Below are 72,089 nucleotides of genomic sequence, written 5' to 3' on the forward strand. Positions count from 1 at the left end.
TTTGAAGTCTGTTTGTGTGGAAGAATGGGCCAAAATCACAACTGAGTAACCCTTGTGACTAGTTTCTTCATAGAGGAAAATCTTGAAGCTGTCATCACCAACAAAGGCATTTTGTAAGATGTATTAAATACATTTCAGTAAGCTTTTTCAGTACTTTTCCCTGTGTTATTTCTCATTATTACACATAACTTAATTTATGGACATCTATGGGTTGATTTCTTGTAAAGTATGACTTGGATGGGTTGTCATCAACATCTGGTGAAAATTCCATGTCAATAGCACCTTTAGAAATATATTTACTTAGAAAAACTGGTGACGTGTTCAATACTTATTTTACCCGTTGTGTGTCCCACTGGGGAGAGGCCCATAGGCAAACCCAGGAGAGAGATTATATCTCTCACTTGCAGTTTGTCCCATGGATGGATGGATGGATGCAACCAGGAGGCATTTAAGTCAGAAACAACCCGTAGTTATCCAGTCCAAACCACCTCAACTGGCCCCTTTCAATGTGGAATAGTAGTGGCTCTACTCTGAGATGCTGGTGAATGACTGAACTTCTCACCCCATCTGTAAGTGAGATCCCAGCCACCCTTTGGAAGAAATTTCTGCTGCTTTCATCTGCAGTGGGATTCTTTTGGTCACTGCCTGGAGCTGAAGACCGAAGTTGAGAGTGAGGACATAAATCGACCAGTAAATGGACAGCTTCGCTTTCACGCTTAGCTCACTTTACCACAATGGACTGGTACATTACTGCAGAAGTAGCACCAATCTGTCTGTCAATCTCCCGCTCCCCTTTCCTCTCACTTGTGAACAATACATAGAGATATCTGAACTCCCCCACTTGGGGCAACAACCCATCCCTGAAACTGAGTAGGCACTACACCCTTTTACAGCTAATCTCATTTCCATTACTTCACATGTGGCTGCAAACATCCCAAGAGTGAGCTGGAGGTCTCCAACTGATAAAGCAAACAAAACCACATCATCTGCAAAAAGCAGAGAAGAGATCCTGCTGCCACCAAAGTTCTCATGATAAAAGTTATGAACAGAATCAGTGACAAAGGCAGGCTTGGTGTAGTCCTGGAATGGACCTGACCTGGCTCTGACTGCCAGCAATATGGACCAAGCTCTCAATGTGGCTGAACAGGGACTGACTGGCCCATAGCAACAGTAAAGTACCCCATACACCAGTAGCACATGTAACAGAATTTCCCATGGGATGTGGTTGATTACCTTCCCCAATTTCACCAAACATGTGTTGAGTGGTTGGGCAAACTCCCATGAAATCTCAAATATCCTTGAGAGGTAAAAAACAAAAGCTGGTTTAGTGTTCCACGATGAAGACAAAAACAGTTTCTCCTCATGAATTGGAGATTCGACCAGCAGGTGGACTCTCTTCTCCAGTACGCTGGCACAGACCTTAGGAGTCCCAAAAGCTAACCAAACCTGGTAGTACTCTTCCAACTTGGTGACTCTCCTCACCTCCAGTGTCCACCATTTGATTTGAGAATTACTGCCATGACAAGCACCAATTACCTTGCAATGACAGATCTGTACAGCTACTCTGGCAATGGAGGTATGGGACATGGGCCATTCAGACTCAGTGTCCCCAGCATCCCTCAGGATATGTATTGAAGTTCCTCCAAAGGTGGGAATTTAAGATTCTGCAGAACAGGGCCTCTGCTAGATATTCAAAGTGAATCCTCCCTATACATTTGGGTACTCCAGCCCTGTCTAATATCCATCCTCATCACCTGATCCAACTCACCACCATCGCCCCTTTTTATATTCATGTGTCCAAGACCTACAGCTGTTGGTCTTGGGGTATGAATTACTCTTTGTCTGGTCCCCTCTTTGAATTGCTGTCTTATCATGATGTAAAGGTTTGTGTGGCCCAGTGATCCCAGGAGCTATGTTGTTGGGGGCATTTGCTTCTCGTAGGGTCATCCAAGGCAAACTGGTCTTGGGTGAGGGACCAGGGTCCACAGGTTTAGAACTGCTCAGATTTAATATGGTTGTAAAGCTGTATAGATGGTGTACAGGAAGCTGCCAATTCTAATCAGAAGAAATAAAACTTTCAGGCAAGTGAAGAAAAAAAGAAAGCAACTTTCAAAGACAGGAAAGCAAACCATAACATCTTAATACTTTTTACTATTACTCAGTTAACCCTATCAAATCTTTGCTGTTTAAAGTGTCATTTTCTATTATACCTATACACATTTACCAGACTAAGAAAGGCTGTTCATGGTAACCCCAGCTTTGAAAGTGGCTAACCCAGTCTGCTCTGTAGGAATTGACCACATACACACTGACTCAGTCAAATGAATTAAATCATGTAATCAGGAAAATGTAACATGAACTTATTAAACTTTTTTTTACTATCACATAAGGCATCAGTCTAATTACACTTCGCCCACCCACTGGAGTTTGATGATCAAAGAAATCAGATTAGTTTTGGTTTCACAGAAAACTTTGTGTCATTATAAACTGATCATAATGTAATACTCTAAACTCAGTTTAATTTAATCCAAACATTTAAACATCAAAGCCTTTGAGAGTTCCACAAATCGTATTTGGTTTTTAAGGCAGGATGTCCGTTTATCCTCAGGAGACCATGAGTCCTCATATGGGGACATTACATTTGGGCTTTTCTGCTTTGTTCTGCTCATTAAAGTTTTTTAAACTTTGGTTAAATTAAAGGGACTTTATTGTGCTGTAAAATAAACTCACTGTTCCCATGAAGACATGCTTTCTGTTCAGAGATGATGTTCAGTTTTTTCTGTTTTTTGTTTTGTATCAGGCTCAGCCAACACCAAATAGCTAGGAGAATTTAAGAAAATGCATCTTAAACAAGTGCCTTGGCCTAAAAAGAGGTTAAAAACAGTAATTTAAAAATGTTGATAGTCCTATTTGACTTTTTCATTCACTTTCTGTAAACTTTTGGGTTCTTAGCCCATATGATTCTACCAGTCTCACTCCTTTTACTGGTGTTTTATAGGCCATACAAGAAGCCTTTACATGCAACCTTGCGGAACGGAAGGTTGCGGAACTTGTGAATGCTATGCTGGACTTTTTAAACACTGTCTGTTTGAATGTCTTGATAATGGATAAAGTGTTTGTATAGCATTAAGCATTTATAGTCATGTTTTCTAATTCCTACTGTAAAAAATTAAGTTTCTGCACTGGGAACTTGAATGTTATTTTCGTCTTTAAGCATGAAGCGCTAAAATAGATAACTGTTTATATTACATATGACCTTAAATCCACAAATCCTGTAACATGGCATCTCTCTGTAATCACTGTTGCCTGTTTGTATAGTTTCTGCATTCTGGTCCTACAAGTCAAACTGTTTATTTAAGGGTTGATGTTTTACTGAAACACGTTTAACAGCAAAATAGTGATTATAATCATTTTTATGTGACTGATCACGTAGGTACCCAAATAATGCTGCTGTCTACAGACTTTTAGACAAACAAGGACATGCCTTCTTTGAGCTGTCCTGATTTTCAGGAACTTGCTTGTGCGGTAAACTTCATTTTGAATGACAGTGGCCACAAACACGTCTGGCAGAGTCAAAGGAAAGGAAAAAAACATTCTGTTGCTGAAAACCAGAAAGAGAATGACCCCCAGTAAAGGGCAGTTATAGTCAGGTTTTCATATGAATAAGCACATTTTTCTTCTGTTGCAAGCAATAACTGTGAATGATTAAACTGCTTGTGTGCCATATGATACAGTTAACTGTCTGCCTCTGACCCTTCCTGTTAGCCATCACCTCCCCGCCTGCCTCCTTCTTCTAATAAATTCAAAGGGGGCTGTGAGTGGAGCTGACCCCCCTAGTGAAAGTGCCATAGAGCAACTCCAGATGTGAACATCTTCCCTCTCTTTCTCTCCTCCTCTCTGTCTCCCACACTCTCCCACTTCCACCACCAGTGCACCCGCCCTCCCCCATGCAGCTACGAGTTTTCCATTTCCTTTTTTGGTGAAAAAATCTGGAACAGAGGCAGGGAGGAGGACATTTCACCAATGCCGACAGGAGAGTGTATCTGGAGGTCTGTGTATTTGTGCTTCATCAAGGCAATGAAACAGTCGACTCAGCATAAACACTGGTGCATGTATATCCATTCAGGGACATACACACAAATTTGCGCCTGTGCTCCATTTTTCACACGCACATGCGAGCACACACACATTCACACACCTACACACACACACATACACACAAATATCTTAAAAATATCAGAAAATTAAAGGCATACACTTTTCACTTTTTTATTACTTACGCCTGGTTTGTCTCTACCATTTTCTCACACTCACACTTTCATGCTCGGCTACTCATTCCCCTGACTTTACACACACACATACACAGAGATATTTTTTTTCCTAGAAAGACATTTGCCAAAGTGGGGAGGTTTCTGGTTTACAGAGTAAACACAAGTTCACAGAAATCTTCATACATAATGACCACAATGATGCACAGAATATAAACATAGAAAATATAAAAACTGCTAAGAAACATCAAAGTCAGTGTGAATTTATTTAACAAGTCTTCAAAATAAAACTAAGCATTCAGCCATATCAATTTTCATCTGAGTTACAGGTATGTTCATAGTTTTAATCCTGATGGCCTATTCTCCATCTTAAAATGTATATTTGCCAACTCTGACTCACCAGCATCAAAGCTGAAATAATGAAATTATTAAGGTATTTTTTAATAGAATTTTCACAAGTGTATCATACAAACTTACAATGAAAAAAACAAACAATAACAGCTTCAACAGAAACAAAATAATTAGTGTGGCCAATCACGGCAGGCGGTGCGTATTCCTGCCACACACAACAGTAATGTTGATGTTTCAGCTTCTTTTAGGTTATTAATGCTGGCTCTTTGTAGAATGATTATATATCTATATATATATATATATATATATATATATATATATATATATATGTATAAAGAATTATTAAAACAACTAAAAAAGGAAATAAGATAAAATGTTATGTAAAAAGTGTCATTGCAAAGCTCAATATAAGCAGATACATGACAAAAAATGCTCTGTATTTCTTGTGCCTTGTCCTCATAACAGCAAGTAACAGCTACAGGGAGGCAAAGTGAATGTTTTTATGTGCACGTACATATCTTACCCAAAGTGCAAATAATTTGGAGTGAATAATAAGAACTGACTACAATAATAAACATATGTTCAGCTTTTCATGTTCTTCTCATTCGTATTTTTCCATTTACAAAGAAATGTCTAATTCTTTAAAATGTCCCACCTCTTTCTGGATCATTATATACAGTAAATTGTTAAGTTGAACAAAGAAAGACATACAATAGAGAAAGGCAACTGACACGTGAGGAAAGGAAACATTCAAAATGCATAAAACTGCAGTTATAAGAGCATTAAAACAATAACTCCATTACACTTTTAAAATATAGACTGCAAGTTTCATCTACTATACTGTATCAGTGTTTGGTGTCTTTTCTTCAGAGTATGATTTCTACCTGAAGTTACATTATTGATGGAAAAATTTTTTTTACACAGTTACAAGCAATTTGCATTTATAATAATAAGGCACTCCATGAACAAAATCTATTTTAAATTTTTTTTAAACTTTTTTTTGGGAATTTTTGTGAGGGTTCATGCAAACAATGCAGCATCAAAACAGGATTTTGGACACCAGCTTTTAGATTAAAATCTGACATAGACGGGACATCGAGTAACTGATGTCTTATATAAAGAAATTGACCTGAGGCAGTATGTGTTAGCCTGTGTTTCCTGTCTTGGTAATTACTCAGGGTTCTTGAAAAGCCATAATAAAGAGTAAGTTGAGGGAAAGGTGGGATTTTAGGAAATGAATGCTCTATAGGCTGGTGTGGCAGTCACGGCATAAGATTCTGTCGCCATCAGGGAAAAACCCAGCACCAACAAGCGAAACAGAGCACTGCGAGCAGGTGAAACACGGCTGATGCCACTGACGATCTTCAAATGAGATGTACTTTCCTCCTCCAAAGCCTGAAGAGCAAGGAAAAACAAATTGACTGCTGAAAGTTGATACTTGAAAATAAAATATCAGTTTTTTGACACTAAATTATCCTGACATTTTTTTTGTCTATAACAGGGGTGTCAAACATAAGGCCTGGTGGACAGCATCGGCCAGGCAAAGACTCCAATCTGGCCCAGGGTTAGGAAGCCTTTCAGAAATGTTAACAACGAGTGGATACATTTTGAATTTTTTACTGTGTTCTCAAAAGTTTCATCACTAGACCAATAGTCATTTATACTACATCAGGGTCGTTAGGTAATAGATAAAAAAAATTACATGACAGAAAAGTTCATGTTTTTCGCTATTATTTACTATATAAATTTATATAAATATATATTTTTTTAATATTTGAAATTGTATTTTTTCGTATATCTGAGGGAATAAATAGTGATTAGTTTCAGGTCTTCAATGCATTCAACACTTTTTTTTTTTGCCATACATTCTCTGTATCTACCCTCTGTGGCCTAAGCAGTCTTCCATACCATACTGAAATTCAATGTATGTAGTGTATAAAGGTAGCACTACAAGTATATTCACAAATCAAGATAGTGATGTATACACCGTGATGCATTCTTGCCTGTGATGGGTTTGCTGCAGGCCTCACACTTCTTGGCGTACAGGTTTCCAAAGCACTTGAGGCAGTAAGGGCTGTCATCCCGGGAGGTGAAGTGCTGACCTGCCAGCTGGGTCTTACAGCTGGTGCACACAAAACACTCCTTATGCCACGGCTCATCACGATAGGTCACTCCACCTTTGGTCAGAGTCTTAAAAAAAGATCAAGGGTCATGTGGAAATCTGTCACACTACTGCAGAGATTTAATCCAACTAATTTTTAACTCAGTTTTTGAAGTGTGGCAGTTTACCAGTTTCTCAAACTTTAAAAATAATAAGTCTTTATAACAATGTGGCAGCTTTGCTGACCTTTTTACAGCGTGTGCAACGTGGAGCAAACTTGTCCTCGTAGCAGGGCACACAGTAGTGCTCATCCTTGTCAGGAATGAAGGACTTTGAGCCAATTGGCTGTGAACAGCTGTGACAGATGAAACAGCCCTCATGCCAAGTAGAACCTGCATACTCGAGTTTTCTTGTGCCTACAGTAACAGAAGAATGGAAACAAGAGACTGAAAATTAATGATGGAAAGAATGAATATAAAAGTGCTAAGTTTGCATCATTTACACGTCTTTATAGGATCGTTACGATCATTTTGGTATTTTTTGTGGTTTTATTAAAATAGGAAATAAAACAGTTGAATTGCATGAAGACATATAAATCCATTTTGTTTCACTAAGATTTATTTTTCATCATAATACCACAGCCCCCATACTTCTCTCCTACAACTGGAAACTGGTGGCAGGCCTTAAAAGAAAAGGGATAATGCCATTTCCCCCTCTGTGTCCTCAACCAATCCATCTTGTATTCCACAGCTGTTGAGTTTTTTATTATACTGGTTGGTTTACTCTACAGTGACGCAGTGGTTTGTGTTGGGCTGACATCTTGCATTACTGCTAACGTTTCCCCGCCTTAGGGTATATGTGCTGTTGTGATCTCTAATCAAAAACACTGAAATCCCCAGCAAAATCTTTCCAGATTAGAAACTGAGATTAATAACTGTGGCTCAAGAAGGATAATATTAACTGTTAGACATGCCTATTAGACAAATACAATAAAAGTGAACATGCTAAAATAGAATTCTGTTTTTCCTTCTTTTTTCTTTAGAAGAGAAAGCATTTCAAAAGAATTGCAATAAGCTTTAAAAACGTTATAAACAGACCGTAAGTTTATAACAAAGCACGAAATCTCTACACAGAAAGCCTAATTTCTAAAGAATGCTTTCAATTCAATTCAATTCAATTCAATTTTATTTATATAGCGCCAAATCACAACAAATGTCGCCTCAAGGCGCTTCATAGATTCAGAGAAAAGCCCAACAATCATATGACCCCCTATGAGCAAGCACTTTGGCGACAGTGGGAAGGAAAAACTCCCTTTTAACAGGAAGAAACCTCCGGCAGAACCAGGCTCAGGGAGGGGCGGCCATCTGCTGCGACCGGTTGGGGTGAGAGAAGGAAGACAGGATAAAAGACATGCTGTGGAAGAGAGACAGAGATTAATAACAGATATGATTCAATACAGAGAGGTCTATTAACACATAGTGAGTGAGAAAGGTGACTGGAAAGGAAAAACTCAATGCATCATGGGAATCCCCTGGCAGCCTACATCTATTGCAGCATAACTAAGGGAGGATTCAGGGTCACCTGGTCCAGCCCTAACTATATGCTTTAGCAAAAAGGAAAGTTTTAAGCCTAATCTTAAAAGTAGAGATAGTGTCTGTCTCCCGAATCCAAACTGGAAGCTGGTTCCACAGAAGAGGGGCCTGAAAACTGAAGGCTCTCCCTCCCATTCTACTTTTAAATACTCTAGGAACAACAAGTAGGCCTGCAGAGTGGGAGCGAAGTGCTCTAATAGGGTGATATGGTACTACAAGGTCATTAAGATAAGATGGGGCCTGATTATTTAAGACCTTGTATGTGAGGAGCAGGATTTTGAATTCAATTCTGGATTTTCTGCATGTAGTCTAAAGTCAGTATTCTTTAAATGGTCTCTTGACTCTACAGGCCCTCTTGATCTTACACCACAAAACTACTGTGTACTCTGCTTATTACAGTACACTTCCATAAATGGATTTCCCATATATGGTAAATGGTAAATGGCCTGCATTTGTATAGCGCTTTACTCAGTCACTAAGGACCCCAAAGAGCTTTACACTAGGGGTGGGTTTTTATAATCGATTTATCGATTAAAATCGATTCTGGCTTGGATAACGTAAAATCGATTCATTAAAATCCTGAATCGATTTTTTAATATAAATTTATTTTGCCCGAAATGCCAGAATCTCAGGTGAAATCTCACAAAATTTCAACAACCACCAAACAGCTAAGACAGTAAATGAGAGCAGGAACACGGATTCTGCACAAAGAGTAAACACACAGCGCGACCCGCCGATCAGAATCAGTTAGATGTCGCCTTTGTGTTCACGCCCTTTATGCGCTGATTCTAAAGCTGTTAGTTTGATGTCTCTCCAAACAATATTGACCGAACCAGCAGCAAAAGAAGATCCAAACTATGCCTCACATAAACATCGTCATGTATTCAGTCTTACTTTTAATGTTTTGCTTCGACCACGATGCACAGCTCTCTCTTGCGTGCTCTCTCGCTCTCTCTCTCGGGCTCTCTCTCTCCCTCGCGCTCTCTCTCTCTGTACTGTTTTCTGCATTATTTGCTTGCTTGTTACGCACAAGTCTACCGTTGTTTACAGCGCTGTCGGCCGACGTTTTTTTTCCGTTTCATATACTTCTGAAAAGAAAACCTAATTTCTGCCGTTCAATACTGAACAAATTTAAACTTTTTAAAATTATGCAAAACGCTTAGCCCTGTCTCTAATAAAACCGCTGTAACTTCAGAGGTAATGTTCATGTGTTGATTAATGGTTTTCTTTCGTTTTTGATGTACTGCAGAATATTTTTATAAAATCCCAGGCCAGAAAAATTGCCTTCATGTTTTTCTGTGTTTTATCCTCAGCTACTTTGACACAAAGGCATCTGCTGTGATGCTCACACCTTTGATAAAGTCTTGCTTGTGTCAGCTTCCTTTTTATAGATACAAAAATATGTAAATGTACTGATCTGAATTATAATATTTCTGACTGTCAAAATTTCCCAGATTCAAATCGAAGTGAATCGAATCGTTTTGAATTAAATCGAATCGTGGATCGAATCGATTCGGGACCTTGTGAATCGGAATTGAATCGATTCTAGAAATCAGTGACGATACCCAGCCCTACTTTACACTACATTCAGTCATTCACCCATTCACACACACATTCACACACTGGCAATGGCAAGCTACATTGTAGCCACAGCTGCCCTGGGGCGCACTGACAGAGGCGATATATGTGAGATGCAATCAAAAACTTTCACTACAGCACAGGGATAAAAGGATTTCAATTTGGTTAACGTTTCATTCAAGGTCGTGTCCTTGAGCCATACACTGCTACGTTTTGATCACTCGCTTGAAGTTCTGTTTTGACTAGTCGCAGGCGTAGATTTGTGATACACACTGGATTTCCTCCAGCCTGTCAAAGCAGCAACCCTTCAAGTTGCAAGTAACTAAAAGTGGTGAGTAGGGTGAGAGGTGCCCTTGTAGGACAATTGTGTGTGCTGTAGTTCATTTGCACATAACGTCCTTGCTCAGACGTCTCAAAGGACCGGCATGGCTGTGCAGAGCCTTTGCACGATTTTGCAGACTGTCACCTATATGCTGTAACTGATTACTGTCACCAGGTGGCAGAGTCAAAAATGCGTGGAAGAACCAGTCTGTGGGCTGTTCTTGTGATGCTGTTGATCCTTCAGCCAGCCATGGAGAAGATTGATGTTATAACATGCAAAGAGTTAAAGTGAAACCAAGCATTCAAAACAAACAACTGCAGCCAGCGTCTGGGCTTTTTCACGCTACTGTTTTGATCTTTGGTATTATTTTGTTCTTTTTTCATGCTTCTGTCTCCCCTTTGCAGTGAATGCTCCCTTTCCTGCCCAGCTCCACTTTTCAACCAATCAGCATTCGATCTACACACAGCATCATCTTTGCTGAGCCATGCACTGTTGTCGTTTGGAGGACTGCACATCAGCGCATCTCTGTAGAGATAACCGAATACTCACGCAAATGAGCACAAATACAGTACCATGAATCCCATTTTAAGACAGTAGAACTGGGCACTCACAGTCTGATCCTATGGGAAAATTTCCCAGTGTGCCTGACCTGATGCACTGCTCTTCAGGCTTGAAAACTCCAAGCTCGTCTACTGGAAATACTATTTGGTGTCTGAGTTTATAGCCAGAGACCAAAAACTCAAAATGATATCAGTTAGCTTGGGTAAAAGTTAAATCACTTAAATGTTTTGGTGTTTTTTTAGGTGAAGCAGAACATATCTTGTATGTTTTGTCTGTTTGAAAAATAGAAAAGAACTTATGCAAGACTTCAGTCGCCACAACAACAGAAACGCTAAATGATTTTCAGAAGTGAAGAAGAGGACCATTGTCTGCGACTGCACAACAACATCTGGTTGATGATCTTTGGCAATGGAATAATTTCAGTACTTTTATCAGAACAATCTTGATAACCAAAACAGTTTCTGTGGAATCTTTATACTGATTCAGTGTAAACTGTGCTTTTCTCCTCAAGCCGCTAGCACTAAGGCTATCATTCAGCTATTACACAATGATAAGTATGCTTCTGTTTTTTACAGGTGTTTATGTTATTCGATGACAAATGATGGCAACTGGACGCACAAAAATGAAACAGGATGAAGTAAGTGTCCCTGTAAATTTGTCTTACATAATACTGAATAAAAAAGAGGAGTAATTGGGGGAAGCCAAAGTCTTCCTTGAATTATTTGTAGATTATGAGGGCTGATAAAGATAGTACTGGGGACTGGAATTTGCAGATTTCTCTACTGATATGATCAGTTTACTTCCAGCCTGTCAGCCATTGGGATCTAGTTTAAACATGTCAATTCAAGCAGACTATTCAAGCCTTGTCTTTGCCTCTTTCTCATTTCTCATCCTTTTTTCTAAATCCATCCTGTTTCGCCTTTTTCTATAATTTTGACCCTGCTTTCTGGAGTTTACCATCTTACAATTCTTTTAAAATGATGTGCCTATATTTTAACTTTTCAATTTGAAACAAGTGGAATACAGGAAAATAAAAGGAGGGACAAGGGGGAGGAGCTTAGTAAGGTATTATATTTTATGACAATGTTTTTCTATTTTATTGAATTTCCTCTTATGGCTCGGCTCGTGTTTCAAAATGCCCCACAACTTTACTTTTCTAAATGCCACTGGAAGCATACTTCATACAGACACAAAAAAGAAAAACTCTAAACTGTTACAAACAAAATTTAGACCAGAAAAAAGACTATCATGCACATTTCATCTTCAAAGTGCCTCTGCACAGAAACATTGCAGCATCCACACATACCTGGCATGACAATCTTGTCACAGGCTACACACTTGGAGGAGAATTCATTACAGTAGCAGTCATTGCAGAGCAGTGCATCATCCTGGCTAGTGAAGGGTTCATCTGCCAGAGAGCGATCGCAGCGGAAGCAACGGAAGCAGTGCTCATGGTAATGCCGGTCTTCATAAAAGAGTTCCTGGCAGCAGAGCAAAGAAAAGCCAAGGACACTGAAAGTCATTTCATACACTTACAAATGTGTCCAAGAAATGAAGTGACATTTCCAGGCATATAAACTAAAGGGATAACAAAAATACTAAAAATTAATTTGTGTTTATAGCATGAGCATTGAGGAGTTTAGTCCTGGGCTAGGTCAAATGTCTGTATATGCAGTGACAAGTAGGTTGCACATGTGCATGACTGTGATTTTATTGGTCAGGCATGTGGAGTGAATTCATTGTATACAGGGCTTTAAGCCAGGAAAATGCTGGCTTTATTTTTCATTTACCCCTCTTAAGGGTGTTGATAACTGAATGGAATGTTTTAGCTAAGTAAACTATCAAGCACTGTGTCATATCTCCACTTATTTGACTCCATTATGGACCATATTGGCTTTAGCTGATCCACTTCATATTAGTGTTTTCCACTGAGGGAGGATTACATTTTAACTTGATTGTGGGGAAGAAATAGACATTGCCTAATGCTGCATTTTTACTATCTCAAAATAAGTTAGTTGGCATTTATGGACTTCTGTGGAAATTACCTGCATAATTGCTTGTTAAATTAGCCTCTACAATGTCTTGCTATGCAAAATATATAGATCACGCCTCATTTACTATGAATTATGCATCATTAACATGACATAACTTCTGTTTTAGCCATTCAAAGCCATGTCCAAACACTGTAAAAATGGCATAAAGCTCATTGGAGTAGTTCTTTTGTGTGATTTATCTTTGTTTAATACAAAGTCCACACTGTGGAAAGAGGTAGATCATTATTAGTAATTTATTACATAAGGAAATCCTATATATACAATCATGTTTTTATCTTTTTATAACAACTATCGAATGCTTTTCAACTGCAAATCTAAAAAAATATTCCACTTGTTACTCTTGTTGTCGAGCACATAGCTGATTACATGTTGGGTCACGTTGAAATGGATGCCTTACCCTTGCGTCATGGCCAATCAGTTCTTTGCACTCGTCACATGTGTTCGAGAACAAGGTGTCATAGCAGGGAATGCAGTAGGGGCTGTCATCAGACTGGATGTACTTGCGGCCATACAGCGATTCTTTGCAATTGTCACAGTCAAATCGGTCAGTCATCGTAATTTCCTAAAATAGAGAAAAGATGCATTCAGGTCATCAATGATTCTAAAATAAAATGCTAAAAAGAAAAAGTGAGAACAAACAATAAAAGCACAAGAGAATAGAACAATGAACAGTGGACGAAAAGGAGGGAGTGTGCTCAAGAATGATTCAATCACCTTTTCCATCACAGCAGCTGAACATCAGTGTAGACTTTCACTGCCAATATTTATGCTGTAAATACTTCAGCTTGTACCAGCAATGGAGCTGAGCTCAAACAAAACACACAGCGCAAGTGGGAGCAAGTGGAAAGAGACGCGGGGAAAGGAGTGAGGGAGGGAGTTAGAGCGGTTCAAAATGCCTATTAACGTTTTATTACTGTGTGATGAAAGTGTGTGGTAGGTGCAAAGGGAAGGGGGCAAAAGAGGGAGCTGTCACTTGCTGTCTTTGAGTAAAACACATTCCTGTTTCCAGGAAGCGCAAGCTAACGAGTAAAATGCCAAACTGAACAACCTCAGCTGCCATTATGACAGAAAGACGTAGTATATCTGCGCACATCACATGAAATCCACGTGCGTGTAAATATTTCTGATGCAAGGATTTATTTTTGTACATAGCATGGACCACCAACAGATACAGAAATCTGGTGAAGCGTTTGAAAGTGTGTTTGTGTGTGTATGTCTGAACACGACTGCTCAGCAAGTGGCTTCCTTGCAGGACAAGATGCAGCTACAGTGTGTGCCTTATAGATAATAGGCAGTAACTGTCTATGAACATGGTTTCCGTTGTACAAAAGCACCCTTGATCATGACTGAGTGAACAACAAAGTGACAGAACAACATTGTGTGGGCATTATGGTAACAGTATCAGGTTGCCAAAACATTACAACATGGCTGGAGAAAAGCCCAGTGATAAGTTATACCGCCCTCTGGCAGGCTCTAGTGCTGGCTATTCATTCCCACCACCCAGTAACAACAATCATCGTTGATAAGACAATCAATCAAACTTTAAACTGGTCCATTGCTGCCTGTCTTACACCCACACCCTTAGAAAAACACCCACGGCTGCAGGCACACAAGCATATTACACACAAATCCCAAAGGAGGCATGTAAATACACATACTGACATTTTTTGTACCAAAGGGGGGAAAAAAGAACAAAGCCAAGTCACACAGGATCCACCATCAAAGAAAAAAATAGTCTCAGCCTCTCAAGTTTCAGCCGTCTCTGCCGCTTTGGACATGTGTATGAACGGGCGCACATCACTACACTGCCACGTCACTCTAATTTAATGACTGAATGTCTTAAATTCTGGGGCTTATGCGAAAAGATCAGAATAAGCAGCTGTGGTTCTGTTGTGTTTTAACACTACATTTATGTACATTTGATACACCATCCATCTAAGAAACTGCTGCCATTGGCCCACATAACTACAACGTCAGGATTAGATCAGCAAAGTATAAAGCTCAAAAGCAGCACTGCGACCTTAATATTATCTGCACGTCACGTTAACATACCTGGCACTGCCTTCCAGGCAAAGGTACGGGATGAGGCATGACTCACAAAGCCAGAGAGTCAGTGCTATGACGTCTGATATAAGATTAAATTTCCACAGCAAATCACACACGTGTTTATTGCCTGTTTCATATTCATACATAATCTGTCCATTATAATAATAAAGTATATAGAAGTTGTTAAAGTAGAGAAGTGAGATGTTTACACTTCGATTCCTTAAAGAGTACTAAACAGTCTGCCTTTTTTTTTTTTTTAGGTTTGTCTAGTTTCCTTGTCTAAAAACTAGGTTAGGGTTAAGTATCCAAAGAACTCAGTGGAGCACAGATGAACATTAGAAGTAATTGCAAAATTTTCCAGAACCAAGTACAAATATATTGCATGTAATACTTCAAGAATCAGAACAAAGGCTGTTTTTTTACTCCCAGGACTTGTAGTGTTACAGTGAAGTGATTTACTTCAAATACCAATCCAAAGCCTAAAATGAAGTTCTAACAGCACAGACTCGCACAGAGAGGGGCATGACGTCAGTGCACTGACCCTGCAGTGATGGCTTAGGACGTGACTGCATGCAGAAATTGTTGGCCACTAATCAAAAGAGAAGAGAAGAGAAGAGAAGAGAAGAGAAGAGAAGAGAAGAGAAGAGAAGAGAAGAGAAGAGAAGAGAAGAGAAGAGAAGAGAAGAGAAGAGAAGAGAAGATGGTGAGACAGCCGCAGGGAGAGGGCTGTGTATCTACTACTGTATATACTAGCTTTCTGGCAGAGTTCCATTGCCTTTGTGTACAGTACCAAGTGACTAAAAGCCCCACTCTGGGTTAATAATGTTCAAAAATACCAGAAGTGTGACTGAATTCATTCCCCTGGGAAAAGTGTGGGCTTTTCAGGAAAATCGCCACTGAATCGACATAGGCCCAAAATTATTGCCGAAAGTTCAAATATAGTGCTTCTTCAGAAAGACTTTACGCAGACATTGATGCATTCCATTCTCTAGATTTTCAAAGCAACATTCGTTTCAGCAGCGGGGTCGGTGAAGTTGATTCTGCAGGAATGTCACAGTCATATTTAGAATAAACTTGTAGGAGTTAAGTTTACAAATGGTATTGTTTGAGAGCTGACAGTCAACTGTCATCTTAAAACTGTCTCAAAAACATTTGAGACAAAGGGGTCTCTAATGTTTTGCCCTTAGTTTCTAGTACCATTATCAACCAAACTCTCAGTTTCACCCCCAAAAATAAAATCTAATATATTTCTGTAAAATGAATTGCAAATTCATACTATGCCAAGGATGAATTTGCAATAATTGCTCTTGCTCCAACCACATGTCAAAACGCAACTATAGAATTATCGTTGGGTTTAAACTTGCTACAAACAAACCTTCAGACTTGTTTTCGTATATCAGGCTATAAGATAGCAGAAGAATGCCAAGGCCACATTCTAATAGTCATTACAGCCATCAATGATTGGCATCAGGAGGTCAGGTTCAGGGTCAGTTGTGAGACACCACAAAGCAACAGACCAACCAGAGCATGCAGACTGTATCCTGTTGCTGAGCAACATAGTCATGGTTGGTCACTGAAGAGCTAGCAAACACCCCGTCCAGTCCCACAGGCAGGCCTGTTAATCCCCAGCCCAAACTTTGCATACGCTCTGGTTAATTCCAAATGAACAGTCACACAGCCTGCTGGGAACAAATGTGCGAAATCTGTCCCTTGTCCTCTGCAGCTTATCTGGAGAACATGTTTGTAAAATATCTCCTGACATCATGCTACACCAACTGGGGAAAGAGATCATCTTGACCACAGAAAGCAGAAGGCTGTGTATGAGCTGTAATAAACACTTATTTATATATGTAAAGATATATATACATATACTCCACATTAACAGAGAAACTACTGAATCAATTTTTAGCAACAAGAATGAGAAAAACACATTTTATGACTATTTTATTAAACAATTAATGGGGAAATGTCATAAATCAAAGATTAATAACAGTGCCAGTGCGGAAACAGTGCGACTGGTTGGACCAAGATTAGCCAGCATGACAACTGGAGGAAATAGCATCACGGCCGTGGCACAGCAGTGACACTTTAGGAGCATATTTTAAAATTGTTCTGTTTAATTTTAAGGTGGAAATTACACAAAAGTTGTGGTTGCATTGTAATATGAGGCATGCATGCAATAAAGTAGCTAAGAAGAAGCCATTTAAGCGTAAGAGCAACTGCTGTTTGTTATTGTAGGTCTGTGTTTATACGTCCTTTGTGACATGTGTGCTTTTAAATCCAAGTGGATACTTGAAACGTGTGGATTTTACTGTGGAGAGTAAAGCCTGATTTACTTTGAAAAAGTAGTAGCAACAAAAGCCACTCAATCACTTTAACTGACTGAATCTTTCGGCAGTAAAAAGACTCACAAACTAGATGAAGGAGTGTGTTTTGTGCGGGTCACCTTCAAGTAGTACACCACAGGTTCCGACAGTGATGAAGTAGAAATGAAATAAAGCCCAAACAGATAATGAGCAAAGAATGTCAGATAAAAAGCAAAATGCATGTCGTCTTACAAAAGTCTTACAATAAATTAGACAAAAAGTGTAACAGCTGCATTTGGATAAACACATATGATCACATTGTGTCCTGTCTGCTGCCTGGACATCTTCCAAACACAGTGAGCCTTTTCTGGCTTTGAGATAGGAGAAATTTCAGTATATCGTTTTAGAGCCTACTTGAGCATATGAAAAATAAAGCACATTAGCAAGAAAAACACTTGTGAAAACAATTGTGTCTCCATCCAGTGGCTATATGAAAAGAGCCTGATGGAGATGAGTTCATTCATTCCAGTTCCTCATAACCAAGGAAGAATTTCATTATGGTGACTAATGCAGTCAAAGCATGAATTGCACAATGAAGATTTCTTTTAATGGTTCAGAGCTTAGGTTTATGACACAATGTCACAAGAACTGCGTTCATGTTTTCTTTTCAAGTGACTCGCAACTAGACCTTCTGGGAAAATGTTCCAAATCCACACGTCACTCAACAAACTAAATCCCATCAGTATGGCTGTTTTTGTGAGGATCATTGAAAGTGGTCAGAAATATCTAGGTCGTAATAAAACAAAAACAGGGTTGGACATTGCTATGTATTTGCTAAATTAGTCAGTTGTTTGGTGCGCTGTTCCTGTTCACTAGATCAGAAAAATAAAGTCCAGCAATCAAAAGGACACACTGAGTCTTATCACAGGAAGAGAAGGAAATTGCTCATGAATGAGAGATAATGCTGCAGCTCTATTCAAAGACAGATGTGCTTATTTAAACAAGCATACAAGTGCTGGTTTGGGAAATACAAAAAAAACACTTTAATTCTAGTGTTAAGCAACAACTTTGCTTACTTAAAAGTAGCAAAGAAAATCCACCACAATGAACTGACAGTTTAGTCAAATATGCCGCTGTTTAGTGTAGCTGTTATACAGACTCTTAGCAAGAAATCCAAACTGCAATCTCTGCAATAAACTCTGCAGTCATCAGAGTTTATTTGATGGGGTCGGCACCCAGCCACTGTTAAGATGCTATTGGTAGATAACCAGTGGCTCCACTAGATCTGTTGTCATTTTTGCACTCTCCGTCTTTCATTAGAGGAAATCTTGGGCCACCCACATTCTCAGTACATTAGAGGAGCATCTGAATATAAAGGTACACAGAGACACTTTCTTCTGCTGAGTTTCTTTCAACAACATGGTTGAGAAAGATGTGGCAGGGCAGAGAGACGTAGATATGGTCTGGCGTGAGGTCACCTGAGACTGCTCTTCTGTGGAAGCATGGGTCAGACTTGACAACAGAGCACAGGCTGCAGGACCAGACACTGGAAGGCTAACCTGTTATTGCCTCTGAGTATTTAAACACCGCCTGGTGTGGAGTGGGAGGCGACAGAAGGCTCAAGTTAAAGCCAACATCATAAACATAAAGGAAGAAAATGAGTACCTGCAACAGCAAATGTCACCATGGCCTTTGTAATTTGTCCATTCTTGGCAGCTTTTAATGACCAGTGTGGGGATATGACTTAATGTCTTTTAATATTAGCCTTCAGTCTGTTGTGTTGTGCACACAGCGGTATTAGGGAAAAGCTACAAGTGAATATCAGCTGGCTTGAAAGAACTGTATCTCAAACCTTCTGGAGTCCTTCATTAAAAGGATCTGACACAATGATTTATGTGTGTACAAAAGATAAACAAAAGCCCAGCACATACTGCACTTAATTTAGCTATACTTAAAACATAAATTTTTCACAGTCTGACAGTTACTTGGCCCAACTGACAGTTGAGGACGTGTTAGCTAGAGGGCCTCCATGTGTGCATGGATCACAAAACTCCGTGAAGAAGAACCCAGCTGAAAATGCAATTGTCACACGTCACCGCTCCATTTCCAGAAGCCAATCTCAATCCGAGTGTTCCACAATACTCCACCAACACCAAACAATAACATTACAATTACTTTAAATCATACAGTGCTGTCCCAACCACCATGAGGGAAAGCTTGGAAGTGAACTGAATCTGAATGTATTTTTGTACCACTGTGTGCAGATGGTCAAAAGGCTACATTTTTGGCCTACATTTGTCTTCCTTTGAAGAAAAAAAAAAATGCTGCCATACATTAGTGCCTCACATCTGGTTTGCATTGGAGGAACTATGCAGTTAACTCCTGTGTGCCAGTGGAGGTTTTGGAGAATCAATGCCTTGAGAATGCAGGAAAAGCGCCGTTTTTACTTCTTTTTTTTTTATTATTTCTCTGTGCTGGTATTTAGATGGCATGGGGAAAACTAGAATGGGAGTGAGGACAAAGACAAAAAAAATGTAAAAGCTGGCAAGAAAGGTTAAAAAAAAAACTAAAACTTGACAGTCTTCTCTGTAGTTAATCTTTGAATATATTTAAAAGTGGAAAACAGTGTGGAGTGAGGAGAGGAAAGTAAGGAATTCAGAAACAATGGCGCTGAAAACAGCCAATTCACAACAAACGATTCAAAAAGTTGATTCCTGCAGAAAACAAAGGCAAACAACAAAGGAAAGCCATTAAAGGTGCTGAAAGATCTCAAGACAAAAGTTCAGTTTTCTCAAAGTCTTACTCCTGCTTTGAATAGTTAAAATGAACAGAGTTGTTCTAAGCCTTCTATATAGCTTTCAGAGAGGATTTACCACGACCGTGTCTCTCTTTAAAGAAACACAGAGTTTAATACCAAGAACCTGTTTCTCCAAAGTTTCCCATGGCAGATTTGTGCACAAGCACGGAAAGTCACTGTCCTGCTATCTTCACATCCTCCCCGTCATCCCCAACCCTATGATCCACAGGATAGGGAATCCCTTTGAAATCTGAATCCTTCATAGTTTAGTGGAGAACCTTTTCAATCACCTGCTTTGTAATGCTTTGCATAACATTTGAATAAATGTATTCCCATTTTTAAGAGCCCTTCTTTACTCATGTATTCAGTGTGGCCACCCTAGTCTCCATTCAGATCTAAGGACAGAAGTATGCTTAGTGAGGTCAGGGTACTTCCACTTGCAAGCTGGGGGATTCATTTACTGGTTTGCAAGCCCCATGAGAGGATGTTTTCAGAAGACCAAGATCCGGGGGGGGGGGGGGGGGGGGGGGGGGGGCTTTTGATACAATATCTTCAATGGCAAATCAAACGATATATATTTGTGTCTGTCTCTTTGTGCCTTTGTTTCATGAACAGTCAGATTTAGTAATGACCTGTTAACTAAACCAATTGCACAACATTTCTGAATTTTTCCCCATTAATCCCTTAATAAAGTTCAGAGTATCATACTCCATGCATGAGTTTTAACCTTAATAAATTAGGTCAAAGTCCTTTTCCCCCCTTGTTTTACACAGGTCCTACTTTGTATTTGAGGCAGGCACTTTTGACCTGTTTGTGGCATTTTGGGAAATTAAATCTAATAACACAGTGGTTTGGAAATGCTTTGACTTTGTTATCCATGCTTTGTGATATAATAAAAATAACTTGTGATGGAGTCATGGACATTTCTCCTTTTCTTTTCTATTTGCTATGGCTATGTCTTTATTGTTGTACTTAAATCTGTGTTATACAACTTTTAACCTTGTTAGGAATGGCTGTTTTCACTCTGAGTGAAAACAAGAGGAGCAGTCATTTTTAGAGTTCCTTTAGAGACCTGTCTGAAAGGGCCACAGATTGATGCATTGTAATGTAGCACAGTGACCGAATCTGTCATTAGTTAACACACAAACACACATGCATTTGTACTTGTGTCTCTGAGAGGACGCTGCCCAGTCAAACTGTTATGTCATTCTAACATCAATCCTAAAATCAAGTCTTACAGTTTTTCTCAATCGCTAAGACTGATTCCTGGGAAACTACTCTCCTTTTCCCCAAACTGTGAACACAAAACCCAGTTTTCAAGCTACATTCACAAAACCTCTTCTTGCAAATCCAAACTTTCACCCCAAAACAGTTCAATCTGTGCTCAAAACTGAACTATGCCATCAAATCATGCCTCAAGTCAATCTAAATTAAATACTCTACTGAGTAGTCACTAAACACTACATAGAAAAAAGGAAAACACAATGCTCAGGACATGAAGCGGTAGAAATAAATGTTTATTTAGGCTAAATGCATGTTGCAAACCAAAATACCTGGGCATTTCTAATACTTGTACATAGAAAGGAGAATTTGCCAAAAAATAGAAATCCAGTGCATTTACACTTGTACATAGAAATAAAGCACACAAATATAAAAATGAAGTACAAAGAAAAGAAGTGCATTACTCCGCCACAGCATCATTTCTCCATACTGGGTCAGGCCACAGGACTTCATCTACATCACAGGCCACATTTTCTCTGGCCAGGCAATGGGGTGAAAAACCCCTGGCATGCCGTATCCAGGCTTGACATGCCTCCACACCCATGTCACCACAGGCCAGTTCAATGGCTTGCAGGAGATTTACCCTGGTGTAAGGTTGGCATTCATATACCTTCCACCGCCATAAGGAGAAGAATTCTTCAATGGGGTTCAGGAAAGGGGAGTATGGTGGAATCTACTGATGTTTGGTTGTACCCTTAGTCCGACCTCCTTCATTGTCATACCATGGACAAGGACATGATCAATCACAGTAGCTCTGATTTCATCTGAAATTACTGCTCTTTGTCCTCGCTGACCACCTCGACCACCTCGACCACTTTGACCTGCTCGACCTCCTCTCACATGAACTCCTTTTTTTGGATGTCTATCCATTGTAGTGCCTCACAAACCAGTGCTCTGGCTTATATGTACCCTCACATCATTAGCCACAAGTGTGATAAATTTTGAGTTGTTGTGTTCAACCAGAGACACCTGCGCTTTACTTGTGTTTGACTTTTGCCACGTGTGCTCACCATTATGCAACACAGGTGCATCACAATGACAATGTGTTGACAAGATCTAAACAGGAGAAACGTGCTTATGGTTTTGCCAAAAGAGTGATTGAGTCAATAAGTGGGTTCAGGCAACTGAGACTTTGGTTCAGACAATAGGGTTTAGTGTTTTTGCCATCGAGAAAAACTGTAATGTTTGGGGGTAACTCACACACATGCACAAATCCACTTAATCCTGCCTATAATGTGAGTCAGCAATGTTTCACATACCTGGTAACACAATTAATTAACTATGCACTTGTATTTTATGTCTAAACTTAAAGTATACTTGATAAGCATGGCCACAGAGGTGGGAAACTTAAACATGTTCAGACCTCTGCTCCTTAGGCACTGATTTTGTGGCTATTAGTCACACGGGGGCACTGAAATTTATAGGCAGTTTCCCAGACGAGGATTAAGCCTAGTCCCAGACTAAAAAAACAACGCAAAACAGAGCAAAAAGCAAATAAATCCATGAACATCTCCATCGATAAAAGTTTGTAGTCTAGGACTATACTTACTTCATGGCTGGGAAACCAGCCCTGAGGCTAACTGTGAACCAAAAGACACAAAATGGCTCCTTCAGACTCTTGGTCATTCCCAGGTGGTCTCCTAATGTTGCTGAGTCAGCATAACTAGCCAGGACATCAAGGAACCAGGCTAGAGTTTCACAGCCCGCACACTCAGCAATCTGAGCATGCCACACACAACTGTTGAGTATACACTCACAAGTGCAAGCAATTATTTTTAACTCATTTAGACTTGCGGCTCGTGGCTGCAGTGATGGCACCTGACCCTGAGGTTAATATCAAGGCAAGGGAGCTTTTTATTATTTCTCTGTTTAGGCATTCATCCAAATATCCCCAGACATGAATATTCAGCATTTTGTAATAAGCAGGTGGATGTTTTCATTCACTGAGCGCCAGGGATTTTATGGGTTTTATGCATTATAGGGGGTGAGAGAAATCTATGTTCCTGACAACAGCTGCACAAATTGTGCTTCATAACCATAGCAAACCAAAACACTCACCTCTCTCCCCCTTTGACACTGTTACCCTGAAAAGACAGGTTTATTTAAACAACAACAACAACAACAAAAAAGCAATTCACTGGATAAGAAAATAAGTGGTAACATGCCACTTGTGAACTGGCTGGGATGATTAGCTTAGAAGTCATTTCCAGTCCATGTTGCCATTCTTTCCCTTCTCAGACACATTTCCATGGCAACAAGTAAACAGTGCCCTCATTCCCTAGCACCATAAACCTCTTGGCAGTGACGTTTAGCTCTCATTTCATCCTGCTCACTTCTGCCTGAGGGCACAACCCAACGTTTTATTAGGAATGCTGGTGCAATGTGAAAATTGATGTGTTATGCCATCCTGAAAAGGCGATTCTGGACTTCCTCACTATTTCAAGAGTGAAGCCTGTAACGCAAGCGTCGTGTTCCCCGGTCATAAAAAAAGAAAAAAAAAAAGACATGATGTCCACTTCCTTTACTCTGCTAATCAGTCTGAGAAACATACCCAGGTTCATTTCCTACTGGCCGATGACCGCTTTCACCCGCATGCGGTGGATAACAATGAGAAGTCCAAGACAGTATGCACACACACACTGCTTCTTCCTGTTACCCCAAACACAGACATCTCTGGGACTTCTCAGAAAGATGTTCACATACATTTTGCAAACACACAGTCACAATGAAAAACAGATGTATTATGTCTAAACACAGTGAAACAGTTCCGCCGAAGGGCAAAGTCACAGATACACCTGCAGCAATTTGCGGACGTTTTTGCACACACCTAATGCAAGCACACACAAAGCTGAGGGTAGAGCGTAGATAGATCAAACAAAAAATAAACACTGCAACCAAAACAGGGGGCAATAAGTGGCACGAAGAGTGCAATGAGCAGCTGCATACACACACACACACCGTTTGTTTAACTTTCTTTGTGGGGACTTCCTGTTGGGTGTAATTATCTCTCATATTTATGATCCCCAGCTTTTCTGCTCACATAAATGAAGCTGATAGGGTCAAGCAGTCTAATGCATTAAGGAAATGAGTTTCAAACACAGTGGGAAGATCTTGGTAACAACAATCTAAACATGATGAGTAGTTGATGAATTCACAACAGGCTGACGATCAGGCGCCCCCTTACACTCGAACCCTCACCAGCAAATTGGAAGATGGAAGCCTTACTTAGTCAAACAATGATGTCATTGTTGGTGAGACTACCGTAGAGTGAGATTTAAAGTGCAAGGGACGATAAAAATCAGTTTCCATTCAGACTCAACTTGAGATTGTATAAATTTCCATTTATATTTCTGCATACTGATGCAAAAAAAAGAAGAAAGGACTGTGTAGGAACATATCTCCTGTGACCCACTTTTTATGATCCGGAGATCAGCCGCCTCTTTTTCCTCTTTGTCAGTCTCCCTGTTTGCTTTAACCTTTAAATAGGTTACTCTGGGCCAAGTCATGTGACTACCTGATGTCTTGGCAGTGCATGTATGCTTTCTGGAAAAAAAAACAAAACAACAAAACACATGATGATTGGCTACAAAACCAGGATGTGTATATGTGAGCGGTGCACTAGTGGAGGTTAGTGACCTAGAGGTCAGACACCCCCCTCGCCTGACTGCTAGGAGAATGTCTCGGCTCTGAAATGCAGCAGGTAGGCTCTGTGGCTGCAATGAGCTCACTTCAAAAGGTGTCCATAAATCACACTGACATGCATCCACCCTTACCTCCCCACGCCCCTCAGTTGCTCCTACACCTACCGATTTCCCCTTTTCTCTGCCGCCATCGAACAAAGCTTCAGACTATATGTCTTTTGTCCCTTACTAGTTCTGATCATTTATGTTTTGAGCTCTTGCATCCACTCACAAGGCCACAATCGCACAAGTGCATTCATTTATTTGTGTAGTGACCTAGGCAAAGCCGTAGGAGTATAAAAAAAAAAAAAAACATTGCAGAAAAACCAGGGAGAGGTGGAGTGATAGTAGTAGATGTAAGCGTGTAGTCACCTAAAAGTGATTAGCACTAGTATCAAAAAACAGCAGTCTCTGTGATACACAATACATCCCAGTAGATTTATCTGAGATTGTTTTAAGTCCCCGAGATGAGCCGCAAGTTCAGAAATCCAAGCTTGTTTCTTGACTTTGCCGAAAGAGAGCTGCAATCCGTCAGGTCCTTATCTTAGAGTGTCACACACTGGGATCTCTTTATCATGCAGCCATGCAAAACACCATTCATCTTCCCCACCTAATTCATTATCGGTGATAAAATGCAAAGACCCAGCAGCAGTTGTTAAATGGAGAGGCGAGATGTGAAAACAGGTGCTTTGGTAAACACTGATAGCATTGCTGAATTATGTTGCTTCCGAAGAAGACCTGTCTATCTCTTTCAATCTATTAACCAGAGCTCCTACTCGACTCTTGTCTGACCTTATTCAGCTTTTGTCCTGCTTCTCTTTCCTATATAGAAGAATGATTTGGGAACTGTGCTGAACACAAAACAGACACAAGTTGAGGACTTAGCTAAAGCCACAAGGATAGCATCCTGGTTTCACAGCCTCTTCATCGATCAAGTAAAGTGTAAATGTAAGTCATGCTAAGTGTAAATTATCAGGACACATGGATCCACCTTCACTATTAGACTAGCAGTAGATAAAGGTTAAAAGCTACATGGCACAAAGTGCTGTGCAGAGACACTGAGATAATCCAATGCCTGATCTTCTCAAGAAACACGCAGTGCCTCAAATGAGCTTGATCATGCAAGTCTTCTCATACTATAGGACACTTTTTCCTTCTTTTTTCTTCAGCAATCATTAAACCTTAAACAGTTTCCACTCACCAGTGTTGAGAAAGCGTGCAATGCGATGAGGGATGGGTTTTTTTAAGGGGGGTTGAATACTTCCACAGTGAAGTCATGGCGCTTGTGTCATTGGCCCTCTGCTTTGCTTTGCTCACCGTCTGGCCTGCATTTTACCCATTGATCTAATTTCCATTGCCAACACTGGATGTGGTTCTGTTTGAAGCTGAATGTTTAGGTCCATTAAAGTACTGACAGAATTGCAAACGTATGGTGGACCTTAGGACAAGTAGGAAAACAACGTAGTGTTTTTTGCCAGGCTTCTGAAAAGACTGGAGAATATAGTATGAATAAGGAAGACTGTCTCGTTCTGAGGGGCGTTTAGTAGGATGGAAGAAGGCGAGATCTTAACGTTACCTTCTAGCGTCTTTACTTTACTATATAAAGATGCCTTGAGATAATTGTTGTGGTGTAATGGCTTTATATAAATAAAACCAAATTATTTCTTGTGCATCATATGTGAGCACAGCGTCAGAAAAGCTTATATCCATTTATGTAGAATCTTTATGTTCAAATGTGTTGCTGGTAGTTATTATCAAATAGAATTTTAAACACACAGTAGAATATCTCACCTTCAAAATCTGACTTGCCTATATTCTATTTTCAGTTAAATATGGGGTTTAAATGATTTGCAAATTATTGCACATCAGCATCCTAACTTTAAAAAACTTTTTTTAAAACCCAGATGTCGCATTGTGTTGGAGAAATGTTATATTTGTACTGTGCTGCCACTAATGCGGTCAAAAACCATATACAATACATCAAGCTGCTAGTTGTAATGGGGGGTCTGTATCTGTCACATAATTTCTACAACATCACAGAGACAGCTTTATTTCTACGCATAAGGGCAGAAAACTACACAGTGACTCTTATAATGCTCAGATAAGACAACATAGACACTATACGGTTAGCTGCAAGAAGTGAACAAAAAGAAGACATTTCCAAAGACACAAAAATACACTTCATTGAGGCTGCAACAATGAGGTCCAGACATTCATAAATTTTCCCCATCAAATGAAACTGAATTGCTGCAAAAGCACTCGAAGGTACTATTTTTCAAATTCATTTAGCCATATGTGTATTGATGTACCACATGTTCTGCAAAAAGGCCTATTTTGTGTGCCCTTTTATGTTTTTCCAGCTGTGGCAGAGACATAGTCATCATATGATGACATCTTGGCTTTAGATTTTTTTTTAAATATAATTTTTTGAACTGTGCAGACAACTATATCCAAGAATAATTGCATCACAGCCCGACATATATCCGATACGTAATAATAAACAAATAATCAAAAATTATATATGAAATGCATGTAAACTTACGCAATATTTAAGTTTAAGTGTCTGAAATTGTCTGTAAACTTTCAGCAAATATATAGTTTCCCTTCATATTCAAAAACAGTGAAAGGCTCCATGCTCAGTGTTGCATGCGTGGACTTTCTGTCCTTGGTAAAAGACAAAAAGGTTTGGAATTGCTACAGAGTATTACTACAGAACCAATGATGGTTTTCAATGCCAGGTGATTACGCTCAAACAAAAGTAAAACAACGCCTACATAATTCTGGGGTGCTGGAAAAGTTTGAATCATTAGGAGTTGTGCTGAAAGTACTAAAAACATCCTGAGCTGAATGTGATTGGCTGGTTGTGAACACACTTTCAAACAAGGCAGTATTTCATTGTTAAGATTACACTGCGTCACTTTTAAGGAGTAGTGGAGAGATGATGGCAGACGCATCGCTGGATGCACAACGTGTTCTTTTGCTTGTTTGCATTTTTGAAATAAAAGTAAATAGTTGTTGAAATTATTGCAAATGAATAGAAATTTCTCTAAGACAGAGAGGTGGTGCACAGAGTGTACTATAAACAGTAGGGATGTACATTTGCCTTTGATTACACCTTTCTGTAACAGTCCTTTGATAAATGCGTGCGCTCACCTCTCCTAGCCATCTCACCCTTTCATTCTCGCTTTTCACTTCAACCAAAGAAGCCACAAAATCCCTTCCCAGTTCTCTGTTAGTCGTTTTAGTCGTACATCACCGTCGTCTTCTCACAGAGACGCTAACGTCCTTTTATAGCCAGACAACGGCCACTTTCTGCCATTTATGGCTCCTCCAAGGCACCGAATGAGGGCCAGTCAGTATCCAGTAAAGGTGAGAGAAGACAGGGAAGCAAGGGAGGCCAAAAAATATCCTGCCCTCTTCGTACACCTATTCTATGTAACTTTGACAGGTTTACAATTAGTGCCAAATGCTACCCAAGCAGTAGTGAACGCGCTTTCCTCTGTGTATTTCGAAAAGGGCACAACTGTCATATACAGCACAATTTATTGACTGACATAAATCCACACCTCTGTGTATGCAGCGAGTCTGGCTTGTCTCAGCTTGTTTTCTCTGTAGAGACTATTGTCTCTGCCACAGACCCGTGAAGATGAAAGTGAGATGGTAGAAAAGTATGCATGTGTGCCTGCGATACGTGCGCGCAAAAGGCAAAAAACAACTACGAATATGGAGCAAGATATTCTGGCTAAAGAATCACATTCTTCATCATTTGCTAGTTTCATCATGCAGAGCAGGCATTTTTACAGTGTTTATGTTAAGCAAGGGGAACGCGCTCTCATACAGCTTCACTCCAAATAAACAGAGTTGTATTCATCAGAGACAAGATAATTCACTTCTGAACATGTACCAGCTTTTCACACAGGACATCGTGTAAACTCCCTGGGGTTCATTCCTTGGAGACAGTTGTGCAACACAGCAAACATTTGGGAGCATTCAAATAAAAATGTGCACATGCTAAACAGCTTGCTTCACACCCAAACTCGATTGACGGCACTTCCTCTGTTGTGATGTCACAGTCTGGGTTCATTCTGTGCAGATGTGAGAGCCGACCCTATAAAGTATTTGGGAAGCAATCAACACCAGCGCAGTTGGCATTGCGGCAAACTGAAGTTACAGCCAAATAAAGACACAACTACCACTGCAGCATGGGGTAAAGGTGAAATACAGTAGTGCCGTGGTGGAACAAACAGTGCAGGTATACAGAGCCAAGCTTTAATTACCTTTCCAAGACATCTGTTATGAGAACAGAGGTCTGCTAGTATGTTGTTTAGGAGAAATTCTTTGCTAACAGCCCATTCTTTCTGGGGGTTGCAGTGTTTTGAAAGGTGCCATTTTAAGCTGCAAGCACTGTTGCTATGTTTGTTGCCTGCTTTGCATCACTGCGTCGTTAAGGACTGTTTGCCACATGCTCTCAAATTATTACCTAATTAAGCCAATATACAAGACCATCCAATGGAAAGGATGATACAGTTGATGATTGCTGTTAGATTAATGTACATGTAGTAACCTACAAAGCATTTTAGCAGGTAGGATCAGGATCAGGGATCTATAAGTAACAGACACCAACTTGAAAGTCATCTACTTGTGACAGAAGTCATGATCATTTCAACTCAGTGAGTCCCTCATTATATTATCCAGAAGAATCTCTCTCTGTTATTCCACATGCAAAAAGTGTGGTGTTACAATCTGAAGTGTAAGCACTGGTTCTTTATTTTTTTCATCTTCCCTAGCAGACATATGAGGATGGAATAACATCTTATTACCTTGGATCTTGGAGAAATTCTCCTCACTCAACATTCCTCTCCTCAAGTACTTCCATTAACCATAGGTTATCCTATGATTTAGCCACAGCCCAACATAACCATTAGTTATATGAATTTATAACACACATCTTATTACCAGTTATATAAAAGCCCTGCAATTTGTCCACAGACTTTGAATTTGAGCTTTCTTCTCAGTCCTCCCTTCTCCCTTTTCTTGATGGGACTTGCAACTATTCTTCCTCTTTGTCAAAATCTTCTACTTTCCCAGGACAGCATCATTTATGGGTGCCAACTTTTTAAGCAACCAATTACATTATGCAATTCAAAGATCTTCACACCTTTTGGCAAAGTTTCAGTCAACACACAGCGGACTTGAAGGAGTTCCAAGAAACTAACGAAAGTTTTTTTTCTGGGATCCTGCTCTCAGGAACAAGTTAGGTTACACAGATGATGGAAGGCTTTGTAACGGCCGTGGGTTTTACATGACATTCCTTTTATCAGGTCCTGTACATCTGTTGGCACATGACCCTACTCTCTTCCCTTTAGGTGAGGGCGCAGGGAAAGAGTCATGAGTGACTAACACATTTCTTCAGCGCACAACTGAATGTGATGACGAAGCATTGAATCGACAGGATTTCTGCACCCAAACAACATCTGTTTCATGTGAGAGGCTGCAAAGGAAACACTGATAAGCTACGAATGGTTTCCATAAATTCAATGTGTAATAAATTTATAGGACATGTGTGGAAAACTTGAATGGATAAGGTGAAAGGCAGAGTGATGTACTCTTTCATGCCATATAATTAGCTTGTATTAAACTCGCAGGTGTGTAGTTATAAGTTACCTATTATTCCATCCTCACAATTTGGTATTTTTTCTGAAAACAGTATTTCCTTTAAGGATAGCAGGTACTGTATTGTAAGTGCTAGGTACAGACCCCTAATTACACTCCTAAAAGAGCATAATTACCCCATTAGCGCAGAGTCAGTTACCTTTAACACGCCTTTGCAGTCTATATGAAGTTTGAGTTCTCCTTACATAAAATCTCATATGGACTGAACACTGTGGCAGTGAGAAATAAGAGCAGTTACACGTGTTAGGCAAGATGAATGAATTGTGAGGTGGTGGTGGGGCGAGGGGGGCACTACCTCCCACAGGGGCCCTGGCTCAAGGGATCATGTTTCAGACGTTTACCAACAAAGCGTCCATGGAGGAAGTCTTGCGACCCTCACAATAACAGCACAGCACCTGGGCCTTCTCCACACAGGAAACCTGAGGTCATTTCCCCCCTTTCACGGAATGCAGACACACTCATGCTGCCAGCCACGCGCCCCCATATCCTAATGAAGAAGGAAGTGAGTAACGGTGGAGGAGACACATTCAAGAAAAATGGTATTTATATATATATATATATATATATATATACACATACATACATATAGATAGATAGATAGATAGATAGATAGATAGATAGATAGGTATATATGAAGCAGAAAGGACTACATTTTGCCTTATATGGTCTAAAATTCTGGAAACAAGTTAAGCAGTCTCATATCTGTACTGGGATAATCAAATTTTCAGATTTTTAACTGAAAAGAAAAACAAGACACAACAAGGACCAAAGCGTGGGGGCATGCAAGTGAGGGTTAGGAAAACAGGGACAGGAAAAATACAATGCGAAATGTCAGGGGAGAACCACTTCTTTACAAATCTATATTCTGCTCTCAAACCACCTGCAAACACTTGACCACCAGTTCCTCCATCATTATCCTTGGCCTTATTTCAAATGGTGCCAACACATAAAACTAGCTACAGCCAATTCAGGTCATTTAGCTGCAGCCCCACTACAGTTTAGAGCTGGCCATGGTCCAACCACCATGCAGGGAGAAACCTTTAGAAAACACTGAGACCTCTGAAGAATGTGACCATGGTCAATGAAACAGAGAGGGAGAGAGGAAGAGGGAAAAAAGCAAACAAATACATTATACAGCCCGTGGGCTCTGTCAAGGCAAGCTCCCCAGATGCTAAATGGGACAGAATGACTGTCTTTTGGTTGCTAGAGTATCACTTCTGCTTGTCACTGTGGCAAAGCATTGGGGAAAAATAATAAACATAACCTGTCAATGGTGAAAGCACAACGAGAGTTCAGAAAGAACACATCTCTTCAATTCTGTAGTGACACAAAGAAAACAAGGGTGCTGGATCTAATGTTGATTTAAACAGTTGTTGTCTTTGCATTAAAACACACCTTATTTAATCATTCATTTGGCATTTTTCTGCATTAAATGGGGACTCAAAGCACTTTCTACTACAAGCCTTCATTGCGTTACTTTATGTATAAGCACCTTGCCTAACCATCATGAGCAACACTCACACACCAATGAATGCACTGGGGTAAACTCAGGGCTCAAAAACCTGCCCAAGGATACTTCAGCATACAGATTACAGTAGTCAGGGATTGAACCAGTGACCTTCTAATTAGTAGAGGACTGCCTCTGGCTCCTAGGCCTCAGCTGCTCCACAAAGGAACCACTGGGTTTCAGGAGTCAAGCCCTTACTTTAAATCTAATAATATTTTAATTTTAACAATGGATCAAGAGACTATGCATAAGCATTCGCTCATCACAAAGACATCACCCAGATCCGCAGGTTCCTTCATTTGCAAAGAGTATCAGCATTTTTGCCTCATTATTTTCTCATTTCTCGTGTCCTCATCCTAACTTTATTGTGCTCACTGCGTATCTCTGCTCTCATTAAACCCTATTCCCAGCTAAAGCTGGAAAGTGTGACTGTATACTACATGCTGAGTTCCAGACAGACAAAGCTAACAAACAGGAACTAGTTGGGAGGACAAAACTAAGAAAGGAAAGTCAATATCCCAGCTATGCTCACTGTTTGGCCAGCTTCAGAGCTCTAAACAAAAGCCTGTGTTGTTCCTTATCTGCTGGATATGCAAATATGCGACTGTAAGTGCCATATCAACTTTATATGGTGACAATACCGTATGTCAGTGCTGCATAACAGTTTCTGTGTTTCTGAGATCCCTAGTGATCCAAAGCATGGTTAGAATTTAACTTGACCAAATCTTTGTATGTTAATGATCTGTTACAGGCACTGCAATGTAATAAAAATCCTCCTAACACAATGGAAAAACTGAATTTGCATCTTCAGTCTGTAACTTGGCATCACATGTAGTGTCAGCACAACAACAGTCGTTATGTCCCTGAAAGCCCTTCCAACTATACCCAAGGAAAAAACACAATACTTTGTGTCTGTAATCTGCTTACGCTGTAGAAATAAAAATAAACACCCTTTCCATCTTCAATCCTTGGATTAAACTTTATCCCATTGTGAACACGTTACTCTCACCGCATGCCCACTGCACCCGCATGACACAACATATGAAACACCAAACAATCACCACAAGGATGACACTGCTACTATGCATTATGATGTCACGATACACGCCCAACACAAACCTCAAAGCTGCAGTACGGACACACCCATCCTAGACGCACACTGCCATACCCCACTTTGTTCCGCTGGAGAAATGACAAGTTAAGCCCGAGGGACTTTGCTCCGTGAGGCCTTCACACTTTGCTCAGCCGGGAGCTTCAGTGGCACAAAAGTTCCTCCTTAATCCTTCCTCGACACAGTTCAGTGGGTCACACAAACTAACACACTCTGTTTCTCCATTATTTGTTTTATGCCTCATTTGGATGTTTGCATATACTGTTTTACAATAATAAGGAAAAGGAAAGGAGAAAAGAAAGGAGAAAACATACAGACAGACAGAAAAGATCTAGACCCCCTGAAATGTCTCTGGGTTTTACTTTGCAGGCTTATCCACAGGCCTTGTGTTTGACTAAGGTGTGAAGGATTAATACTTGTCATAATGTCAAGCCCAAGCCTGCTCTTTTCTTGCAATTCCCAACATGAAAAGTACAGAGTAAATGTGATCTTAAGATGTTAAATTATACATGAAGCTCATACTGTGCAGCTAAGTGCAGTGCTACCAGTTCAACCACATGAAAGACAACTAATAATAATCAGTATTTCAGTAAGCTGATCACTATTCAGCTGAAAATACATTTCACAAAGAGTCAACTTTTTCCACGAGACACAATCAGAGGCTGTTATTTATTATCCATTTACTGAATATAAAATAGTAATGACACAACTAGTAATTACAACACTTTAAGTTCTTTAAACTCGAGATTCTTTGAAATGTGAAATGTATTTTCAGCTGAATACCTCACCAAGAATCAGTATGTATAAGTTACTTTATTTTGCCATGATCCATCTTTTGCAAAGTAATTTCCTGTTTGAAAGGTAAATTCATTGTTTAGTAAAAAGGAATACCGTGATAACAAGGAGAGGAAAAGTCTGTATCTCTCTCTATATATATTTTTTAAAAGAAAGTTGAATCCTACCAGGAGTCTCTGAAGTCTGGAGGCACCTTTGGAACTTCAAAGTGGTAACCCGCCTCCTCCTCTGTGTCAGCAGGCACTCGCTCAGATCAGGACTGGGATCAGTTCGCAGATCGCTCCTCCGACGTGTCGCCCGCAACTGTGCAACTTTTGGTGTTTCCTCTGACTGTTGATAAACCTCTGCGGCAGAGAGGGATGCAGCTTGCCGGCTACTTTTGTCCTACTACTGAGGAAGTTGCTGGTGAGTCACAAGATCCCGCCCCCCCAAAAAACATTCCTCCCTTCCTCCCTCCCTGCAGCGACTTCAAACGAGACCTGAGAGTAGTCTAGGCAGTGGAGGGTACATCCCAACCGGGCCTTATTTTTTCCGTGCTGCTGTCAGTTTTAGTAGAATTACATATTATAGCCGAGTTAATATCCCTAACAGGAAACACCGACTTACAATAAGTATGGTGGAGAAGGCGATACTGGTCAGGAGCTTCCTTAATTAATTCTGACAAGCAATCAGCCGGTTAGTAAATAAATCAAGCATCTAGGACACAGAAGTAAAAAGTCTGACAGATGAATGTGAAATTATCTGTGAACCTCCCAGGCAATGTTTAGAGTTAATACACATGAGACGTGACGGACGGGACCACTCTATGAGAGCTGGGATAGACTCCAGCCAGGCCAGCACCCTCAACTGGAGAAGCGGGTAAAAAAAATAAAATACATTACGATAAAAACATTAAAAAAATAAAAATAAAGCATGAATGGATGCATATAATAGGGTTAAAATGCTCTGACATTTTGGTCTCAGATCAATTCCAGATATTAATGACTTGGGTTCAAATAGAGACTTTATATTTCCTATAATCTAAATAATGTGTAAGTATAAATATTAACTGGTGAGAGTGAACAGCAGCAAGCAGCCTAGATATGTATTAAGACATTCTTGCTTTTCTAAAACACACAAATCTCTTGCTTTTTAAGTGACATTTGTTGACCTTTTCATGCAGTTACATTACCAAAAAGGGTAAAGAGCAAACCCAGTTGTTAAATTACACTTCCCTATTTTAAAGTCTGGGTCATTTCTCCACACCCCATGTTTCATTTTTTGTCATGACTCAACAAGTGGGAGTGACATTTTCCCCTGGATGCAGATGGCTGCTGTTTTGTCATACAGTGAATGATCCTGAGATCTCCATTTGAGTCATTACAGTGAATCAGTATGTTCCCAACCCATTAAACACAGTATCGTTGGCACAATTGCCTCCATGCATGATAAACAGTACGTCACGTTCAAGTCGGCAGTCACCATACACTTTCTGTGGTTAGGGATTCAACCATATACACAGGAGCAGCTCAAACATAGCAAAGACCACAAAGACCACACTCTTTGTAGGACAAGTTTTCAAAAAATAACTGTTTGTGAATTGGTGAAAAAACCTCAACATTTAACAGTTCAGTATGTGTAATTAAACAACTGTGGTGCTAATTTTCAACTCCATATTTTTAGTCTGCTAGTATAGCTTTGTATTGCAGTTCACAGTTCAAAGCAATCCTTGGCGACCTCATACTGACCTATGTTGCTTTGATGTGGCCCCTAAGATCATCCTGTGGCCAAAAAAAGCTGTTTTTAACCACTGTTTAAGCTCATAGCAAGACTTTATTTCAAGGATGTCAGTATTGTTATTATTACATGCTGCTGTTTGCAGCTATACTGAAGACCCTCTCATAGATTTTCCTTTTAAGGGTGCTCTGCAAGTTTTCAGTAAGGCGGAGATAAGACCATAATAGCCACCGCACCATCTGACCATATCTGTGATTTGAACCAGTAATTAATCTTCTCACAGTTTGATGATCTCAATTTTCAAACCTTCTCTGTGGTTTATATGCTTCTTGCAAGGCAAGCTATTTGATACTCTTATTTTAGGATGGCCTCAATCAAAGCGAGGCCACATAAAGGTCAAGTAAAAAACGTCACAACGCCACGCAGATGTGAACCGTGGTGCGCGCTTTCTCCTGGAAGACATTATTCACGTTACACTGCATTTCAATCAAAAGTGTCACAAACAGCTTTGCAAACAACAAAAACAGACCATGCAAGAGAATTTCAAACCTTTCTCACTTCCACCTAACAAAACAGGATTAGTCTCTGGGTGATGTGTGCGGAGTGACAGTTTCAGAAATGTGCCAGTGTAAAGGGCTAAAAGGTTTCAGACACTGTTTTAGCCATCTTAAAAGCCCTTTGGCCGTAAGGCACTAACATACTAACTTAAAACTCTCTGATCAAGAAAAAGTGTCCATCCTCAGCTATCTGTTAGCTATTTGTTATCAATGGGATTCAACTCACTATTTAAAGCAAGTTTCATGTAAATTTATTGCAGAGAGATGAAAAGATCTCTTCACTCTATGATAAATAACGGACTAGATGTTTGTATTACATTGTGGACATACTTTGTGTAACAGCTGCACCACCATCAGTAAATAAGAACAGCGATCAGTCAATACACTTCTCATTCAAATAAGACTTTCACAAGAAATGCCAGTGCTCAGAAGTACTAAACACTACAATATAAATTCCTGCTAATTTGATTCACTTAATATGGCATCGTTGTTTCTTGATTGTTTATGGACGAGCAACAGAGGATATCCCATATTAAGTTAAAGTTCAAAACAAAACCCTCCGACCATGTGGCATGTTGTTTTTCATGGTTCTTTGATAACTGAAAGAGTGTGATCCACACTCGTTTGACCCCTCACTTCCACACAACCCCCTAATTATGAATTCTAATTTTACACTCTGAGGCGTGGTCCCATCAGGCTGTGTGAAACATTACAGGATTACAGGCCTGTCAATTCATCGTGGTCGAGATAGTCCGATGAGTTTTTTACTTTGTAACCAAGTTAACTGTGACCTTTACCTTAAACATTTATATTTTAGTTTTGCAAAACAAGTTAAAGGTTTAATATGAGTCAACTGAATGTGACTTGATCATGAACAGAAATGGATCATAATGTCTAAAGTGAATGCTATGCAATGAATGTTTTTGATTATTATGTGCTACACTACACACAACACGCTCTTTTCTTGGATGTGTGGTTTTGAAACATCTGAGGCAAATTAGCTCAAATGAACAACATATGATATGATATGATATGATATGATATGATATGATATGATATGATATGATATGATATGATATGATATACCTTTATTAGTCCCACAAGGGGAAATTTCATAACCCTGAGCACAAGACCAATGGTGTTATTAAATTGCTAAATGCCCCACTTGAATGATATCTAAATGTGTCCTGTACAATTTGTGTGTGTTTTCACCGGATACATAATGGCAAGTGGACATCGTGACGTCCCGCTATAATGTAATAAAAATATTGACAAATTCAGTGGTGAGAGGCACGAAATAGCATGAACTCAAAGGGTGTTTGGATACTTAAATTGAATTTACAATATCTTTGTAGCTTTAGATAGAGAAGCACGTGGAGCACTATCTATCATCTATCAAAGATAAACTTAAAATAACCTATCACAAGACTATCAATTTCAAAATAAAGGCTTTTGATGATGTCAGCAATTAGAGCTTATTTACAGAGCACATCAGGTCTGATCTAAAAACCCTTTTTTCTACACTTTGCAGCCATGATTACTTGGAGTATAAAACCAGTTATGGCACAATATACACTCTCAAAACTCAAGCAGAGAAAATAAGCACCATATCAACACTTAATAGTAGACAATTTTGTTTTACAAGAGTTTGTGGTTAATTTACTATTGTGAGAATCCCACCCAGTAGTGCCCCTATGTTGTAATTTACTGGGAACTGGGCATAAAGAAGCACAATGTAACACTGTTCTATTACAAAGGAAAAGCTATGCATCACATCACTATATGTTACACCATTAGACTGAATCAATATAAATACTTTTAAACTATCTAGTATATCAGTCACAAGATAAATCTGGGGTGCTCAATGGATCCTTCTGGGGTAAAATGACGTCTGCTATTATATAATATTATACTGAGTGTTTCTTCTTGTTTTGTTTATTAATGCTCTTTGACTTCATTCTTTTCTTAATGTTGGGTCATTTTACCTTCTTAGTTATCTAAACTAAACCATATGAGGAATTCATAAGAGGAAAGATGCTTGACAGAATTGCTAACTACATGAAAACATCTTCATCTTCTGTTTGCAATAGGCAGCCAATCAGGAGAAAGTTGGCCTAAAGGCTTCCTTAAAGGGGGAAGAACTACAGCATCTTGAAAGTAGATGACTGAGCAACTGCATGAAGTCCTGGTATGACGTAAATAAGAAGTAGGCATAATGGGTTCACTCCAATGAATTCTTAAGTCAGTTTGAAATGTAGCTGCCAGATGTTGTTAAAAAGTTTGATATTTCCATCTAAGAATAAAGGTTATATATACAATGTACTAGAAAATAGAAATGATGTAAATAGAATTTCCCGAACACTACTTTCCACCGCTGACAGCAACAACTTATTCAATCTCTTAGGAGATACAACTAAATAATCATACAGGAGAAATTTGTAGCCGTCCATTTTTCGACTGGGTTGGTCAAATGGCCCGTTGCAGATGAAGACCAACCACGGCCAGGGGAGACATACCAAAGTCCTGAGCTCACCCCGAGTGCAGCAGCCTCACAATATGTCAGCAGTGTTATTTTTACGAGGTCATATTGGAAAACCCAATGGCTCTGCATCTGCCCTGCAAGGGCATTCCTCCATTGCTGACCATGAACAAACCCACAAGCTGTTGTGCTCCTGTTCTTGTGTCAGCTCGTTACAAGTCCCTGATTTCCAAAGTAGCATTTACCCCTGCCGTGGCTCACCAGGCATTTTACTTGTAATGATAAATACTCACATGAATTAAACAGCACGGAGCCTAGTAAGTCAGAAGGCAGACATTAACCCGTAAATCCTGGCTGCAGTCTGTGTTTGCCTAGTTAAATACATGTTAGTGGGTGAGTGGATCAGTGGGGCCTTGGGCTGAAACCTTCACAGGAATCGGGGTGATTAGCCATCACACTGATAAACAAGCCCGTGACATAATGTGGAAAAACTGATCCCATTCAGAGGTCTCATCACCCGCAAGACATTCTGCATGCCAGGCAAATCTCGCACATATAAAACAAATTCCTTGCGGTTGGTGAGGAGATAGTGGGCTTCCATCGGAGAAAATGGCCGTTAAGTGGAATATCACTCTCTGTCTCGCTGGCTTTGTCCCACAGAGAGTTGAGAACCTGGGTGAGATTAGGGACTGGTGCCGTTGCGGCTTTGTCTTTGTCTCCCCGAAATGTCAGGAAGTGGAGAATCTTTTCTCACAGAGAGAAGGGGTGACCCTCATCTTCAGAGTGGAAAGAAAGAAAAACACAGAAATTCCTCATGTATATATTTCATTTCAAGCATGTGAGCTAAAGTCACAGTGTCTTAGTTCTATAGCCATAAGAAAAGCACATATAAATGTTTTAAGTGTAATTGAGTTTGTTTTCTGTTTGAGAGCATGTGATTGTTTTAAGGCATATTACAGGATTTCTGTGTAATCCTTTTTAGGCCTGTTGGACTGGGCATTAATCAAAATAGGGGTCTGGAATCCCAAAAGAAACACTCAGTGAATGCTCATGTTGGAAAAACATAAACGTATTACCAATTAGTGTTAACTGTGCTCTCTGGCAAATGCTGGCTGTTATTATAATAACCAAAGCAATTTGGTGTATGAGTAGTGCAGCCAAACACATATTACGTTAGCTGTACTATGATGACCCTCACTTGTTTTGGGTTTTTTTTTTCCTGTGCCAAGCCTGGCTTGTATATAGCCTGAGAGTACTTGTTAGATAAATAAGATTAATTCAGTTTGTCTTTGCCAGTAAGCCTTACAGCACGACAACTGTAGTATTATAGACCCAACATTTAAAACCAAAAGACAACCAAATTACAGGGCTTCGGATTTCAATGATATTACATTAGTTGATTTTTTTAAACATAACATTTATTAGAAAATGTATTAAATAACTGGTTAATATGTCACTGTTTTTTCCCATCTATGTAGACTAATAATATCAAAATAACTTCATAATTTAATATTACTGATTTAAAAAATATTAAAAGTATCAATAAAAAAAGTTTAATAATCAAAATACTTAGTTACCTTTCAATCGTCTATAGTCAGAATCAGAAAAATGCTGGGTTTTAATAAAACAGATTTTAAGTAGTATTTTCACCAGAAAGCCCTTGTAAGTATTAAAAAAAATAGCCTATATATTTAATGTATGTTTTGGATAAAGATTACAAATGCACAGAAAAATATAATAATGAATTTTTAGCTGGGTTTACTATTTAAATATATCTAAAAATGCGTTGCTTAATATTTTCTTCTCTCCTCTGTATAATACACTGAAGCGCACGTACAGGTTATCTTATCAACATTTCATATTCAACAGTGCCCCCTAGTGTCACTACCCGAATGTACAATAGGCAACACCAAAATACCGACTATTCTAATTTGTCTAAAACATGTTTAATTTTATTTAAAATGTAAATGAAAAATGATATATAATTTTAAATAGTTATACAACTTGTTGCTGAGCTCCAGATTTTAAAAATATGACGATATTTTCAGCGGATTTTGAGTTGCGAATCTGCGACAGCGAAATGAAAAACGGCACGCTCTGAATCAGGCAGGAACCCACGTGTCCCTCTCACAGGGAAGCACTAGAAACCAGAGGCAGCAAGGAGGCTTTACATATCTCTCTGTGTGTGTGTGTGTGTGTGTGCTTAATAAGCCTTATATTCATCTGTTTTAACTTATTTTTGCGTGTATACGGTCGGGGTCATTTCACAAATATGTCCTCGTTCAGAAAGGCACTGAAATCTCGACAGAGAAACCACCATGAAAGATCTCAGGTGAGCGTTTCAATGTTGTTGGCTTGCTCGTTAGCCTATTAGCCAAGGCAAAACAACACACTTCTCGTGTGTTCGGTTGTTTTTCTGACACACACACTTACAGTAATAGATACTAATGTTGGATCTGTCCTGTCTGTGTGTGTGTGCGTGTGTAGCCCGGCTTCAGGAAACAACTGGGATTGCTGGAGAAGAAGAAGGACTACAAACTCCGTGCAGAGTAAGGAAAAGTGCAAGTTTTTTGCCACACTTTATAGTTGTGTTTACATTTTGAAGATAAGATGTTTAAGTTTGCCTTGTCTGCTGGTATAGTGACTATCATAAGAAACAGAACACACTCGCTGCTCTGCGAAAGAAAGCTCTGGAGAAGAACAAGGATGAATTTTACTTCAAGATGATCAGCTCTACACTGCAGGTATTAAAGCAACAAGAAGCACCTCCTTGCTTCATAGATTCGATCATATATGAGTTTTGCCTGAACGTTTTTTTGTGGCCTGTTGACAGGATGGAGTTCACGTAATTAAAAAACCAAAAGAGCAGGAGGAGGTGACCGAGGAACAGAAGAAAATGATGAGGACGCAGGATATCAACTATGTGGAGATGAAAAGGGTTGCAGAAGTTAAGGTAACCTTTAATTTCCATGTAATAAATCATGCAGAATAAAAAAATACCACCACTGTGGCAAAACTGACTTGTTAATAGGCTCACTTTTCACTGAAAGTAGGCTCAGTGGCCACAGCTTATCTCATTGCCTTTTAACCAAATTTGCATTTTTCTGCTCTGTTCAATTAGTGTGCTGTTGTTGGGTTTTGTTTTTGTTGTTGTTGTTTTGGGTTTTTTGGAAATGCTTGTTGACCAGTTATGAGATTCATTACTACAAATCATCTTACTGGATTACACCAGGCATCTGACTGATAGATAATTAGTTGGTTGGTGACATCATAACGTCTTTGAACCAGTAACTACTGTGGTAAAGTAATGTGCAAAAGTCTTGACTCACCCTTCATTTCTTTATATACTGCTTCAAACGAGCCAGTCTTTCTTGTAATTATTTAAAATGGTATTTAATACTGATCTGCCAATCATCCTAGCATTAAAAATGCTCCTCAATTTATTAACTACTAGTCTGTCTACACATAGAAGACAATTTGGCAAAGTGCTATTAGCTGAAAACCAAAGGGAGGACAACAGAAGTGGCGGGGCTTAAAAAGTATCTGCAGCAGATGAACAATAACTAAAAAAGTCATGTGCTTAAAAAATAGGAATAAATATGGCCTGACACAAGCCATTCTTAAGCAACGGGAACAGGCGGAGGTATCCCAAATTAAATAACAACTCAGCTGACAATCAGTGGCAACACGTCTTATGGAGTGGTGAATCCAAATTGAAATTTTTGCTTCAAATTGTCATAAATATGTACGGCGCAGGTCAGGAGAGAAGTACGATGAGTGTCTACGGCCATCTGGGGAACACAGAGCCTCTGTCATGATGTGAGGCAGCATTTCAGCCAGTCGTGTTGAAGATCTTGTTAAAACTGATAAAATTACGAACCCAAAAAGTACCGTGAGATTTTGAGTCTCCACGTAACACCTTCTGGAAAGCTTCTGATTGGCAGCGGCTTCATTCTTTGGCATGATCATGACCCCAAACACACTGCTGATGCAGGACCAGTAACAAGTGAATTTGGCATGTATGAAGCTTTCCTAATGAGAGATGTTCAGTGTTTGTTTTAGACATCAGAAATGCACCTGTGAAGGTCTGAAAATGAAGTCAATATACATGAATAGCAAAGGTGAAGAATGGTATGGATATAAATTATACCCCTTAAGTGTTGAAAGTAATGCTACTGCAGTGTAATTTTTAAATACTAGTTACTGCTCACGATACCATTTTGGAAGTGGTTACTTTGCAGGGCAGTGTACCCAGGCTACATATTATCCTTGCACTAATATTTTTAACATGCATATTGTGCATGACTCTTTCCAACAGCATGAGTTTGCAATTTGGAAACATAAAGAAAACCTAAAACAACAAAGAAATAACTTCTCAACATACAAATCATTGCATCACATCACAATTAAATGTTAAACCAAATGGTAAAAGTTGTTCCCCTCTGAAAACTGTTCAGTTTCCAAAGGCTCCACAGAGTAGGCCTAGTACTGGAATATAAAGGGGGATGAAGGGTTTCTGTTCCTGAAAAGGCAAATTTTCCGGTAGCTATCTGCAGTAACGAATGAGAGGGCTCTGTGGTGGTACATGTGTCTAGTAGTTTAAGAGCAGTGCCAGCAGCATGAGCATAGATATTATCACCATCATTTATATCTGGTGGTGCCTCGGTTAATCTTTCTGGGTATATGATGTACTTCCAGAAAATTGAGAGGCTGAAAGGAGAGCTCCATCTTCTGGATGCAGAGAGCAAACCAAAAAACAAGCACACATTTTTTGTGGACTCCAAAAAAGAAGGTAAATATAAGCGTTTGGTAGATTTAATAAATTTAGTGAGTGCTTGGAAATGTGTAAGTGCTGTGCACACAAACTATCCTTTTCCTCTTGTGCTTGCAGTCTTGAGCTTGCCTGAGAAGTTGTTTTTATTCTCCCTCAGTGCAGTCATTTAACCTGGCGGACCACCTCAACACAGCTCCGGAGCTGGTGGACAGAGTGTACAACAGACCAAGTCTGGGAACACTGGAAACCAAGAGAATACAGGGAGCTGTAGACCCGCGTGCTCTGGGGGTCTGTGGAGATGATATTTATTCATTTTTTGAATATTTCTTTGAAATTTAGCTCCTCGGAATTGTTCATTGGTAATAAAGTTTAAGATTTGGCATTTCATTCCACTGATGGGTCTATGTGATTTGTACCTGTAGAAACTGGCAAAGCAAAGGAAACATCAATACAAGATACTTTCCCAGCGAATTGACAGAGAAAAGAAAATGTTTGTCATCAGCCAGAAAATTCAGACCCGTAAGGACCTGCAGGTGAGGAGGACATGGTTCTTAAAAGTTTTGGTGCTGGTGTGCTATGACTGTCTTCATTTCAGGTTTTTTTTTTTGTTTTGCCTTTGCTCCAGGATAAGTTCAAGAAAGTGAAGGTAAAGAAGGAGACCACCAGTTCTGCAGCAATTTACAAGTTTGAAGCTAAGAGGAAACGTTGATAAGAGGAGGGAAAGAAAATCACTGTCAGGAGGTGATACTTGGAAATAATGAACTTCTCTCCTATGGGTCTGCACAGCAGAGGCAAAGGATAAAAATTCAGTTTTGTATATATTTTTCAACTATGCTTAATTAGTTTCAAATAAATATCAAAAGAACTTGTAATTGGAGTTAATTTCTTGATTTGGAGACAACTTATATTTTAAGGATTTCTTTGCCCGTGAAGAAGTGGAGAGCTCTCAGGCTCTATGACTCGAGGGGTGCTGTACGATCTGGTTAGCTAAGAAATATATATATATATATATTTTGTACCACTAGGGGGCATTAGTGTTCTTCATGAGTGTTCCAAGCTAAGGCAACTAGAAGAGAGCCATAAGTGCATTTGTTCCCAGAAGTTACTATAGTGGTTCTTAAACTTGTTTTTAGCATACTCTTTTTAAGAGGATGAAGAAGACTTGCGTCCCACACCTCACTCTTTTCTGACAGGTAGTAGTAAAAGTAGTATTATTATTAGTAATAATAATAATATTAAGATCCAAGTTGAACTGTAGTTAAATAAAAGCCATATTCAGTTAAGGTTGGCTCTGCACTGTATTCCAGGCCATCCTTGCCCCACAGTTTGAGTTCCAAGTACAACCTACCATTTCCTTTTTGTGTCAGATTGAGATTATAACATTTCTCACTCATGTGTTGTTGCTCGCTAATTCAGTAACTGTCCCATTTACACAACAACATCAAGAAATACAGTCTCTTTATCCAAGTTTGAGGACAACTTTGGAAGTTCTCCATATTACACACGTAATGCTTTGTTGAACGTTGAGATACCCACGATGTGTTAATAATGTGTTATTTAGTCCTGAATAACACTTGTATACCGAGGTTAAATATTTTGGAAGCTCTGATACATTATCTAAAAAAAATGAAGTCATATTTATATATTTTTAACATCAACTGAGGATATTGTTTGCGTGCTGAAGTGCTGGACTGCTTTCTGTGGTGGAGGCACAGGCTTGGCTTAGCCTTCAGAGCCTGAAGGACACGTCTTTGTTTGCAGCCCTCGACTTGGGATGCAGCACACCTCTAACAGGCCCTCTTCACATGTCGCAGCAGGGTAGACACAGCTGCAGCTAATACAATTAAAAATGATTTAGGTGTCAGTTAGCAAGCATCGATAACAATAACACTATTGCCAATGCTTGCTCATTAGCTCACTTTAATCAAAATTACCCATTATTAATTTTATTAGCTGCAGCTGTGCTTATGCAATAACATCTCTGTTAAAAGGCCCCCTTGAGAGATAAATTGTTGCAGTTAGCTCATTTTCAGCAGGTAGTTCTCTTTCAGGGAACTGATTTGAGGCTTCCTAAGAATCTTACTGGACATCAAGGTGCTAAAAATGAAATTTTAATTAACCAAATGAGTACTCACATTCAATTGTACAATATGCTGATGATGAAACTTGTCTGTCAAATTCTTTCCAGTTAGCCGTTGATCTCCCATTCCTGGGTGGGCAACAGAGGTTGCTCTACTCCCTGAAATGTGGGAAAGCATCATGATTTAGGGTAAAGCAAGCACACTTTCAAAAAAATAAAATAAAGGTTGGACTTTCTTGCTCCTTGTCTCACGATCTCCACTAATCTTTTATGTTGCCTTGTCTGCACATAAAGCAGGTAAAAATATATTTGCTTACTTCCAGTAGTTTGAAACAAATTGAGTACCTGATGCCCAGCAACAGTTCAGTGACCCAGTCTTGATTGATCCTTGTTGGTTGCAGCAGCTTCATAAATGGGGCCCATCCATCAGTTTCTCCTGGGAGCCACTGGGGGGGTAAGAGGGCAGGCAGGGAACCTAGTGAATGTGTCATCAGGAAAAGTGAGAGGCATAGAGGCTGCAGGATAGGGACCACAGGTCTTGGCCCAAACTCTGCTGACCAGAGGAAAGGTGCGCCAATAGCTCAGAATGGGCCAAAAGAGGCAAAGAGTGATAGCAGGCCTCCTGCTTGCTTCAGTTGCACTCGTCTAGAAGAACAGCTTGACAAGTCTAGCACTACAAAATGTTCTGTTAATGTAAGTTCAAATACCTCTACAAGTACACCTATATAATAAACATCTCGAGTATATAGTGCACAGATTGATGTATTTCACTTTAATCAGGATTTAGATGTATTTCACTTTAATCAAAGCATAAACAAGGCACTTGTATGTCTGACGATTTATGTCAGAATTTTGTTGTACCCAGTACGAGTGATTTGCATCCTCAGCCAGCTCTCCCTCCTCCTTCCTTACGCCTTCCTCTCACCCTCTCTGCCCTCTGTTACTGCGTCACACTCCTATGAGGGCGTGTGTGTACCGGGACCCTGAGGCTCACTGTCCATAAGCGGAGGGGGTGGAGGTCGTTGAGGAAAGCCCGGGGGTCAAAACACTGTGTGCGCAGTTCCGGGACCCCAGTCCGACTATGCGACCCAGGCACAGACCAGCCACTGTTCCTCCTCAAGCTCTCCTTTCATTCTCCCCAGTAACGGGACTCTTATGCAGGGGTGCAGAGGCAGTGCTCAGGGGTGGGCAGTGGGTGACCTTCTGATTTTAAAGATATAGACAGGCATTCCTCTTTTGTCAAAAGGCTCATAATTCATTTGACTACTCTCACAGGCCATCCTGTCCCCCATAAGCCATCTCTAAAGTTAATGACCCTAGAGGTTTGTTAACGGATAGTCACTTTTGGAATTGGGGGGGGGTGGAAGTGGAGTACTGTGGGGTAGTCACACAGCTGCAGGGTATGACATTGACCCTGAGATATAGTAACTGTTCACTGAGAGTGAAAGTGTAGCTTGGTTAAAATGGAATACAACAGGCCTTTGTTCTTTAACTTTAGTTATTAAACATATGAAAGAGCAAAACTAAAAGAAAATAGCACACTTTTGGGTTGTTGTTCTACTGAATACTGCACATTTTAAATAAACTTGAATTGTTCAAGGGCTCATTTGTTAACAACACTTAATCTGGGTTAGAGTGATCTGAATTAGGAGTTCCCAGTGTGTGCTATCTGGAATCAGGTAATCCATCTTATTTTGCTAATTACTTTATACAAACTACAGGACTAACAAATCAGCCTGGACTACCAGTGATTTATGCCTCATATTAGTAATTGCTAAATGGGTGAAGAACAACTAGTAGAACAGGCAGCATGGAATCAATTTTCTTTTTTTTTTCAAGAGATAAAAAACAGCAGAATAAAATCATACCAACATCTATTTTTTTTGTTAAAATCTTTTGAACAGTTATACCCCTCATGTGATTATTAGTGGCCTAATATATTCAAGATTTAACCTAAACTGATATCTGGTCAGTTTTCTTCAGATTGTTGCATTCTTCTGGGAAATTTTGTCAAAGTGGTCACCCAACGAGTTCAACCAGTACAGGCAGAGTGAACAAAACCTCATATTTACTGCTTGCAGTGTTGATATTTGTCATTCAAAACGATACACAACTCCTCTTGAGAGAGATCTAAAGACCACACTGTGAGCAGTTTTCCTTTAAACATTACAAATCTTCAGTGGCATTGATGTGATGGCTTATTATTCTGGAAAGTGGTGAAATTTTATTCTTATTTATACAGGCTTCTAATTAGACACGTGCTGCTGTCACCTCCCTTAAACAGGTGCTTGATCCTTACAACCTGCTGCACTTCACCCACTTCATTTACCAGTACCACTTTTCCTCTGCAAAGCCAGCGTTCAGTGCCACAGTAAAGTGTTATTTGGGGACAGTACTTATCGATCCCCCAATTACTGAGAGGTGGAGAGTGAGAGGTGGTGAGAAGTAGCCTGAGGTTTGAGTTTTTGGGAGGGCATCTCCAAATGCTAGGGGTGGGGGTGAGAGCTAGTCTTTATCCATGGATACCCTCAATCCTTTAACTTGAAGCTGGGTGTCAGGGACCTTTTGAAGTTGTCGAAAGAGAGGAGAGACCAAAGAGGGGGAGCATGGGGGATGTTCAGGCAGGGTCTCTCTCCATGCCAGGGGGAAGGTATCTGAAGGAAAATCTTTACAACTATGACAGTCCCCCTGATGTGCATTCATTTTTGTGTATTTGTGTGTGAGTATTTGGATATCTGTGTGTATTCTAGCATGATTGTGTGTATATACTATGAACGTGTGCCTGAGCCGAATGTCTGGCTCATGCAATGAGGTGGGATCACAGAGCCTCCTTTTTAAATTGCCGCTAATGAGCCCTGGCTGGCGAGAGGTACTCGAATTGATTAAATTTGCATGGGAGCCTAAATCATGACAGAGGCCTCATACTTGCGCACCCCACCTCTAGTTGCGCACACACATACACAGCACCCCTGCTATTCCCCCACCTCCACATCAGACCTACAGGGGGTATCTCTCTTCAGGAAAGAAGGCCAGAATAGACCAGGGGGAGGGTGCGGGTGTGTGTATGTGTGTGTATCTGTGGTGTTGAACGGGGCGTGGAGCACACCCATCTGCCCCGGCATTACTGTCAGTCCATCATTCAGGGGAATGCCAGCCGCGTGCCTTGGGGACGTGTTCATTACGCTTTAACTACCGGATCTGTCCTTGTCTCGCAGTCTCCCTGTGTCATTGTCGACTTGAGATTGTGTGTATGTATATTTATGCAAGTGTCTGCTTGCATCACAATTGAATGCACCCAATTCAAGTGTACTGGGGGGGGAGGGGGGGGGGGGGGGGGAGTTACTTGGTTACTTAAAATTAAGAACTATTCTAGAGACCCACGCTTGAGTTTGATATTGTGCTTGTGAGTTTTTAAAAGCCATTCATTATATTTGTACACCTACAAGCATGCTCATTATGACTTAATTATAATCTCAATATCTTAATCTACCTCCATCTTCCACACAATCACGCTCTCCTCCGTGCACTTTTTTTTTTTTGCCTCTCAAAATTTGTTAGTGTTTTGCTTCTCTAATGCTTTCCTTTAATGGTAACTATGTGACAATGCCTGATCAGAGCTACTTTGTGTGCACACGTTTGCCTTCTATCTACTACTACTAACGGTGAGGTGTGAGAATCAGTATGTGTGAGCGTGTGTGCGCCGGTGGGGGACAGTGCTTGTGCGTGGTTATCTCGGGTGATTGCAGTAATCAGATGGGGGTGTTAATCAGAGTTTGTTCGTCAGTGGCCTGATGAGGGGCGATGAGGGCCGCTGATTGTAATGTGATGCTTCGATCGGTCTCTGACGACTACAGAGACAAACCGCCAAGAGAATCATTATCATAGCGTACAGTTTTTTTTCCCCCCTCCGCTCTTGGAACGCTGCAGCAAACAAAGTGTAAACAAACAAGCAAAACAGCACACTTCAATATGTGGGGAAGTGTGTCATTGTAAAGATGCAGACTCTGTTATTATCGTTATTATTATTACACGAGATGTTTGCATTCTAGTAAACACAATGATGCACTGTGACACGACAGGTTATATATCACTATTTTGGTGTCAGCGTCACCCCTATTGAATAAAAAGAGCAGGGGGAAGGGATGTGTTGGAGTTGGAGGGGAGAAGAGAAAAGATGCAGCTGAAAGAAAGGTTTGGGGGTGGGGATGTAAATGTGACCCCATGGTTTATAGTACTGTCTTGCCACAGACAGGCTTGCATCAGATCTTTTTCTTCCTTTTTTTTTTTTTTAAAAGGAGGGGGTGATGACGCTATTATGGCAGCCTCATCAGCCAAGTCCCTACAAGGGCTGATACAAATTAATTAACCTAATTAGGGGCTGTGATTGCGGGTGTGATTATAGGGGCCGGGAGGGGAGGGGGAAAGGGATGGAGGGATGAGGCAGAGAGGGATGGTTCATGGAACTGGGGGTGCGCTGGCAGCCACGGCTCAGGCGATGATGAGCCGGGAGGTGTGGGAGAGCAGCCAAGATGCTCTGCATGGCTAATGAGGAAAGCTAGCAAGCTTTAACCATCCCACCCTTTTCTGTTTTCATGTCTCCACCTTCTGTTTACTTACATTTTTTTGTCGTTGTTGTTTTTGCTGTTTTCAGTCATTATATTTCACCTCTCTTATCTGCAAGTGCAATTCTTCCCCTTTTTATCAGCTCCCGAGTTGTTTTGTACGAGTCACGCATGACCTTAGGGGCCAAAAACTCGCAATATTTTTGACCATATATTTGACCGAGCAGGATTCCAGATTCACGTACAAAGCCGAAGCCTTCCTTTTGTTGATCGTCTGTAGTATCGTGCAGCGTAGGGTGCAGTGCAGCACTGCCTATTGTTCACTTTAACTGTACTCCCCACAAGGAACAGAAATACCCTGTGGGAACACACATACAGTCACACGCACACATACAAGCTCACATAATAGCTCATCCTTTGGTATACACAACCAATAGCGGCTCAACTTCAGATGCACAGACTCTCTGCCTTACTCTCACAGAGCCACCCAGGCACACTCCAGAGGAGCAATATTTAAATCTCCTTCTATTTGTATTGGAAGCAGAACAAAGATATTCTTCAGACTGAAGCAAAATGTGTTTTCTTGCCGGCATCAGCAATTCTAATGTTTCTAATGAGTTGGCAGAGAAGTGGAGCGAGTGGAAGTGGTTTAGGTAACGGTAAATTAAAAAAAATAAAATAAAATCACAAGTAAAGAAGAGAAACACTGTAAGAGTTCCTCATAAGTGCAGTTTGTGGCTTCCACCTTCCTAACAGTCCAGTAAACATGTTACAGTATTCACCATCGATTGCAATGTCACCTCTGAATGCTGCTGCTGCTGCTGTATACGTGCTGTGCTAAGCTCACGGTGGATTGTGGCGTTTGATTTTCAAGACTGTGTCTTCAACTGCCCCTCTCTCTCTGCTGCTCATCCTATCGCTCTTCTTCTTGCTCACTCTTACTCTCACATTCAGTGTTTCGGCCTCAGTATCAGTTGCAGAGATGTGATTCGGAAGCCACTAGCAGAGAGTGATAGGAAGGTGCTCTTATCACCAGTCTAATCTGGAGCACTAGGGAAAAAATTCCTCCCCCCCAAAATTCTGCAATGTAAATCTCTGTAAGGTACCTGCTCATACTTGAAAACAGCACTTAGAAGGAGAATTCATGAACAATGAAAGTTCAAAAATATTAAAGACAGGGAAAAGAAAATGTTACACTGAAAGAGACACTTTGATATCTTGGTAAAATGCATTATTTTGCATAGAATCAGATCAGTGTGACAATATCACTTTCATGTATGAAAAAAAGCAGCTTAAATTTAACACTAGAAACAAGTAGAAGCAGCTAGTAAAAGGTCTGTACAACAGAACATGTACTTTATTTATTTAAGCCATGTAAAATCTAAGCGTTTCTAGTCTAGCTCAAAGCTTTTTTTTTATTACAAACAACATTCACTCAGCACTTTATTCAACAAAGTGCTTTCAAACAATCTCACACACAGTCAGATGAATGTATCAAGGGAAATATGAGGTTCAGTATGTTGCCCAAGGACACTTCAGCACACAGACTGGGGCAGATAAGGGTCAAACCACTAACCTTCAGATTGGTAGACAGCCCACTCTACCGCCTCAGCCACGGCAATGAAGTATTTGCTTACTACTGGATCACTGGCTTCAGGAAGTCACTGATGCTGGTCGAATCCAACCCTCCACAAAGCCACGCTAGTCATTCTTTATTCTTATGCAATATTTCTCTTGTCTCTAGCTTCATATCTACCAAACAGAAAAGCAGAGAGGAGAGTATCAGCCATATTTACTAACTCTCTGTAAGAAATACAAACAAATCCAAATATCAAACCATTCTTTGAGTTAATAGAAATTCATTAGATGTACAGTGAACATGACATATTGTATGAATGAAAAAAAAATCACTGCCTATAAAAACAATAATCATACCTGATATCAGTTTTTCCACACTCTCTTTTAGCTCCCCTTTGGCTGCACTGTTTCCTTCTTGACTGCTTTTTAAAAAAAAAATATTTTAAACCTTTTTTAGCGTTGTATTGTAACATCAAAGGTGTGCATCTTTTTCTTTTTTTAAATGTCAGACTGTGTATCGTCTTATTGCTTGCATTTGGATGGCCAATATTTCTGTACATTAGGGTTATATCACCACCTGTTGCATGGTCTTGATGCCACTTATTCATTTTCATTTTGGAGACTGCATTGATAGCCTGAGCCTGGGACGCAAATTTACAATGTACAAACCAGTGAATGTGGAAAAAAGGGGCCCACAAGCACGCAAGAAGGTGACCTTGAAATGGAAATTTGCTAAAAACTTTGTGAATGCACCTCGTACATCATCTTTAATGAAAATATGTTAGATAATTAGAGACACACACTTGAACTAAAATTTTTTTTAGTCGTAAAATCAAAACACAAGAGCTGGAAAAATGAGCTGAATGTCAGGAGAGAGTTGAGGTTACTTTTTATTTATTTGGATTTTATCCTCCAGTCGTCCCTCAGAGCCTGTTATCCAAACGCATTCATAGTGAGGAGCAGTTTGGGAAAGACTCTACAACATTTTCATTGTTTGGTTTTATTTTCTGTTTTTTTGTTTTTTATTCTTTTTGTCATTTCATGTAACACATTATAATAGTGATAATATAAAAGTTGAGCTTTTCTAAAACATGTAGAAGTCATCTACATCTTTCCAGAGAAAATTTCAATTGTTAGGCTAAACAGCAAGTGAAATGCTTCAACAACAGAAAAAAAATATCCTGTTTGTTTGAGATTAAAAGAATAATTACCATGAATCACTGCAACCATATAACTGAGCATAAGATTTTCCCCTTTCACGAGTGAAAGTGTGAAGCATTTGTATTCCATTTGCATCGAACAGGGAGAGATGTGCTACAAGGTAGGTATGCTTAGATTGAAAAAGTGTATGCATGGGTTTATTTGTTGGGAGGGAGAAGGGACCCTAGCGATTACTCAGACCTTTGAGAAGTCCCTGTCTCGTGGCTCCAGTACTTCAGCCTTACTGATAAGCATGAGCCCTGTCAGAGGGAAGGTAAATACAGCACTTAAGGATTCCTCTCTTATTCTATAGTCACACTTAACTTTAATTAAAACCAAGAGAGAGGGGAAAAGAGAGAGCGATAGCCCTGCAATGAGGCGATGGTATCAGGGGGCCCGGCAGGTAGAAGCTGAGATCTCGTCTCCAATCGGTGGACACATATGTTTGAAAGAGAGAACAATACAGCAATACAATGCACGTTTAAGCACCTATGTGCTTAATATGATTGGACCATTCGGTAAAAGTGCTTTTTATTTAAATACTCACACACATATATATTTATATATATACAATGCAACACAGTTTATGTTGCTTTCCCAGCTAAACAGCTGTAGCAAGGCGGCTATCAGATATTTATAAGCAGCTCATGAATATGGATGAGCAGTGAGATGGGACTGATGTTTGTCCTCTAAGAGAGGATGAAAGGAGAATCTACTCCCTTCCCTGAGAGACCCAGTCAGGGCCGCTCACAGAGCAGGGGATGCCAGCTTTGGATTGGGAATAAGACAAGGATTGGGGTGGGTGCCGGTGGTTTAGGACAGATGGTAAAATTTAATGAAATGTGATTTGGATACTCAAGGCAAAGCATTTCCCTTATGGCTTTCTAAATTAAAAACTTGTAGTGAAGCATTAACGCTGCTGTCAAAAGCTGTTTTTTTTCCTTCCCACATTCTCAATTCAAGTCTTTGACTGCTTTTTGACTTGTGAGATTGTCCAATAAAAAGGGAATTAAGAAAACCTGAATGTTTTTGGTCTGTGCAATATACTTAACAATGGCAGAGGTAAGATATTTGTCTTTTAAGAATTGTTGGCATAAAAAAAAAATCATGTGCATTAGGTCCAGACTGTTATGTTTCTGTATTTACATGTGGATTTTAGGCAAATTAAAGTAAGGTAGATAAAATAACAATAAGGATGCCTTCAAACCTTTCTCATCTTCTCGACCAAATGGAAATTAAGTAATTATTTTTTTTTTTTTACAAAGAAAGGTCTTTGTGATTGTCACAGTAAGTAACTCATCCATAGCAGACATTCTGCTTCCCAGCATGAAACATTTGGTCAGGGGCATGTGTATCTGTCCACAGTAGAGGTCACCACACTGAGAGACAGGATCAGAGGACGCCAAGCACTGGGGCAAAAAGCAGTCTTGTAATACAATGTAGCTTTCAATGCTAATCACTGACTCATCTATCAGAGCTAATACATGGGCGCTAAGCAACCTGTACATGCATTAGACCTCGCCAATTACCATAATGGGTTGGTTTTTAATATGGCTAATAGACTGGCACGACCTTGCCTATTCACTCAGCAGGTACATGCACTGAGCCGTTATGAAGTGGACATATTTAGAGACTGAATGACCATTAGGGACTTTTAGCTGTTATGGGTCCATAGTTATGCATCTGAAAACGGAAGGCAAGATGGGCGCATAGATTGATAGATGACAAACAGGGACAATGTCAGGGCAGGAGTCAATTAAATGAGAGGGGGGAAGTAGAAATGGTGATGTATGCAGAGGAGAATGGACATTATTGTTGGCTTTCTTCTTTTGTAGTACAACACACAAAATGGCTATTTTATGGGGCAGCATTTTGACCATGCATCTCGCGTTATATCTGAATGTGCTGGTGTAGGAGTACCCCGTGGGCACTGCTGGGAAGTGCGTCAATGTGGGTGCAATGTGGTACCAGGAAGGCGGATGGGTAGAGAGGAGAAGGGGCAGAATCTGAAAAATGTGTCTCCGCAAAACCCTGGGGGTGGTTAACATTTTGGTTTTCTCTGAGCCTTTGTGGTAGTGGACAAATGATCCCAGGAACTGGACAATAATGTTTTTATGGGACTCTAAATGTTGAGCTCAACAAGGTCATTGTGGGAGTGTAATGGCCAACACGTGGCCAGACTTGAACTCCAGCAGCCTTGCAGTTGGTCCGTGGGCCAGGGAGGAGGAGAGGAGGGGAAGCAGGGAGGAGAGGAGGTGGGAGGAAAGCAGGGACTCACCCCTCTGGGTTTCAACAACAAGCCCTAACTTTGTTCATATAGGGGACAAGAGCCTCTTAGAACATAAAGTACCTAGATAGCCAAACTATGCCAGTCCTGGCCTCATTGGGTTTTGTAAACTGGCCCGGAGAGATAATGTTTCTCTGTAGCCAATCTCTGCCGTGATGCCCACGCCCAGCCATCTAGTGAACAATAACCCCTTCCTGCTTCAAACAAGAATCCTTTTCTTAGTCGGTCTTGTTAGACTTTTACAGTCTATCCCTTCACTGTGTGAGGTGGGTGGGTAAGGGATTTATCTGTTGTAAGTCAGGATAAAAGATTTTACTGTAGTCTGACTGTCAATTTAAAAAAAAAAAGCATAAGGGAGAAGTTGATGGGAAAACAAGGGCAAGACAGGACTGAAAATGTTCAAATTCTAGTCTCCTGTAAATGCTGGCAAAGGCAGGTGATTTGCATGTTTTAAGTATTATCTAGTGTTTTATTTTTTCCCTCATGCATGTGCTGTTTCTCTAATGTGGTTTGCATTTTTAGACATAAACACGAGGTTTCCACTACTATGCATGTATGCCTTTACACATACATTGTAGATAACTCATCTAAATTTCAGGAACAGTCATGTTTAAATGCCTTATTTCCCTACGTGCCTCTTTCTTGTGTTTTCTGTACCCCAGCCTCCCAGTTTGTCACCTTCTCTCATTAGTACCAGGGCGTCTGTCCGGCTAAGGCGCCACTGCTGTTTCTCAGTGAAGCTGTGCCTAAACTGCAGTCTTAGACCTAGATAGCTTACCATCCATCTATCAGTAAATGTTATCTAATCATATTTGAGGTTGTGTTCCTCGCTTGCTGTGGCTAGTTGTTTATGAGGATGGTTTTTTTTGTCTGCAGTCAGTGTGAGGTGAGGTAATACATACCAATCTCATTTATAATAACAGTAAATGAGGGCCGTGGACATCTTTGTGCAGTAAACAGATACTGCAGGAGACTTTTCCGAAATACGTGTTTTCAGCACACGCGTAGTTGTGCACACCTTTTATGTTGTGTCAAATGCTCATCAGCTGCAAGCATTGCCTTATTAGATCATGAATTTCTTTTGTCTCATAGTCTTGATAAAAGCATGGTAAAAAAAAAAGAAGAAGAAAAAAGAAAAACATAACCCATGGCATATATTTGTTCATGTGAGGCCAGGGTTCATGGTCCCCTGAGTAAAGACATATGACTGCTGTTAAAAAGGGCTTAAGCACCAGACAGCTACTCAATAGATCAATCACAACATTTCCACTTCAAATCAATTATGCCGACTTCCTTTTCATCTTTGTTCCTTTGTTTCAATTGATTTTTTCCCGAAGAATTACTAGTTATGTTTAAAGTATTATTAGGAATGCATCGGTCATATTATCTATCAGTGTATAGTATATATTTTATATGTGCCACTGACAGTACTGGCACAATGAAACTTGCAGCTACATAAAAGGAATGATTAAAAATTGAGTGACAGTAACAGAGAAACATGGGGAAAAAAAGTGATAAAGAGGGCACATTGTTTCCAGTCTGCACGCATGAGCTTGTCTTTCGACCATGTTGAATTCCGGCCATTCAGATGACTGGAGTGCGTAGGCCAGGCCTCCAACGCGTTTCTCCGTCACCATCACAACAGTTGCCATTCATGAGGCTCCGCTAGCTGTGCAGACATCTGCACCACAACTCTTGTCACCTCAGTCCCTTTTCCCTGCTGCCTCACTGAAGCAAACACACACACATACGCACACACTGAACTTCACCAGCTAAATGCCAGCAGAGCGAATCAGAAGGGCATCAGAGATGGCTGTTGTCTGCAAACGCCCATGTGTGGTTGAGTGTGAATGGGACCCAAGGGTGGGGAGGTCTCTGATACAACGGGGTACCAGCAGGGGTGGCACATAGCTTGGCCTGATCGGGCGTGTTGTGATGCTTGAAGGGTTGGGTCGGGTGACAAACCCAAGGTTTTCGACCAGCACGATCCAGCATTCCCTGCAGGCTTGTTACACCACAGTGACGTGGGTGGGCTAGATGACCTTTGAGCCTATGGATCTCTCTCATGTGTCCATTTTGCCATGGTCTCTTTATCAATTTCTCAAATCTACGCAGTGTGGCTCTTATTAATTTCTTACACTAAGCCCAGAACTCAGACTTAATCTAAATTTTGTATACAGCCAGCTGTTTGCTATTCTTTTTTTCTGTATCCTGTAATAGAGGAAACACCAGTATGACAATCCTTCATCTGTCATTGTTCCTTGCTCACAAAGTTAAAATTGCTGAAATAGGTTCTGGAAAAAGAAAAAAGCCTATAAACTCCCCATTCATGATATTCCCAAACTGGCACTTGTGTTGGTATTTCACACTATTGCGTGCTGGGCGTCAACACAGAGGTTTGTTAGATAAACATCCAACGCTGAGTAGGAGCGCCAAGCATCACTGTTATTGTTGGTGCTTAATGCCATCCACCAGCATTGTTGTTTTGGAGCAATCAACACATACATATGTAATAAAGCTGAGAGGCAGTGGGACAATACAAGCTATTGTATTGTAATGCCTAGCTCCAACTCACATCAGCACAAAGGCCTCCACGAGTCGAGGTCCAAGCTGACACCAGCTTTGCAGAATGGTTCCAGTGCAGACAAATGTGGCCGGTCTCTTTTGGGAGTTACCTGTCGTTCATCGTGATCTCATTGGGTTGGAGCCATCTGTTGAGCATGTTGGCATTTTTGTGAATGATGGGTGCTGATGAATGGTCATGAGAGTGCAATCGAGCGAAGGACAGGAGGTGACGGGACATTTTGGACTGACTGCCAAGATGTTGTAGCTTGTCTATATGCGTGCTGCTTCAGTGTCTTTGTGTGTGTACACGTGTGCACTCTTAAGGACAGACATCGATGACAGTGTCAGGGGTGAGTGATAACCGTGGTCTTTTCAACACTGCAGGGGAGGTCAGATAGATGTGATGGATGGTTTGCAGTCTGGCCCCCTTCTTCACGCTTTTCTCTAGCCCAGTGTCTGGAGATTGGGGCGGAACGGCTGGGCTGCTAGGTGGATGGGGGTTAACATGGCTGGGTTTGTTAGACACATGTCTGCAATCTAAACAAAGCATATTCAAGTGCTTTGATTCTTTATAGGCTGAAGGACAACAAGTATTAGCCAAATCTCTTGAATTTCTTAATGCTTCTGTCAGTTTTTCAATACAAATAATTTTTATTAAATATTATATTTTTATATATATTTGTATAAGAAACAAAATCTGATAACTGACCAGAAAAAACTACTGTAAAAAATATGTCCTATCATCTGTTACTGAATATATCTAGTTGGCAATGGTCATTTGTGTGTTCATGTGTTTACTTCTTGTGTTTGAAGGCTCTGAGGATTTTGTGGTCTTCATACCCATGCGGGCTAACAGAGGGATGACAGCTAGAAACCAACACCCCAGAGAAAAGCTACAGTAACCTGCCTTGTGTCTTTTCTCAATCTTCAAACATAAGGGAGACAGAGCACGGGAGACAGAAGCAACAAAGGCTCATGTGAAAGAGCACAAGGCCTTCGAACACCCGGGCTCACTAATTGACGGCTGCAGGGAGTGGGAGAGATGTGAAAGACACCATACCATGCTTACACTAAGCACATCGTACATCCAAATGTCCATCCAGACACATATAATATATATATTCACTAATATATGCACAGAGCACAAATTATAATGTATTTTCAAAATTACCTCAGTTGAAGCTTTGATGTTGCCACACCTGCAATCCTTCTGGCCTTTATTCACACATCATAAAGCAAATTCTGCAGACGCATGCAGAATTCGTTTCATCTCATCCGCATATGCACTGAACTACGGGCACAAGGAGAAAAGACCCAATTTGCAGCTTTGTCACTGGTTTAGTAATAGCAAACTGAGGGCCTAGGGCCACCATTTAATTGCTTTGACCATGTGCACCAAAGAGGTGCCACACCAATTAATCCCCTTGGTGGCAGAGTGTCCTGTCCCATGCCTGCACCCCCTGGCAGGGCCGTCCCGCAGGGTAGAGGTGGGGTGCAGTGGTGGAGAGGCTCATGGGGACCAACAACAATCAACAATGTGCGCCAAATCTATACCGTATGCTCTGCTTCACCAACATCCCGCTTCTACATCAATGGATCCTTTTCATCTATCTATTCAAGCATGCAACACAAAACGACTATTTTAACTAATGCGAGTATGTAAAGATGTGTTGGTAATGCCAGCAAAAGTAAAAATATTCAGATTCTTTATATAAATGAAAGCAACATACCACATGCAAAAGAAATGTATGTATAATGGCTATCCTAAGTAAAAATGCTTGGCTATTGTACTTAAGTATATTTGAGTAAATGGCTTCAATGCACCACTGATCACAAAATGAGGAAAAAATGACATACAACTGCATAAGACCCATTGGTATTTAAAGTATTTTTCATCCTAAAATCACCCTGATTTCTTTAGTTAGGTCCCCTTCTCACGTTGTAGCTTCTCCTGGTAAAGATGTGTTTCAGGAAGATAGGCACAGAAGGAAGAGCCGAAGCTACCGAGTGAGAAATCATTGATTCCACTGCTTCAGTCTTAAGTGACATCAGTTACTTACTGACATGTAGAGGTGCAGCAATTATAAGTCACCCACTTGAAAAGACATCTGTGAGGGATAGACCCGTATTTCCTAAGTTCCTCCAGAAGCCTCCTTGCTCCTTGAGTTGCAATTAAATGATTGAAAGATCCTACATCTTGGCAGAGGAATGATTTCCGGGTCACAGTAATAGAGAGAATGCAAAGGAGCATTAGTTAGCATAATGAAAAGCACCCATTGATTCCCCCACCCTTTACTCTATACTTACCCATGCGCCCTGAGTCTTTATCCCCAACAAAGGACCTGTCACCTTTACCCATCACCACCTGATCCCCAGGCCCCATGACTGCCACTGCAAAGGGTAACTGTGCTTGTCTGACCACTGCTTGGAGAGCAGCAGGTAGACAGGTGGACTGAGAGAGGCAGATTAGGTGCGAGAGAGGATCAGATTGAATTCTTTATTTGCCTCTTTACATGGGGAGAAAATCATAGGGAGCACAGTGGAGGTCAGAAAGGAGAGAAAAAGAAGAGGAATGTTGTGGGTAGATGCAGCATCTGCCAAATATGCAGGCGTGTACTGAGGAGATGAAGCGCCTTCAGCCCAGGAGGAGGTAAAGAGGAGTTTGAGTGAGGCTAACACAGATAGCCAAAAAGATAGACAGTAATAACAATAGTGCCCTGTAGCACCATTCACTCATGCCACTGTCACTAACTTCAAATACTTAATTCTGTGAACCTAAAACTCTGCTAATCATTAATGCAGTTTGTAGCAATCCAGACACTGAGATCCATCATGAATAAAGAAGAACTGTCACGTACAGCAAAGGTGATCACTGTAAAGACAGGGCAGGGTGACGACTGACCTTTTGTCTTATTTAAAAATCAAAAGGGTGCCACTGCTAGGCCCGCTGGGGATTAGAGGTGGGTTGGCTGGAGAAACCAGGGTTGGCGGCGGTGTCTGGGTGCCATCAATGACCCTTGACCCCTAGGGGCACGAAGGGTCAGCTGTCCCGAAATGTGTCAACGATAGTCAAGCCTTCCCTCTGCGTTTTGCGCAGGCAAAACCTCCAAAGGCCTCCGTCCAGTAATGATTTATGAGGCAGGGTGCTATCGACACACGCTTAGCCCTAGGGATGAGCCTAAATGGTAGTTTTGACACCACTGAGGGACGAGGTTAAAGGTGATCAATAACAAGCCACTGAAGGCACAGAGACAGAAGGACAGACAGAAGGGGATAGAAAGGGAGGTGGAAGCAGAAGCTCTTTTAATTGGCCTGTGCTCATTAGTGGGGTCTTTGTACATCCTCGATTATTTTGTGCACATCCTGGGCTTCAGCTCCTGGTCACACATGTATTGGGTGTTTTTTTTCTTTTCATGTACTTTTTCAGCTGATATCAAAATGCATTGCTCGAAAATGTCTGGTTTAAAGTTGAACCTAGAAAGTGACTCAGAGTAGAAGACAGAAACATATTCTGGTTCATAATATTCTTGCATATGATTATTATTATTGTCCCTATATTTATCTTTAAGAAAAACAATATCATGAGGTCTTCTCCAAACCTCCTTATTCTCTCTGCTTGCTTATTCACAAATCTTCTCAGAAACTTTTCCTCATTGTACCCTCCCAAGGCTTGTAGTGACAGGAGTAGTAATATTCACCCCCCTTTCTACATCACCTACACACACACACACACACACACACAAGTAGTGGTGGAGTATCTCTCAGAAGTGAGCTGATTAGGCCTAAGACTGGAGACTGCTTTGCCTAATCATATCGCTGCATCCAAATCATCTGTGTACATTTCTAATTACATGGTGGCATGCGGTGTCCTTGAGCACAGTGGCAGTTCTCCATTTCATCTTTGTGCTTTGCCTACCCACACACACCCCCACCCACCCCCATTTGCCTTATTTTTCCCCCTCTCCTCTCCTCATTCCTCCATCCTTTTTTATTTATTTCCATCAGCCTTATCTTTATTGTTGTTTCGATTGACTGCGAGCTGAGCAACCGCACTCATTTGCCAACCGATCTTCGTCCTTTGAACTCAGCGTAGCAGGGCAAAGCCGACTGTCTGGGGCAGCAGGATCATCTTTGATGATCTATTTATTGTCCGGCTCCAATTTGCAGGGCTTCACAATGTGATATCTGTTCCATCATGCATAACAGGAACGATCAGTCGTATGTAAAGGACAACGGCAAAGAATATTGTTTAGGTTTGGGTTATAAGCCTTGTACACAGTGCAGAGCAAACAATAGATCAGCTCAGGGTGAGCAGAAAGATGATCTTTCAGCTGTTCCTATATGTTTTTGAACACTGACTAGCCATATTTTTTTTTCTTTTGAATACACATGACTGAAGAAAGGCCCTGAACATCTCAGTGTGCTCGAGGTTCAGATGACCTTCCTACTCTGGTATGTCTCTTTACTGCAAGGCCTTGTCTTTTCTTTTTTCTCTCCTCTTCTCTTCAGTAAACCTTGTAATTGAAGTCAAGAGATACTGCAACGCCTTCACTACAGCTGACAAAGGACTGGCATAAAGGCGAAAAGAGGGGGCAACCTTTAACATATGACTACTATGTCCTTTTATGCAAAAATAATTAATTTTGCAACCTTGTGCAGTAGTCTAAAAAGCCTCTTTAGCAGCACTTTTAGAGGTGCCACGGGGTTCTGAAAATAAAATAAAACCATCATTATTACTGCTTTTGCTTAGTTAGAGAACAATCCCTAATACATTTCCTTTGGTTCTTTTCAACCTTTTTGCCTGACAGCCCACAAAATGAAGGCAGCTTTTGCAGTACAGATGATTGTATTTATCTTGCCTTTCCCACTCTTTTCTCATCACCTGCTAAAGTTGTCACAGGCAATGTTTAATGCCTACTAGCTCACTGAATCACTAGTAATTACTGCTACTGAATGCTTCTAAAGTATGACTTTCGTCTCATTGTATGCCACCAACAGTAAAATCTATGTGCAGCTGCCTGAAGGCAAGTTCCTGAGATATTAGTTCTCCATTCTCAGAACTGTTAGTCACACTGACAGACACCTGAGGCGATATAAAATGTCGCTCAAAGCCATGACAGAGGGAGACGGGCTACTTCTCTTCTTCAAAACCTCTCAGTGAGGAGCAAAGAGATACAGTGAGGAGGGGGAGTAACTTTATAAACCTGCACTTATACCCCTTCGCATATGGGGGCCATACTTCGGAGTAGACATGAAGAGGTAACCCATATAGCTACAAGGTCCAGTATCATAAATAACACAAGACTTCTCCTCTCCCTTCTCCGTCTCCTTCACTTCACTGCTGGAGTGTTTCATATGGTAACTAGGTGTTCACTGTGTGGCCACATTGTTGCCCATCTTTCAAGTGGCTCAGAGGAGGAAACCTTGAGGTAGGGGAAGAGAAGGAATTTTTGATGAAAAAATGCATTATTCTGTTCTTTTTCCAGTTTCCAACCCCACTTTCTCTACCGCTCGCTGTGGGAGAGGAGTATTTATTACATAAACGGCGAGAAGAGGAGAGGAAAACTCGGCCAGAGGAAGAGGTAGAAATGGAGAATAAGGAAGCTACAGGATCTTTCGCCTTCTCTGCACTCCTACCTACAGAGCAATATGATAGATGTAATTTGTTACAAATATTGTCGATGCCATCCTCGTGCACTTTGATTGCATAAAGATGTCAGTATTGATCCAGCAGAACTTCACCATTAACTGCAATAAAATGAAAATGGATACACATGGGCATACCAAAGGACAAAGTATACTTTGGTAGCCACTGCGACTTATCAACACTGTTTAAATTATTCACCACATTTCTTTTCACATTTTTTTAGAACGTCTAATATTAAAGAAAATCATTAGCACACCACTGTGTATTAAATCTTGCTTCTTTGTCTTAGTTCACTTTTTTTTTAATGGATATATTGATGTTTTTTATGAGTAATAAGCAAATATTGCCTTTGAGTTGGCAAGTTAGAGTCGCTAAACTATGAGTAAATATTTACCAAAGGTTTAACTATTTGATCTTACAGAATCCCTTCTGGTCCAGGTCTTCTTCATCTCTTCTACAAATGCTGCTCATCTCTGAAAGGGTTCTTTTGGATAAATTAAGGTAACAGTTAAAAAGACATGTTTTGCTGCACAAGGTTGTATGACAACCAAAATGAAATTTCATAGCCTGGAAACGTAAAACACGGGATTATGAAAGGCTTGTTACCAGCCTACAAAGCAGTGTTAAATTATTTAGTAAAAATCAGAACATTAACAATATATAAACCCCTTAAAGTATGTCCCAGTAGAAGGTGGTACCCAAAAGCTACATGCGTCTTTGCCACTAAGTAGCTTGACTTTCCAGCATCACCCCAAACCTCTCCATGAGAATGAGCTGGAATCCCAAGAATCCCAGCCTAACTTATTCAGCTGCTCCTATTATTTCCATAATTGCCAGCATTGTAGTGGTGTTTGTAATGTCATTAATAGCAGGCGTTGGCGTATAATACGCTTAATGTTATTTATCTGTTGGCAGATAGCTTGATGCTACTAATCCTCATTCATTTGCTGTGGATCAATGCAAATCCGCTAGTGTGAGTGAAATCCCCTCCCCCTCCAAGAGCCGATGGTTCCTAATGTATTTTCCCACCATTAACCAGCCATAATCCCTGCTAATCATCACTAATCCACATCTCCTGTGTGTGACGATACTTCCCTGATGAAGGAGGCATTGGTGTTCATCGGCGCCCGGGCAGTGCTGAGGCTGGAGCTCCACTGCAAGTGCTGCCGAGGGCCCGCTCAGTAGGAAAGCAGACTGCTGAGAGTGAATGAGATGGAAGGGAGGAAAAAATGAACTGCAGTGATACTTAGGTCAAATACCTGGGTTTTGCTGTTTTGTGATGAGTTCTCCTCATGTATTATTGATTTAATGGCATAATGGAGGTTGTGTCCCTCCATACGGTGCAGAATAAAAATTGCATATCATCAAAAAATAACAGTTGGTGTGAGTCACCACAGTCTCTCATGTCTAGTCAACTGTGGATGTCTTCTGTTTAGCCTTCTATGTCCCCTCTGCAGGCCTCTGTACATTTGCCACAATTTCTGCTGGTCACTTTAGGTGGTTTGTGAGCCTGATCTAACACAGGCAGGCCTGTTGTTTGATCTCTGTTTGACTCACCTATAAAACATTTAATAATGAGAACAAGTGGCTCATTGAGAAGCTGTTTACTATGAAGAGATGAACTGGATGCAAGGCTGTGCATAAAAAGTCATTCTCAACAGTTTATCAGGGTGTTCCTCAGCTCAGTATGGGCCTTTGGGGGGCGGGTAACATGACAGTAAGCATGATTGATCCAGGTATAGCAGAGGAAATGAGTCTTTGTAACCTTATTTAGCTGGAATCTATGTATTTTTTATGTAACTAACATTTCATAAACAAAAATCTGTATTATACTTGGGTAAATAAAAAAAATTATAGTAGTGATTTATTTTACTATTATTGCCATTATCATTAAAACACTAAAGCTTTTTCATTGTATCTGGGTGAAATATCTCTAGGGGGTGCCAAAAGAAAATGCTACATGCAGCAAAAACCCTTTTAATGTCTATCAGAGTCATAAACCTTAGCCCAAATGAATTTATATATTAGCTTGATAGCGGACTAAAGGAAATAGAGCGCAGTGTTGTGTTTAACTTTTCTAAAGCTGTTTGAAGATTGGCCAGCTAAAGGTTCTGACACAGCCACATACAATGAAGAGAAATAATCTCGTTCCTGATGATTATTGGAATATTACGTTCCTCGTTTTAAGGCTCATTTGATGTTGAAGTACCCGAGTTTAGCCAGCAGGGGGCGCCTGCGACTCGCTGTTATCTGGCAATTGCTTTGCTTCCTAATGTGGCCTCTTCTGCCACAATTTGACCACCTCAACCTATGAAAAAAAAAATAAACTTTTACACTTCCATCACAGAAGCACCAAAGACCGACTAAAAAACCCCAATACAATCTGAATTTTTGTTTTGTTTTTTGGGGTTGTTTCTCTTGTTATTTTATCGCAGTTTTCCAAAGGCATGCCATGGATGAACAAATGATGCTCACAAAATCATGTTTAAAATTAATCGGAACATCCTAAATTGAAGGAAATAATTCACGAAGAGAAATTTTAACGTTGGTGCACATATATATATACTAACAGACGAAGGCATTATTTATTAAGAAAGTTTAAAAAAAATTAAAAAGTGGAAACTGAACGGGACACAAAACTTTGCATTGCGAGTTCCTGTACGATCACCACAAAAACCATGAAGAAATATACATGTGCAACTATTAATAATATGAATTTACTATCCTCTAATAAAAGTATAAATTCATCAAGAAACGCAAACTTTAGATTTTAGCCATAATCCCATTTAGTAGTAGCTACTTCAATAAGAGAAATCAGCAGTAAATCTTTTTAATTTTCTCGGTTTTCGTAATGTATCAATGAACAGTAAATTTTCTTAAAATATCCGCGGCTGCACAAATTTCACTACATATACGTTGGTTTTATCTACACATGCAAATGTAAAAAATAATGCTTTCTGCCGCTTTGTTCCGTTGTAATTGACAGAAGGCTCCATGAGGTGAGACTGTATTTAATTTACTATTTAGTGATGTCGATTTTTTTAATGCTAGAAACACATAAATATGCTGCCTGTTTATTAGGCTTGTCTTTATCCTTATAAAAGTTTAGGGCCCGTCGTTTATGTCGATCCTATGGGCCTGTGTGCCTTTTCCTCTCTCTATCTTTGGAAAAGAGGCTGATGTTTGCCTGCAGGCACTTCTGTCTGAGATCAAAGATTCATCACAATTCGCCTTTTAAATGCCTAAAAAACGTCAAGTGATGATCGATGCTTTTTATAAAGAATACAGCTCAAATTATAATTCCAGAAAGCATATTTTAGCTACAAACGCCTCTGTTAAATAATAATGATGATGATGATGATGATAATAATAGTAATAATCACTCAATGAAAAGACAGTAATTCCGTATTTATATTGCACAATTTAATACTGCGTTTACACAAAGATGTGAACAACGTCACAGACTGTGAACTTAGCAGGGAATGCCTGAGGTAAAATACTGTTGTCTATTCCCCTTAACAGCACATGTACACAGCTTCTGATTTTAAACGATCCCCTGTTACATAACGAATCACTGCTATTTAAAATGAACACATGGGGTGCTCACTTCTTCCCGATGCTCAGCACAGTGAAAAGCATTCAACTTGATGATCAGGTTTATTTTTTTCTTGCCTGGTGATTCTGTAGCAGACGTCAACAAAAGACGAGTAGTTTGGATTTTAATGAAGACAGAAGACCATTTCTTGTATATATGTTTTATGTAAGTAATAAAATATTACTATAACATAAATATAAATGTGACTTTGCAGTCTACATTTAGCAATCAACATACAACCAATGTAGTAAACAAAAAGGAAAAAAAACATACTGAAGTCCACTGCAACGTAACCATTAACAGAGCTGAACAAAAAAGCTCCAAACACTTTTAAGAAATAAATATATATATATATAAATGGTCAGATTCATAAATGAAATCATATTAAAATATCTTCTTGGAATTAGTAAGTGTACAAAACTGCCCGGAAAGAAACAAAAACGAAAAAACAAAAAACAAAACAATATCTCGGAACAAATACAAGTTTACATATTAGACATATTTACATATCGGAAATAATCCTGGCAACATTTTCTCTAAAATCTTTATTATTATCATTATTTTTTTTTTCCTGGAAAAAAAGTTTCCCTCATCTGTATTGAATAGCACTGCTGTAGGCTTTTGGACTGGTCCAACACTGAGATATGACACACGACACATGAGATTTTCAGATTTCCTTATAGATCGGGAAAAAATAAATATATCTAAAGTAAATCCCTTCATCGCTTACCCTCAATGAATGAATTGTAATTTTCTTTTCTCCGATTCCAGCGTTTAACTATAATACAATGACAATGTGAAACAAAAAAAAAAACGGAATTATATTAAAAAATAACATAAAAATAAAATACACACTCAGAGGAAAACAAATCATGTACAGGCGTCATATTCCGACATGGGGCACTGAAGTTACCTGAGTTATTATAACTTTTCATATTTGACCAATCTCTCAAAATGTTTGGGATACAACAGGATAACAGGCAGTAAGCAGTGTGGGCTGACAGCGCTCTGTGGTGATAACCAGGAACCTGTAAACATGGGATTTTTAGGCTTTTGTGTTTAAGCCTAATGAGATCAGCTACACTCACACTTTTATTAAAAACATAAAATAGCATTACTAATATTAACGAAAGAATAAGTGCTCCATGCAAAGAAAACAATAATTTCAGAACAATCAAAACCCCCGAAAAGCAAAGAAAAGCAAAGAAAAGAAAAGAAAAGAAAAGAAAAGAAAAGAAAAGAAAAGAAAAGAAAAGAAAAGAAAAGAAACGCTTGCTTCTAATTTGGTGCTTTTTGCAAATTTCGGCATGGTCAGCTGCAAAAAGCTCGATTTTTTTTAAGGCATGCAGTCAGAACTTGGATGTCCTGTTGCACCTGCACAATTTCTAAAACGTGTCTGGCGTTATTTGTAAGTGTTGTGTTTTCGGGTGCCACAATTTCCATCACTCCTCCAACCATCATCTCCCACTGAGTAAACAGAAAAAATAAAGAAATTAGCGGTTGCTCTGATGAGATACAGTACCCATAGCAAATAATGAACAAAATCATAGACACTTTGCAGGAAGAGAGACACTGAAGTTAAAGAATTTCCCGAACCAAAACATCACACTTAATATAACAAAGAAAGTATACACTAATATTCAGATAACCAGTTTAAGCCTGAAAAAAGCTAAATGTTCATTCAGTGTAGGCTTTTCATCTCCAGTGTTGATCATTTTCAGGCAACAACCTCATTCGGGTCAGCGCCTACAGTTCATGGTACACCAGGAGGAGATGGACTCAGTTGCCACATTTAATTACCCCCTATTTGGGGCAGCCATTGGATATCAAATTTACTTTATATGCATGTCTCCTCTGTAAAATTTTGGTAAATAAAGATCTTTGTTTCACTTTAAATGCGCACGGAATCAGTAATAGCGAATATTTTTTTTTCTTTTTTATGATTCTTTTTTTCTTAACGTTTTTTTTCCTCTTGCCATCTATTTGATGAGCACGCGAATCGCGAATACTAAAGGCAAAACTGATCTGTTCAACTTTTCCACGTCTCTTTTCTCTCAGGAAAACAAAAGCCAAACTTAAATACTGTAAACTCCATAGCCCCTTTCCCTTTTCTATCCCCCCGCGGAAATCTCGGATTGTTCATGAAAACAGTCACTGCACAGGACTCTGTAGTGTGCGGTGTAGAGGAGGGGTCTCTGCTTGGGAATATACGTCCTCCATATTCGGGTGAGGGACCCCCACTGGTGTCATTCTTTTCTCTTTTTGTCTTCTGTTGCAAAACCAAACACGGACAACCTCTTTATCCAACTGCAGAGTACCGGCTAAAGTGCTGATTTCATGAGCAGATGGCTTTGGGCATTTTAAGAAATGATTTTCCAGCGCCCCTTTCACAGCCACTTCGATGGAGGTCCTCTTCTTTCGTTTCCTGCCCTGCGCAGCAATCTTGTCCAAATTGGTGGGACTGCCCGTGTTTGAGTCTGTCTCCTCCAGCCACTTGTTAAGGAGCGGCTTAAGTTTGCACATGTTCTTGAAGCTGAGCTGCAGCGCCTCGAACCTGCAGATAGTGGTCTGAGAAAAGACGTTTCCATACAGGGTGCCCAAGGCCAACCCCACGTCCGCCTGCGTAAAGCCAAGTTTGATCCGCCGCTGCTTGAACTGCTTGGCAAACTGCTCCAGGTCGTCGGAGCTGGGCGCGTCCTCGTCCGAGTGATCCTGGTGGTGGCTGAAAGCCTGCTGGGGCGACTCCATCTGGTTGTCGTGGCTGGCCGAATCATCGTGGAGTGGGTCCCGCATGCCATGGTGCAGCGTGCCGGGCTGGGGACTCAACATTGCGTTGAGGTTTGTGTATCCAGGCTGTGAGTAGACAAGTGACTGGTGGCCGTTAGATGCTGGGGACAGCGGGGATAAGTGGTGCGTTGTGGCAGGCGCCCACGAACCATGGTGGCCACTCTGCGCCTGCTGGTGCACCAGGTGAGACCTGTGGTGGAACCCGTTGCTCAGGTCCTCCCTGCTCGCCTGCACGCTGGCTTTGTGCTCCTGTCCGATGTGGGTGCCGCTGGACCAGTCTGTGTTGGAGGTTGGCAGCCACTGATGGTGCGTCAGGCTCATCGGGTGTCCCGTGTTGGTCGCCGCAAGCCCTTGCAAGTACTCGTGGTGCATCATTTTCTGTACCTCTCTGTAGGTCGTCCCCTGGTGCATCCTGTCCGAATCCGGATGCATGAGCGGGTTAGACGGTAAGGAGTTATTCCTCGGAATATACTGAGCTGTTGTCGCCATGGCTCCTACTTCGAAAACTGACGAGCACTTCGGAGGTCTCCAGGCTTTAGAGCCAAAACGCAACAACCTGCTCTGGGAGGTCTTGTGGAAGAGCGAAGACACGCCTCCTCTCCGCTTGTATTGGCTCCTCTCCGATTCAAGCCCACTAGGGACACACTCAATAGGCGCAGGGGTTCAGAGCACGGTGCAGCGCATTTTTCGCACAGAGCTCCGATCTTACATATGTTATAGAAAAACATATGTTCTATTTAATAAATGTATCTGAGTTTTTAACAGTAGTTTCTACAGCTCGTTTTGGCGAACCTGCACACAAGGCGCGTCTTTTAATTAATTATTTTTTTTAACTTTTTTTTCTCTCTCTCTCTCATTTCATCCAGTTTTCTCCAAGGAAGGTGAGCATGGCTACAGCAGCGGGGTTTGATTAGGTTTCCCCTGGTTTAGATCGGTTGTTTTGCAAATAACCACGTGGGGGAGTACGGAGATCTTTTTGAAGGATACCCCCCACCCCCCACCTCCCTCTAACACACACAGATGCACTTACAGACACACACCCGTGCACCTTTATAATAGGTCACTGATGATTATAGCGCTCCTCGTTTTAAACAGATTATAAGGCGCGCTGCTCCAGTTCTGCAGCCACCCACACAACGAGAGGCGTGTAAATAATATGCGACGTGTCTGTGGATGCTGTCGTAAATGTGTGACAAATTCGAAAGCATTTGCTCTGTTTCAAAGCCTCCGCGTGTGTCATTTATTTGTATTGTCTCGGTAATTTTCAATGTTGTGTGATCTCATCATCACCACCCACTTAGATCAGAAAGGCCAAAACGTGCTCTCTCGCTCCTTAGCCCTCCTCCCTGCACATACGTTGAGTACAGGTGACAGAGGTGACATATTATAGCGATGCAATTTAGTCCCATCATTACGCCTCTTGTTTTGATATCCTCAAAGCCAGACTGCCACATCTGATAATTACCATTTATAATCATAAAACAATCTTTATTTTTTTAATATGACACGGACTCTTCGCTGCCAAGCTCTTGCAGTTAATCTGGATATTCCCCAGCCCTGGAAATTTAGATTTAACAGATTCCAGATTTTTTTTTTTTTAATTTTTAATTTTTTTAAAGTCTATATTCTGATATCATTTACCTCTCGAAGCATTTTACTAAGCAGCAACTTGGAGAGAGAAACCTTGTGTTTCTTTCTCCTGGCTCCTTCCTCGCTACCTCTCCCGGTTGATCTGATTATTTTTCCCTTCACGTTTTGTCCCAATAGCAAATTACCAATTCTATGAATTGCAAAGCAGCCTCAGAGACGCTGAGGGGTAGAGAGAGAGGGGGGGATGCGAAGATTGAAAGGGATCTTTGCAAACACAATCACGTTCTTAAATGGAAATGCGGGGCTTTAAACAAATCTTACATCTCTCCCGTTCCATTCGCCTAAAACTCTGCAATCAGGCACATGTTCCGCTCCTTCTAAAACAGGAGCTTTTTGGAAGGTTTTTCAGGCGCAACAGTCCCATTTTAATCATTTACCTGAAAGCAATGTTTTGCCTTTTTATCTCTGCCGCGTGTTTGTTTGTTGTCATCTTCCCCATGCGACTATTCTCTTTCTATTTACAGTACGACTCAACTCGAGTGTTCATTTTAATCCGGGAGTACAAGACTAAAAGGTAAGTTGTCTCCTTTCTGCTATCACTGCGTCCTTGCTGTACTCTTGTCTCCAGCGTTAACAATGTAGCGAGTGT

The 72,089-nt window shown here is 40.4% G+C and overlaps 3 protein-coding genes across 3 annotated transcripts; 1 reads left to right on the forward strand and 2 right to left on the reverse strand.

The window, feature by feature from the left end:
* Positions 1-4,270: 4,270 nt before the first annotated feature.
* Positions 4,271-34,416, reverse strand: fhl3a (four and a half LIM domains 3a). Its single transcript, XM_006791697.3, has 6 exons — positions 34,191-34,416; positions 13,225-13,389; positions 12,080-12,254; positions 6,967-7,136; positions 6,623-6,809; positions 4,271-6,014 (listed from the first exon to the last, which is right to left on the reverse strand). Exons 2-6 carry the CDS (start codon positions 13,378-13,380, stop codon positions 5,863-5,865), a joined length of 840 nt encoding a protein of 279 aa, XP_006791760.1. The 5' UTR covers positions 13,381-13,389; positions 34,191-34,416; the 3' UTR covers positions 4,271-5,862.
* A 6,497-nt stretch (positions 34,417-40,913) lies between these two features.
* utp11 (UTP11 small subunit processome component) lies at positions 40,914-44,421 on the forward strand. The gene is made up of 8 exons (XM_006791698.3): positions 40,914-41,107; positions 41,263-41,324; positions 41,417-41,519; positions 41,609-41,728; positions 43,474-43,567; positions 43,707-43,837; positions 43,972-44,082; positions 44,175-44,421. The coding sequence occupies exons 1-8, from the start codon at positions 41,048-41,050 to the stop codon at positions 44,256-44,258; spliced, it is 765 nt and encodes a 254-aa protein (XP_006791761.1). The 5' UTR covers positions 40,914-41,047; the 3' UTR covers positions 44,259-44,421.
* A 22,468-nt stretch (positions 44,422-66,889) lies between these two features.
* pou3f1 (POU class 3 homeobox 1) lies at positions 66,890-70,376 on the reverse strand. The gene has a single exon (XM_006791699.3). The coding sequence runs from the start codon at positions 70,337-70,339 to the stop codon at positions 69,215-69,217; it is 1,125 nt and encodes a 374-aa protein (XP_006791762.1). The 5' UTR covers positions 70,340-70,376; the 3' UTR covers positions 66,890-69,214.
* Between the last annotated feature and the right edge of the window lie 1,713 nt (positions 70,377-72,089).

This window comes from Neolamprologus brichardi, chromosome 11 (genome assembly GCF_056152115.1).
Source record: "Neolamprologus brichardi isolate AB-2024 chromosome 11, ASM5615211v1, whole genome shotgun sequence".
Taxonomy (NCBI): domain Eukaryota; kingdom Metazoa; phylum Chordata; class Actinopteri; order Cichliformes; family Cichlidae; genus Neolamprologus; species Neolamprologus brichardi.

Coding starts and splice junctions, on each gene's coding strand:
- utp11 (XM_006791698.3), top strand. CDS start 41,048: ATGTCCTCGTTCAGAAAGGCACTGAAATCTCGACAGAGAAACCACCAT. Junction 41,108..41,262: donor ACCACCATGAAAGATCTCAG/GTGAGCGTTTCA, acceptor GTGCGTGTGTAG/CCCGGCTTCAGGAAACAACT. Junction 44,083..44,174: donor AGACCCGTAAGGACCTGCAG/GTGAGGAGGACA, acceptor CCTTTGCTCCAG/GATAAGTTCAAGAAAGTGAA.
- pou3f1 (XM_006791699.3), bottom strand. CDS start 70,339: ATGGCGACAACAGCTCAGTATATTCCGAGGAATAACTCCTTACCGTCT.
- fhl3a (XM_006791697.3), bottom strand. CDS start 13,380: ATGACTGACCGATTTGACTGTGACAATTGCAAAGAATCGCTGTATGGC. Junction 12,255..13,224: donor TGATTGGCCATGACGCAAGG/GTAAGGCATCCA, acceptor CTCTGCTGCCAG/GAACTCTTTTATGAAGACCG. Junction 6,015..6,622: donor CTGCAGCAAACCCATCACAG/GCAAGAATGCAT, acceptor CTTGCTCTTCAG/GCTTTGGAGGAGGAAAGTAC.